The following is a 72089-nucleotide window of genomic DNA, read 5'->3' as shown; positions in this document are numbered from 1 at the left end:
TCCTGTGGACAAATCCATTTTTGCTCTCCAGTCTGAACTTTACCTTTGATTTTGAAATGGACATGACAGTATAACAATGGAAGAAAATAGAGTTATAATTGGGAGCTATGCCTGAAGACTATAATAGAACTCTTATCAAATGTAACTGGCTAGAATGTCAAAAGTCACTTTCATTGTTGACAAAGCCACAGGTTGGTGTTTTCAGAAAACATTTACCACCTCTCTTGTTCCTCTCTCTCTCTCTCTCTCTCTCTCTTAATGAAGCAAAATCACATTCTTTAGAAACTTTGTTTAATTGAAGCACAATTAAGAGAGCTCTAAAAAGAAACACCTTTTGCTGGTTTGTTAAGCACTGTGTGTGAAGTCATTAAGTTTATTCTTTGCTTGATAGCCCTGTACTTATTCAGAATTGTTTTCATGATAACTTGTCTTAATGGTTTTAAAGTTTTTTATAACTTGAATAAGTAATTTCTCCTGTGAATGACTTGCCCCAAGTCCCCTGCTCTTTAATAAAACAATTTTTTCAATTCTAGTAATGTTGTGAGAAAAATAGAGTTTAATTTTTTTGTTGTTGAAGTAACATTACATTACAACATTGCATAAGTTTCAGGTATGCATCATTGCAAATCACCATGAGTATATTCTATATTAAGTTCACCACCGAATTCCAGATTGTGGATCATGGTATTTAAATTTGTTTGACAATCAGTACTAGGGAAAACATTGTTTCAGAAGAGAAACCAATGATCTCAAATTGAAGAAATGTTTTTCAGGAAAATTTTGAAGCCTTAGGTAGTCATATGTTTTCAGCTCCCACACACATGACTCTTAATCCAATACTACAAGAAGGTAGCATAGCAGGATAGGAAAGTGTACAAGCTAAAGTATAAGACCTGAGTTTCAGTCCTAACTCTAGCTCTTAACACCCCTGAAACTTTAGACAAATTCATTAACTCCCTTTGATTCAGTTTTTTCCTCTGTCCTATCAGGGTACCACAAGTATGTATCTTATAGGCTTACTGTGAGGACCAAATGAGATAATGCACATCAAGTGCTTGGAAAATGGCCTGGCTGAGATAGGAGACTGGTTAACTAGCTATGACAATTAGCTGGTCCCTCCTCTGCACTGTGAGTTACCACAGGGCACAGTTCATATATGCACACTCCTATCAATTCATTGAGTTCCTGATGTATATTCTGTACTTAATAGTGATTTCTTGATGAATTAAGCAAATACGAACTAAGCTTCAAAACTAGTACTGTAGAATACCTACATATGCATAATCCTCAACACTATATTGTGTGTGTGTTGGGAAGACAGGGTGGGAGAGCTAAGAGGAGACAGACAGTGGAGCTTTCATCACAAATTCTCTACTCCTGCTTTCTACTTCCTTTGAAACCTGCCGAGTTTCCACCAAATTTTAAGGAACAGTACTTGTTGAATATTTACCAATTTTCGAAGAAAACACTTGCAGTACACCAAGTTGATGATTACAAATGATGCTTGAATGATGCTATTAGGAGACCTCCAGTCATCTCATTTTGTTAATGTGTCTTGTTTTTAGTGGAACTATGGATTATACCATTCTTCTTCTAGCGTTTGCCCTTCTTCCGTAGCCAGTCAACAGCGTCAGGTTGAGCCTGATGTAAAGTTTCGAGACCTCCTTTGAATCTGGAGAGGTGGCAGTCGTTGACTATGTGGGTCATAGTCTGTCTGGAGCCGCAGGGGCAGTTCGGGTCGTCTCTGGCTCCCCAGCGATAAAACATAGCGGTGCACAGGCCATGGCCTGTTCGATAGCGATTGAGGAGGGCCCAATCATAACGTGCTAGGTCAAAGCCGGGTTGACACCTGCAGGGGTCTGTGATGAGGTGTTTGTTCTTGACCTCAGCTGACTGCCAGCTCTATTTCCAAGAGACTGGAACAGAGAAGTTCAGTGTAGGCGTAGGGGACCAGATTGGGTGACGAGACGTCAAGCGTTGGACAGGGTGGGCGAAGATATCCGCGTATATTGGCAGGTCCGGTCGAGCGTAGACGTGGGAAATGAACTTAGATGATGCCGCATCCCGACAAATATCTGGTGGGGCGATGTTGCTAAGAACTGGAAGCCATGGAACCGGGGTGGAACAGATGGTTCCAGAAATTATCCTCATGGAGGAATATAATTTGGAATCGACCAAGTGGACATGGGGGCTACGGAACCATCCTGGGGCACAGTATTCTGCAGTGGAATAGCATAATGCCAGAGATGATGATCGTAGTGTGGAAGCACTCGCGCCCCATGAGGAGCTGGCCAGTCTTGCAATGATGTTATTCCTCGCGCCCACCTTTGCTGCAGTTTTTATGAGATGTTCGTGAAATGACAGAGTGCGATCGAGAGTAATGCCAAGATAGACTGGCTGGGCTTCATGCCGGATTCTCCTATCGCCAAGCTGCACATTAAGCTCACGCGAGGCCGAGGCATGGTGTAGATGTAAAACAGATGATACCGTTTTTGCAGTGCTAGGAATTAGTCGCCATTTTTTACAGTAATCAGATATCAGAGACATGTCTTTCGTGAGTGTTTCCTCGAGGATGTCGAACTTGGATGCCTGAGTTGCACAGCAGATGTCATCGGCGTAGATGAACTTCCTTGAAGAAGTTTCTGGGAGGTCATTGATGTAAATATTAAATAGCGTAGGAGCCAGAACAGAGCCCTGGGGGAGGCCACTTGAGACAAGTCTCCATCTGCTAGACTTGTCACCCAGATGTACCATTGTCACCCAGATTATACCATTATCCAGGGTTTCACATTGAAGGTTTTTGTTAACAGGATGTACAAGTGAGACAGGAGTGATAATTACTGTATAACATTAATCAACAAAGAATAGGATGACATTGTAAAAAAAATACCTTCTAGAAAAGTTATAGATTCATGGAGCCATATCACAGATTTGAATTGTCATCAATGCAGTGCTGGGCTGTTGTGGGGTAGCAGAAAAACTTATTTTGAGCTGTGGGTATAGTGCTGCTTGGAATCAATAGTTTAGAGTTGACTGTGGAATCAGAAGAGTCAGGACTCTAATTAATTATCTCTGTATCTTCTGCCCTAGTATCTTAAATTATTTAAAATTCATACTCCTCAATTCTGTTTTTTAAAATTCTTATATTAGTGGCTTAATATTGATTTACAAGGTTGTAGGATAATAGGAATACAGCTCCACACAGTTTCTACCACCAGAGTTCTGTGTCCCATCCTTTCTATTGGAAACTTCCCTATTGTTTACCTTTCTGGGAGTATGGACCAGAATTCTTCTTGGGGTGCAGAAGGTGGGAGTTCTAGCTTCTATAATTACTTCTCTGCTACACTTGGGCATTGGCAGGTCCATCCATACTCTCAGCTTGTTTATATCTTTACCTAGTGGGGTAGGGTTATGGTATGGTAGGGTTCCAGGAAGCATTGCTGAGGTCATCTGCCCAGAGAAGTAAAATGGAATAATAGTAGCACCTGTAACTTAGTGACTCAAATGCAGTAATATGGAAGGCAGGTTTCCTTAATTTTTATAATGCAAGGTAGTAGCAACTGCTTTGTAAAGCTTTGTGGTGATGTTTCTATCAGGAAATTCATGTAAAGCATTTGATACATAATGTTTAATAATTGATAGATAAGCTGTGTGGTTTTAAAATTTCTTAGACTCTCAGTTTCAGTTTTCATATTTATAAGTAAGCATAAAGATCTGTAATTTGTAAGGCATTTTCTATAATTAAATGAGATAATGTGAAATTTCAATCATTGCTTTATATAAAATACTTAAAGCTCTCTGGATGCACTGATCTTATTACATTATTTCTCTATCTATCTTCCCTCTTTTCTGCTCAGGGATCATGAACATTAGATGACTCACTGGCGGTCCAATACTACTTATTGATATACCAATTCAATCTTAACCTTATTGCCCTGTATTTCTATTTTTATCTTTCCAGTCAGAAACTCATGGTTATTTTAGTGTTCATCTTATCTGAGCATCAGTAAGAAAAGCAATTTGATTAAAACCATTCACAATGGCTTCTTGATGACTGTTCAGTTAACTTTTATTTGCATTTTACAACCCATGCTAGGAAAACATCTTTTACATGGAAAATTGGTAGACTTTCTTTTTTTCTTCTTTTTTTCCTCCAGGGTTATTGCTGGGGCTTAATTCACTATGAATCCACTGCTTCTGGTGGACTTTTTTTGTTGCTGTTGTTCTAATTTTATTGGATAGAACAGAGATAAATTGAGAGGGGAGAGAAGGGGAGATAGAAAGGGAGAGAGAAAGATAGACACCTGCAGACCTGATTCCCCTCTTGTGAAGCAACTGACCCCCTTGTAGGTGGGGAGCCCTGGGCTTGAACTAGGATCCTTGTGCAGGTCCTTGAGCTTTATAATATATGAACTTAACCCGGTGTGCCACTGCCCAATTCCTTAGAATTCCTTAAATTAAAAAAAGTCAGCATTATCTACAGGAAGATAAAGTTAAGGATGAAATATTTGGATCAGTGTGCTTTTCCTCTTTGGGCACTTCCCTCAATATACACACAAGGAGGGAATGAGTTAACATTCCCACTGAAGAAAGATGGCTTCTAGAAAGAAGAGTATTTTTAAAGTGAGAGTGACTGTAAATATTTGAATTTGCATCTCTTATAGTTCTAAATATCACACACTTAAGTGTTTTCTATAGAGATAGACTCACTTTAAGACCTCATTTTGAGAAAGCCCTAAGTACCAAGGATGTAGACTTTTCTTTTTCCTTGACAGCACAATGGAACCTGCTATTTTTGTCTTGGCTGGAAATGAAAGGGAATTCTCCCAAATATTTCAATTCCTCAGATGTCTTTAGTTTGAATGGAATAAAATGAAGGATGAAGGCTGGCAGGGATATGATTGAAGTCTGCAGAGTCATGAAGGGTTTACACGGGTGCATAGACTTAATCACCAAATTTCTGAAAGTGAAAGCTGAGATCAATGACCCAAAACTTAAAAGCCTAACGAATTGCACTTACCTGCATCTTAACAAATACTCATTTTGTGGTATTAAGGAAATAAGGTAGAATTTGAAGAGATTGATTAAATTGGCAAATGCCTGATCCAATAAAAGTAAGACTTGTAAATAAACTTAGGAAGAGTTTAGATGTGTATATTTTCCCTAATACATTTTGTTATTGAGAAACTTGAATTAGAATAGTTTCTAAGGTCTCTGACGTTCTGTGACTTTGTAGGTACTTAATGGAAGGTATGGGATATTTCTGGATATATTCTTTTTTTTTCTTTTTTTGGGAGGTTAATACCATGTAAGAAAAAATTGTTCTTTGTGTCAAAATTGGAGACTTGATGTTGGATCTAAAAGATTTCAATTTTGCAGGCCCTCACTTCTCATAAGATGAATTTACCCTAGGGATAAATAATTTATGAATTTTAAGACAATTTATAAATTCTTAGTTGCTCACATTGCTATTTGAAAAAGTAGAACATAAATAAATGTCCTGGTCTGGAGGCATGGCTATGGAGTAGGAGGCTTTGCCCATTGTTCTCCTCATCAACTATGAAAAATAATGTAAAGTCACCTGGGAACTCAACAAAACACAACCAAGATTTCTACAGAAACTCATGAAGCCACACATAAGTGTAGACTGTGGCCAGTGGGTAGAAAAGTGGTGAAGATTCTTGGAACTCAAGAAGCCATAGATGTTGAGGGCTGGCTCTGAACTAAAGTGAAACAGCCAGACACTTTACGAGGGATGGGAGAAGACCAAAAATAGCATTCAGGTTCCTCATTGTATCTCATCTCTCCCACACCACTGGCTATCGGTTCAGTGCTTGGAAGAATCTAGATTTTTGTGAATGTATAATAGGTGAGAGAAAATTAGTGTCTATCCCCAATTTCTGTGACCAGAATATTTTCCTTACTGAGTATCTATTTTCTTTACTTATCTCTGTTATCTCTCTTATTGCTCTTATCTTCTCTTTCATCTCTTGTCTCTGTCTTATCTTTTAATCATGGGTAAGTTAAAGTTAAAAAATCTACTTATTGTTAAAAATCTCTCTGATTGGCTCAGGCTCCCACAACCCACAGGGAAGGTAAATCACAACCAAACTGCCGGCAGCATTTCAAGGGACTGAAGTAAAACAAAAGCAACTGTTAAAATTTGTCATTGTGAACTCTTAAATAACTCACTGAGAAACAAGTCAATCCAGGCAAGTGCAAGCAGTGGATTAAGAAGTAGTGAGAGAGGGACCCTTCAAGACTGTAGAGCTGTACTTAGCATAAGAAGGCACCATATTACTATTCCAGTCATCCACTTCTTTCTTCAATTTGAACACAAGAGACCCTACTTTTCATCTTCCCAAAGCAACTGTGTCAACATTAGACTAGCAGCTCTATTCATTTCAGAAGCCCACCAAATGTGAACAGCTTCAGGAATCCAGGAACCACGTACCCAGAAACCATGTCACACTATATATAGACAGTAACACCCAGGACACCAATTTCAAAATAAACCAAATGTAGTGCTCAAACTGAAAAGAAACACTGCAGAAATGAACCAGGACAGAAACCTTGAAAAAAAAATCCCAACAAGCTAGAAGCAAATAAGAATGAGGACAATATCTGAATACTAATTGATGCAAAAAAATCACAGGAGTGAGGAAAGCTTTTGAAGGTAATATCATCATAAATGGGGAAACAACAAATAAGACTTTGAAAGAAAACACTATTTTGAGGTAATTAGAGAGCTTAAAGTTGAAATAGCCGAGTTAAGAGCACAGTGAGCTGAACAATCCAGTAGAGTATCTGAGCAGGTTAACAGAATTGTTGAGCTATAGAAAACAGCTGAGAGGACTAAGAACAGAATAACTGAGGAAGAAAACAGCACTAGCGACATCAAGGGTGAGTTTGAGAAAATTAATATAGAAGTAAGGGAACTAAAAAAGAGGTTAAGAGACACTGAAAATGGCAACAAAGACATATGGGATGACCCCAAAAGAAGTAATAGATGCTTTATTGGCTTGCCAGAGGAAGAAAGAGAAGAAGGGAAAGATCAATGTAGATAAATGTTGGTTCTTCAAAAGAGTAAACAAAATTGACAAGCCCTTTGCCAGACTTACTTAAAGAGAGAGAGATTACTCAAATATATAGTCTTGTAAATGATAAGTGAGATATTACAACAGATACCACAGAAATCCAAAATACCATGTGAACAACTATCTGCCACCAAGCTAGAGAACCTGAAAGAAATGGAAGAATTCCTGGAATTCCAGAACTGAACAAGGAGGAAGTGTAAAACATAAACAGATCAATCACAGCCTAAGAAATTGAAACAGTTATCAAGAACCTTCCCAATAACAAAAGTCCAGTACCAGATGGCTTTACAAATGAATTCAGTTTTTTTTTTTTGTCTTTCATCTCTTTATTTACTTCACTAAGCAAAATTAATCCCCAGTTCTACTTACTTTGTCCTGAAGGATACAATATCATCTTATTTTAATTGTATGGTAGTATTATTTTTTTGTTTTTTTTCTTTTTTATAATTTTTATTTATTTATTTATTTTAAATTTTTATTTACAAAAAGGAAACATTGACAAAACCATAGGATAAGAGGGGTACAGCTTCTCACAATTCCCACCACCAGACCTCTGTATACCAACCTCTCCCCTGATAGCTTTCCTATTCTTTAATCCTCAGGGTGTAGACCAAAGATCATTCTGGGATGCAGAAGGTTGAAGGTCTGGCTTCTATAATTGCTTTCCCACTGAACACGAATGTTGACAGGTCAATCCATACTCCCATCCTGTCTCTCTCTTTCCCTAGTGGGGAAGGGCTCTGGGGAAACAGAGCTCCAAGGCACATTGGTGGGGTTGTCTGCTCAGGGAAGTCTGGTCGCATCCTGCTAGCATCTGGAACCTGGTGGCTGAAAAGAGAGTTAATATACAAAGCCAAACAAACTGTTGGACAATTATGGACCTAAAGGCTGGGAACAAATGAATTCTACTAACCTTCAATGAAGAGTTACTACCTCTACTTTTAAAGCTCTTCCAAAATATTGAAGACACAGGAATACTCCTTCCCATCTTGTATGAAGCCAACATCACCTAGGTAGCAAAAGCAGACAAGGACACAACAAAAAAAGAAAACTATAGACCAACATCTCTGATGAACATAGGTGCTAAAATGTTGAACAAAATTATAGCCAACCAAATATAGCAGTATATCAAAAAGATTGTACATATCAACCAAGGGGGATTTATCCCAGGGATGCAAGGGTGGTTCAATATACATAAATCAATCAATGTGGTCCACCAGATGAGTACAAGAAAAACAAAAAAAATCACATGATTATTTCAGTAGATGCAGAGAAAGCTTCTGACAAAATCAAACATCCCTTCATGATAAAAATGCTACAAAAATGGGAATAGATGGAAAATTCCTTAAGATAATAGAGTCCATATACAGAAAACCTATTACAACCAACATCATAATCAATGGTAAGAAACTGAAAGCATTTCCCTGTCAGGTACTAGTCAAGGCTTCTCACTATCACCATTACTACTCAAGATATTATTGAAAGTTCTTGCCATAGTAATCAGGGAAGAGAAGAATTAAAGGGATACAAATTGGAAGAGAAGAAGTCAAACTGCCATTATTTGTGGATGATATGATAGTATACATAGGAAAACCTACTAAAGAGAACAGCAGGAATCTCCTGGAAATTTTAGGCAATATAGTCAGGTTTAAGGCTACAAAATTAATATACAAAGTTGCTGGGGTTCTTTTATGCAAATATTAAGAAGAAGAAGAAATCCAGAAACCAGTCTCTTCTATTATAGAAACAAAACAATAAAATATATAGGAATAAACCTAATAAAATAAGTGCAAGACTTCTATACTGAAAATTATGAGTCACTATTCAAGGAATTAGATAAAAACACAAAGAATCAGAAGATACCTAGAATTGCCAAAACAATCTTGAGAAAAAAATAGAACAGAACTGGAGGCATGACACTCCCAGATTTCAACTTGTATTATAGGGCTGTTGTAATTAAAACTGCCTGGTACTGGACAAAAATAGACACACTGTCTAGTGAAATAGAATTTAGAGCCCAGAAATAAACTTCCACACCTATGGTAATCTAATCTTTGATAAAGGTGCCCAGAATATTAAATGGGAAAAGGAGAATATCTTCAACAAATTGTGTTGGAAATACTGGATTGAAATATGCAGAAGAAATGAAACTAAACCAGTACATTTCACCAGACACAAGTGTAAATTCCACATGGATCAAGGACTTGGATGTTAGACCAGAAACTATCAAATACTTAGAGGAAAATATTGACAGAACTCTTTTCCATCTAAATTTTATAGGCATGTTCAGTGATACAAATCCAATTGCAAGGAAGACTAAAACAAAAATGAAACAATGGAACGATGTCAAGCTATCAAGAGCACAGGAATAGTTCCTGGCATCTTCAATGCAGCCATTAGCACCCTGATATTAAAAGCAGACAGAGATACAACAGAAAAAGAAAGGTACAGACCAATGATTTTTTTTCTTTTTCAACTTGGTTCATTTTTATTAGTTTAGTTTGTGGGATAATTCTGTAGAACTTTTGGTTTTAGGTTCAGTTGTAAGGATAGAAACATTTTTTTTTTTTTTTTTTGGTTTTATGTCCCATGTTGCTCCCCTTTCCCTACTAATTTCCAACTTGATTGGGAAGTAATGGACACCTAAAAAGAACTTTTCAAATAAGACAGTAATATATTGAGTGGACCCTTTGTCTCTTATTTTACATTTTCTCTCACTTAGAGTGTGTTTTCTGTTCCCAAGAGGTAATGTATAAGATAATGGGTGGGGATATAGCATAATGATTATGCAAAGAGACTTTCAGGCCTGAGGCTCTCAAGTCCCAGGTTCAGTCCTCCACACTGCCATAAGCCAGAGCTTAGCCATGCTCTGGTGAAATAAATAAATTAATATATAGATATATTTTATTAGACTTTATGTTAAGCCATATATGGAGGTTATCTGTTCTAGGTGTCCCTTCAGCTTTAATCATGCTGTAAAACAGAAGTCTTATCTTAATGCAGATTTGATGAGAGAAATTTGGCAGTTTTATATGCTTTGCTTAATTCCAACCACTTAACATTAACAATTAAACATTCACATTCATTAAATTATCTTTTTGTGTGTGATAAAATACAAATAATTTATTGAATAGTTTCCTATTTATAAGAATATATAAGTATATGTTCCGATTAAAATGGGCTTCAAGAAAAGACCTCAAGATTCTTAAGGAACATTAAATTCAGTTTGTCACAAAACTGTGTCTTCATATTAGCTGATAACTCTCTGACTCTTATGAGTACCTTTAACATCTTTTTAAATGATCTGGATTGACTGTCTAGACTGTTTCAAGTTCCCTGGATAATTTCACAACTCCCTCTCTGCTCTGACAGTGAGCATGTGACCTTGAATCAAATCAGAAAGCTCTCTTTTCTTCTAAAGCTTCATATGCGTTACATATATCACTTAATATTGAAGGCGTATGCTTTAAAAGTATAAGAAAAAATTCTTATTGAGCAATATTAAATACCACTTATCGAAGATTATCAAGTTAGGTGACTGTACATTTTCTAGCCCTTTGTTTCTGAAAATGAATCCATTATTATTGAAATTTAAAGAAATTAATGCATATTTAATCTAATCAATATACATTTGCTATAATAAACACACAGTCCATTTTTAATTTATCACTATGTTTTTTTTATAAACTTGACTTAAATAAAATATTACTACTGCATGGGGGAAAAGCAAGCAAGTTTGTTTAATTTCAGAACTGGTGTAGATTCAGTTTGGAGGAAAGACAGAGACAACACATGAACACTGGCTATTTTACTATACTTATTTATTTACTATATTTATTTATTTTACTCTGTGGTGTATAAAATGTGTCAAGTATACATTACCAATGTGAAGGTTCTCTCAGATAAACTATACTGATTCTGCCAATGGAATGTCATGTACTTGCCTTTCTCTCTATATTCAGTCTTGTCACCAACTTCATCTCTGTCATTATCCTGGATTATTCTGAATGATTTATTTTTGCTCTTGGAGTTGAAGTGTTCAATACTGTAGACACTAACCACTTTGGCTGTTGAATCTTGAAGCATGGCTAGTTAAAATTGAGATAGGGTTTCACTTCATTCCTGTCCCACATCTTGGAATCTGAATCTATGCCCAAAATTTGGCGTCGTGCAAAGATAATAGCAGTTTTGAAACCAAAGAAAGACCCAACACTGGCCGCCAGCTATAGACCAATTTCTCTCCTCTCCGTGTGTTACAAACTCCTTGAGAGGCTGCTTCTGTCACGTATTTCTCCTCTTACAGAGAAATTCCTATCACCCGCCCAAGCTGGTTTCCCCCCAGGAAGATCTACCTGCGAACAAGCCCTGGCCCTCTCGGCTTACATTGAAAATGGATTCCAGAAGAATTTAAAGACGGGTGCTGTCTTTGTTGATCTCACAGCAGCCTATGACACGGTCTGGCACCGTGGTCTCCTAGTCAAGATCTCAAGATGCCTGCCTCCATGGGTGGCCAACACTATATCGTTTCTTCTCCAAAACAGAAGATTCCGGGTACATCTGGGTGACAAGTCTAGCAGATGGAGACTTGTCTCAAGTGGCCTCCCCCAGGGCTCTGTTCTGGCTCCTACGCTAATTAATATTTACATCAATGACCTCCCAGAAACTTCTTCAAGGAAGTTCATCTACACCGATGACATCTGCTGTGCAACTCAGGCATCCAAGTTCGACATCCTCGAGGAAACACTCACGAAAGACATGTCTCTGATATCTGATTACTGTAAAAAATGGCGACTAATCCCTGGCACTGCAAAAAACGGTATCATCTGTTTTCCATCTACACCATGCCTCGGCCTCGCGTGAGCTTAATGTGCAGCTTGGCGATAGGAGAATCCGGCATGAAGCCCAGCCAGTCTATCTTGGCGTTACTCTCGATCGCACCCTGTCATTTCACAAACATCTCATAAAAACTGCAGCAAAGGTGGGCGCGAGGAACCACATCATTGCAAGACTGGCCAGCTCCTCATGGGGCATGAGCGCTTCCACACTACGATCATCATCTCTGGCATTATGCTATTCCACTGCAGAATACTGTGCCCCAGGATGGTTCCGTAGCCCCCATGTCCACTTGGTCGATTCCAAATGATATTCCTCCATGAGGATAATTTCTGGAACCATCTGTTCCACCCCGGTTCCATGGCTGCCAGTTCTTAGCAACATCGCCCCGCCAGATATTCGTCGGGATGCGGCATCATCTAAGTTCATTTCCCACATCTACGCTCGACCGGACCTGCCAATATACGCAGAGATCTTCGCCCACCCTGTCCAACGCTTGACGTCTCGTCACCCAATCTGGTCCCCTACGCCTACACTGAACTTCTCTGTTCCAGTCTCTTGGAAACAGAGTTGGCAGTCAGCTGAGGTAAAGAACAAACACCTCATCACAGACCCCTGCAAGCGTCAACCCGGCTTTGACCTAGCACGTTATGATTGGGCCCTCCTCAATCGGTATCGAACAGGCCATGGCCGGTGCACTGCTATGTTCCATCGCTGGGGAGCCAGAGATGACCCGAACTGCCCCTGCGGCTCCAGACAGACTATGACCCACATAGTCAACGACTGCCACCTCTCCAGATTCAAAGGAGGTCTCGAAACTTTACATCAGGCTCAACCTGATGCTGTTGACTGGCTACGGAAGAAGGGCAAACGCTAGAAGAACTGGGAATTTCACAGTGGATTTCAAAGACAGGGTATGAAAAAAATAACCTGAAACAGTTCTCTCCTTTATATTCATTAAATGTGGAAATGTTTTGGATAAATTTAGGAATAAGTAGGATGTTACCAAAAGTGAATGGCACTTATTTATTTTAATTTATTAAAATTTGGCTTTCAGAAAAAGTAAAATAGTCTAAGTGGGTCCACATTTGTGGTTCACTTTTTCCTTCTCCTGAACTGACCCTGAGTTCCTGCAGAGGATGAATCTTCCCTGTACAGTCTTAGATTTCAGTAAGACCCATGGACATGCCACAATGTAGGTTGCTACAGCTAGATAGTTATGTAAATGGGAGAATAAATAGAAAGTTACTGAGCAAAATTAATTTGATTAGTAAATGAGATGAATGAAAACATTCTGTGGTATTTAAGTTCTATTTATATAACCTGCATGTGCTTTTTAGCTTTCAAAACCATCTCTAGTCCACACCCTTCCTATCTGTTCTAGGAAACAACTACCTCTTCCTTCCTTGAATACACTGAATACTGCCCTTTTCCTTGTCTTTTTTATTTTACTTGCCTGTTGGGTCATTGCTGGGGCTTAACAGGGAGTAACAGACCTGTGCAGCTCTACTACTACTGGTGGAGTTTCTTCTTTTCTCTCGCTTTTCCCTATAAAGTGTGAGTGACTGAGAGAGAGAGAGAAGAGGGAGAGACATTGTAGCTCTATTCCACCGCTCACGAGTCTTCCCTTTGGTATGGTGCTCCCCTGTGCTGCTCATTCTTCCCCCCTTTCCCCCTTCCCCCATTTGTGCCAAAGGACTAAGCAGTTTGATTCACCTCCCATTGATTACTTTGTTCAGAAAAAGATATTGAACTCGGCCCTGGGGATGTCGTCCCACCCACCCAAAAATATGTCCCTTGGAACATATTTTCCAATGGAAGGAAGAGACAGGAAAAGAGTAAGTGACAGTATAGTTCATAAATGTCATGATGGAGTGAGATTAATGTGCTGGAGGGTACTCAAAAGGAAGCTTGACTAGAATGTTCCTAGCTGTGGCCATGAACTGCGAACACAGACTGACGGGAACTCAGGGTTAGAAATACAGGCTCCTGTGTTAAATATGAATAGATATGGGACCCGGGTCAGATCAAAATGATAAATAGTTAATTGTATATATTTTCTTCAAGTTTGAGAGTTACTCTCTATCCTGATACAGCTTTATAGTCCTATTCTCAATTCTGACACCATTGTCCCAGACTATATTTTTAGTCCACCTACAGGTTAGGTATCAAACTCCAGCCAAAATTACCACAGTCATGGGACTCTAGGAATAGACCTAAAATAGACTTTCTAGCTTCTGTCCACCCTAAAATTCCTATTCCCATCTGCTCTATTCCTACTTTATGGTCCCTATTCATTAAACATTTGTCCTGATTTATAGCTTACTGCATTTCAGCCACTAAGTTGCCTAGTATGATTTCATCCTGACCACCCTGAGATGATCTCACCACTGTGTCCTGGAACTTCACTTCTCCAGAGCCCTGTCCCACTAGGAAAAGGTAGAAACAGGCTGGGGGTATGGTGCAATCTGTCAACACTGATGTCCAGTAGAGAAGCAATGCATAAGCCAGACCTTCTGCCTTCTGAAACTCATAAAGAATTTTGGTCCATACTCCCAGCTGTGGAGAAATTATAGGGGGAAGGTAAGTAGAGGGCTCTGAACTATAATTCCATCGGGATCAGGAGAGAGAATGGGAAATTTAATTAATTAACTAACTAATTAATTAATTAAGACACTCAGAAGTAGTAGGTGTGACTTAGAAGAGAATGCAGGGCAAATATATATATATATATATATATATATATATATATATATATATACACACAGTTAAAGAAATGATGGTGTCAAGTCATATCTGTGATCTTGAGAGAACTACTGTAGTTCCCAGAGGAGTGAATGGGGATATGGAACTTGGTGTTGGGAAAGGTGTGGAATTATACCCGTTACCTTATATTTTGTAAATCAATATTAAATCACTAATATCTTTTTAATTTTGTATTATTTAATTAATTTATAAAATAAAAATGGAAAATATTGACAAAGTATAGGATAAGGGGTAAAATTCCACACATTTCCCACCACCAGAGTTCCATATCCCATCCCCTCCACTGGAAGCTTTCCTATTCTTTATCTCTCTTGGAGTATAGACCAGGATCATTATGGGATGCAGAAGGTGGAAGGTCAGGCTTCTGTAATGGCTTCTCTGCTGAACATGGGCGATGGCAGGTTTGTTGTTAGTTTTTGGGCTGGCTTCATGGGCAGGTAACAGAGACGACCAGAGACACATGGCTGGGCTGGGAAGCTGTATATCTTTATTCACGAGCGGGCAAACGTGCTCTCCTGTCTTTCTCCTCTGGCGGCAGAGAGAGACCCTTAAACTAACCACCACACAAAACTCTCCTGCATCCTTCTCCTCACGCGGAGGCGCCAAGAACTCTGGAACTCTGTAGGGGTTCCCTTGGGGCGGGGACAAGTGGGCCGCGAAACTAGCAGGGGCCAAACCAATTTTTCTGGCGGGGGGAGAGCTAGACCAAACCAATGTAAAGCATACAACACAGGTTGATACATTCTCCCAGCCTGTTTCTATCTTTCCCTAGTGGGGCAGAGCTCTGGAGAGATTGGGCTCCAGGGTACATTGGTGAGGTCATCTGCCCAGGGGAATCAAGTTGACATCATGGTATACCATCTGTAATTTGGTGTCTGAAAAGCACTAAGATATAAAGAAAAACATTTTTTTTAAATAATCAGGAGCCTGAAGAAAAGAATATAGCAGATGAGATTTGGGGTTTCCATTTTAGGTATATTCCAGGGGGCCCATGAGTTTACTTATTTTTTACCTGAGCATGATAGCTAACGTGGAGGTGGACCAACGATATTGTCTCGGGAGATGGTGTCAGGGTTGGAAATAGGACTAGAAAGCTGGATCAAGGAAGAGAGTAGCTCCCAGTATGGGAAAAGTATATAAATAAGTACTGTTAACTGTAAAACCCATTGATTTGACCTGGGGCTTATATTCAGTGCAGGAGCCTGTGTAACCTCTGTATCCCTTTAGGTCTGAGGTTGCATTCTGTGCTCATAGGTTGTAGGTTTGCAGCCATTGCCAGGCCCATCTTCCTTGAGTGATAGACGACTTTGGTCCAACCTCCCTTCTGAGAATGGGGCACCATTGTTGATCCACATTGAGGACAAGGTCCTCTAGGGGCCCATATAGGTGTCTGTTTATGTTGTTTCTGATGGAGATGACCAGTGACGGTAGAGAGAGGAATATGTTAGAGGTCTAGTCCCATCATGTCTGTGTGGGAATCCCAGGATTTCCTGACTATGGCCCCTGGAGATGAGGTGGCCTGGTAGTAAGCCGAAGAGCCATCATTAAAGTATGCTGGTTTCTTACCCTCATCCATCTTTGGTAGTCCTTACTTTGTCTCAGAAGGTTAGCCTTGGAATGATTGAGGGAAGTGAAATAGGAAGTAGAGGAGGAGAGTACCTAGGTCTAAGTGGAAACTATTAATTACTTTATGTTGTCTTTTTAGGTCTTTCTACTTGCTAGCTGCATGTATTGGGTCCCTGCAAACTGTTGTGCACTTTTGCTTTAAGGTGTATAGTTTTCACTAACTTATGGATACATATGTACATGTGCTCTGTCTTCTGGGTCCTGGTTCATATTTAGGTGTTGGGGCTTTGTTAGGAAGTCAACTACTCGAAATGGAATTAAGGAGTCCTGTGATCTAGGAAAGGCCTCATCAGAGTACTGGAGTTAAAGGGTTGACATCACAGGCCTGTTGTCTGTTGACACAGTCCGAAGTGAAACATGTTGCAGTGGTACTGGTTGTACTGATTAAGTTAATATCAGCAGATGCAGTATCAATTGGTATGAGCTGAGAGAAGCCTGTTGAAAAATGAACCATGACCCAGAGGTTCTGGGACTGGGAGAAATATGGGTTTTATAAAGAATGGGGAGGCTCCCTGCTGTCGTAGGGTTTAAGAAGGCAATAGATAGTTAATTATTTTTCATTTATTTACTTATTTATTCCCTTTTTAATTTGCCCTTGTTGTTTTATTGTTGTAGTTATTATTGTTGTTGTTATTGCTGTTGTCATTGCTGGATAGGACAGAGAGAAATGGAGAGAGGAGGGGAAGACAGAGAGGAGGAGAGAAAAACAGAAACCTCCAGACCTGCTTCACCATTTGTGAAGTGACTTCCCCTGCAAGTTGGGAGCTGGGGGCTCAAACTGGGATCCTTACGCTGGTCCTTGCGCTTTGTGCCACCTGCACTTAACCCACTGTGCTACTGCCTGACTCCTTATAGATAGTTATTCTTATACCCAAGTTATCTGGAAATTTGGTTGACTTTGAAAGTCCCATTGTTAGGATTTTCTGTATCATACAAAGCCTCCCCACTATTTATGTCATTTAATGCTATTTACATATAACTCTATCTAATATAGTGACACAGCTATTTGCTTCTGGTTTCTCTGGTCTAAGATTATAGTTGATTTAATATTTTGAAAAAAAGTATTTATTAGAAATACATATTAACGGGGTTTGGGCGGTAGCGCAGCAGGTTGGATGCACATGGCACAAAGTGCAAGGACCAGCAGGAGGATCCCTGTTTGAGCCCCCGGCACCCCACCTGCAGGAGGGTCGCTTCCCAGGCGGTGAAGCGGGTCTGCAGGTGTCTGTCTTTCCCCCCTCTCAGTCTCCCCTCCTCTCTCGGTTTCTCTCTGTCCTATCCAGCAATGATGACAACAGCAATGTTAACAGCAATGATAACAACAATAATGATGACAACAAGGGCAACAAAGCGGGAAAAGATGGCCTCCAGGAGAAGTGGATTCGTAGTGTAGGCACCGAGCCCCAGCAATAACCCTGGAGGTTAAAAAAAAAAAAAGAAATACGTAATAACAATTTAAGCCCACAATTAAAATTCAATTACATTGACAATTTGAAGCCTTAAGTGCTTAAAGGAATATATACTCAGAACCAGGGTCTATGCATCAAAAAGTTTGAGACATCCAATCCATTTTTCTCCTCTCATATTGATTAAATAATTCATTATAATACTATAAATTCATAGGAATGTGTATTTACATCATTCCCAGCACCAAAGGTCTGTGTCTCTACCCCTGTGCCCCTCTAGTGAAGCTGAAAATCTATCCTCCCTCCTCCCCAGAGTTTTATTTTTGCAATACTCCAAACTCAGTCAGATTCTGCTTTGCATTTCCTTTTCTGTTCTTCTTTATCGACTTCTGTTTATGAGTGGGATCATCCTGTACTCCTCTTTGTCTTTCTGACTTATCTCACTTAATAGAATTCCTTGTAGCTTCCATTTAAGATGGGTTGGAGAAGATGGGTTCATTATTCTTAGTAGCTGAGTAGTTTTCCATTGTGTATATATACCACAACTTTCTCAGCCATTAATCTGTTGTTGGGCACCTGGGTTGCTTCCAAGTTTTGGCTATTGCAAATTGTGCTGCTATGAACATAGGTACACATAGGTCTTTTTTGGAGTGGTGTGTTTGGTTTCTTCCCCTTTCCTTCTTATACTTTTTTGTATGCTGCCGGGATAGCCTGAGGGTACTTCTTCCCGAGCTAGTGCTCTCTGGGTTGGAGAGAACTCAACTGGAGCTGATCTAGGCTGCTGTGTGGGAGAGGGATCAGGAACGCGTGCTGCACCAACTTCCGCAGGAGATACACTCTGGAACTCTCGGAGCCGGAAAGCAATTTCCAAGTGTCTTTAATCAGAAGAGCAGCTGTTTTTATACTCTCCAAGTAGGGTGGAAACAGGATGTGATATAGAGAGGGTGGAGAGAAAAGTGACTGGTGAAAATCAGAGTGTGACAAGGAGGGGGCGGAACAGGCGAGAATCCTATAACTGAACCACCAATGCCCTGGAGTGCTTTATGTAAAAGTGATTTATGTAAATAGACCAAACCTTTGGATCAGTAAATCCCTATATAGCCATATGGATAAGAAGAAGCCAGGGGGAGATGGCAACTACCCAACAGTATGCTTGATGATTTTTTCTTTCTTCTTTTCTCTCTTTTTTTCTTTCTTCCTTTTTTTTTTTTAATTTGGATGTGTATTACTATGATTTTTACTGGGTCATATGAAAGGTCCATTTCTAGCATTGTGAGAATTTTCCAGTCTGCTCTCCACAGGGGTTGGACCAATTTACATTCCCACCAACAGTGCAGAAGGGATCCTTTGTCCCTACAACCCCTCCAGTATTTATTGCTGCTGTTGTTTTTGATGTATGACATTCTCACAGGGGTAGTGGTATCTCATTGTTGTCTTTATTTGCATTTCTCTGACAGTCAGTGACCTAAAGCAATTTTTCCATATGTCTCTTGGCTTTTTGAATCTCTTCTGTAGTGAATATTCTGTTCATAACTTTTGCCCCTTTTGGATTGGTTCATTTGCTTTTTTTGCTGGTAAGTTTGATGAGCTCTTTATATATTTTGTTTATTAGCCTCTTGTCTGATGTGTGCTATGTAAAGATCTTCTCTCATTCTGTGAGGGGTCTCTTTGTTTAGGTAGTGGTATTTTTGTTTTGTTTTTGCTGTGCAGAACCTTTTCGATGTAGTCCCATTGATTTGGTTTTGATTTAGTCCTCCTTGCAATTGGGTTTGTGTTATCAAAGATATCCTTGAGGTTTAGACAGGAAAGTGTTCCACCAAAATTTTCATCTAAATATTTGATAGTTTCTGGTCTAACATCCAGGTTCTTGATCCATTTGGAGTTGACTTTTGTTTCTGGTGAGATCAGGCAGTTCAGTTTCATTCTTCTGCATGTTCCACCCAGTTTTCCCAGCACCAACAGTTGAAAAGAGCCACCTTCCTCTATTTAACAATTTGGGCCTCTTTATCAAAAATTGTATGTCCATAGGTGTGGGGGTTTATTTCTGGGCTTTTAATTATCTTATAATTTTGTAAATCAATATTAAGTTACTTATAAGGTTTTTTACTTTTTTTTAAAGGGAGCTTGATCAGAGATGATTTTATTATAAAAGCCATGCAACTGGAACTTGGTCACATAGACTATTTTTTGTCTTTGCCATTTTAGTTCCCTGAATTACTAATGAACCTTTCTCTTCTCCTCTTCCTCCTTCTTCTCTTTCCTCCTCCTCTCCCTCCCCTACTCCCTCCCCTTCCCTTCCCCCTCCTTACCCCCTCCTCCTCCTCCTCCTTTTTGGTTGTTGATGGGGCTTAGTGCTTATGCGACAAGTCCACTGCTCCTGGTGATCTTTCTTTCTTTCTTTCTTTCTTTCTTTCTTTCTTTCACTTTCTTTTTTCTTTCACTTTCTTCTTTTTCTCCTTCTTTCTTTCTCTTTTTATGTGTTAGCACAGAGAGATATTGGGAAGGAAGGGGGAGGATAGAGATGGAGGAAGAAAGAGATATCTGCAGAGGTGCTTTGACACTTGTGAAGCTTTCCATCTATAAGTGGGGACTGAGGGCTTGAACCTGAATCCTTGCACATGAAAGCAAGTGTGCTCTACCCAGCATGTGAATGCCTGGCCCCTTTTCTTTTCTTTGCTGTGTGCCATGGGACATTGCAGTACCTCTCATTCAGTAGTCTGTTTTCTACCCTTGAATCTGGATTTGGGCACTTGGCTTGCCTTGCCCAATAAGATATTAGTAGATCTTATTTAAAAACATACTTATGCATTTGCTGATACTATTGCTTTGTAATGCTGTCTTGAGAGGGTCATGCCCAGGTCAGACTATTTATCCCAGGGAGAAAATAGAAGATAAATGTAGAAAGCTGAGTGACTCTGATTTACCAGCCTGCAGCCAACAAAGCCACAGTTGACCAAATCTAGACATGTGATAAAACTCAACCAAAATCAGCAAATCCACTTAACAACCCCAGTCATATGAGCACTAGATGCTTATTATATTAGAAATTATTTATTATTGAATATTGTTGTGGGTGACTGACACTGACACATCACCCACCAGTGCTGGTGCTCATGTGGAGTGGCTCCAACCGGGGGGTAAGCCTCCTACCCTCCCTCACCAGCTCTAGTGACTGCGTGAATTAGAAAGAGGCATCGGGAGATACTCCTGTACGAACATCCATTTATTTGGAGATGGGTACAGGACTTTATACTGAGTTAAAAAAAGAACATTCACATGTCATAAATTACAGGTTTCTTAAAGGTCAGCTTGCCCCCATGGTAAGGGGTTGGTATGACAAGAATTGATGAGATACATAAAGGTCAAGACAATTAGTTTCCATGATGCAGGCAAGTTAATTATCCAAAGGTATTTGAGAGAAGCATAGGGGTTAAACCAGTAAGGTGAGGTAGAGAAGAATAAAAACAAAGCTTGATGTAGATCACAGATATCAAAGGGCACAAGGAAACAGAATAAGGGGTCTCACTGCCAGGTACTGGCAGGGGTGTATGATAGAGTGTGTTCTCCCATATGATCAGAAGGTGAGGTTATAGTGAATGTGTGAACTTTGAATGACTATATAGTGAACTTTGAGTGAACCCTCAAGCAGGCAGCCATTTGGCCAGCTAGCAGGGGGAACTAAATGTGAGAGGCTTGTAGGCTTTCTGTGGGCTTGAGAGACTAACAAGGGGAAACTGAGTCTGGGAGACTTTTCCTCTTGGCTCATCTCTATAAGGAGAGGGGCTAATAGTAGGGTGTCTTTCCAGACCTCCATCCAAGGATGGGAGAGCTCCCCTAAGCTCTACTAAGCTTTCACATAGTCCCACACACCAGGGCTGCTCTTAAGAGCAGGGCCATGCCATTCGTTACCTTTTTCTTGGTCTCAATAATGAACTACTAATGAATAGATAGAGATTTTTCTTGGATTGACAAAGATTTTAATGCTACAGCTGCTGTCATGAAAAATGGCAACTTTCTCAAACTTTTCCCAAACTTTCCACAAGGAAAAAGAGAACTACCCCACATTTACTCTTTGGAAAGGCCCTATGGACAGCTCCCGAAAGTCAGAAAATGAAGTTGAGTGAAATTTTCTTCCTTCCTTCCTTTCTTTCTTTCTTTCTTTCTTTCTTTCTTTCTTTCTTTCTGTCTGTCTGTCTTTCTTTCTGTCTTTCTTTCTTTCTTTCTTTCTTTTTTTCTCTTTCTTTCTTTTCCTTCCTTCCTTCCTTCCATCCTTCCTTCCTTCCTCTCTTTCTTTCTGTCTTTCTTTCTTTCTTTTTAAAGGATATTTTATTTATTTACTTATTGGAAAAGCTGAGATGTAAAGGATAGGGAGAGAGAAAGAGAGACACTTTCAACCTTGCTTCACCACTTGTGAACCTCCCCCCTGCAGGTGGGGAGCAGGGGCTTGAACCCAGTTCCTTATGCATTGTAACATGTACACTCAACCAGTTGTGCTTCCATCCAGCCCCCTGAGTGAGAGTTCTTCATGGATTTTCTGTACCAAAAAGAAACCCTCTAGGGTTCTGGTGGGATTTAGGATTACTTGCATGGAGTTAGTAAAGAATACACATACTCTTTAGAGAACAGCTGATCTATAGGAAATGCTCAGGACAACTTCTGGTGTCTCAATATGATTTGACAGTTTTTCTGGAATGCCTGTCCTTCCCAGTAAAACTTGAGTCTGACAGATGTTAAGTGAACTGTCAGAAAAAATTGCTGAGCTTCATGGACTTTAGTTAGGTGGGTCAGAGTTGGTGCCACCATGTCATAGTCATTTTCTATCACCAAAGGGATAAGTCTTGCTCAAAAAAATCCAAATTCACTCTATTTTGTGTTGTTATACTTCCAGATGCCACTCAAAATCAAATCACCAGTATTAGTTTGTCTCTTTCACACTTGGAAAACTTTCCATTATGATCCAGTGTTACTATACATCTCAAGTCTTTTCTTAAGTCAATGATCCCAGGAGTTGTGCACATGCTGAGAAACATACACACAAGCAGATGTGCAGAATATCAGTTTGCTCCATAGAATCAGTATAAAGCTGTGGTCTGAATAACGAAATCACATACTCAAACCTGTATGAGACAATCCCTGCCCCTTCTGACAGTAGGTCTTTGATAATCCTGAGATGAAAACAGACTTTGGAAGCAGATTGCCTGAATTTAACTCCACCTCATTTACTTGTATGTTCTTCAACAAGTAAACTTAGTCTGAGCTCAGTTTTCACTCATTACAAGATGGAAATGGGAAGAAAACCAAGTTTAAAGTTGAGGTGAAGGCAAAAGAGATCAAACATGAACCATGTTGGGGTTGGGGATTTAGTGAATTCTTGGTGAGTAGTGGCTACTATTATTAATGAGTTTAGCCGTCAGAATTATAGATTTCTGTTAAAGAAAGTAACTAGCAGAATACCTTAACAACAAAAGATGAAAGACAACAGAGATAGCATAATGGTTATGCAAAATTACTTTCATGCCTGAGGCTTGAAGTCCCAGCTTCAGTCCTATACACAACCATAAGCCAGAACTGTGTTGTTCTGTGGTAGAGAAACAAAACAAAAACAAGATGACTCTGTAGGTAAGTCTCTAGTAAATTGCTAATTCTACTGGCTATGGATGACATAGTTGTACCACTAGTATAGGTGGTTAATAAATTACTCTGATGGTGTTTTAAGCTAACCTACCCATACTTCTTTTTAGAAATTATATTAGTGATTTAATATTGATTTATAAAGTTATATGCCAGTGGGGGTATAAATCCACTCCATTCCCAGCACCAGGGTTCTGAATCTTCAGTTGCCCCACTGCCAACTCACCACACGGGCCAGCCATCATCTCTACAACTATCTGTCCACATTTATACACAGTTGCCCCATTTTTCTTCCTGGTCCAGTCCTTCCCCTCCAAGCCACTCATGACAACATAAATACCTCCATATGTCCCTCTCCTTTTCCTCCTCTCTCTCTGGGCGCTGATGGAGCTGGAGTTGACAGCCCTCTTATCTTCTTCTTCCTATCACTTCTCCTATGATGGGTGTATGGATCAAAGTTGTTTTTGGAGTGCAAAAGGTAGGAGTTCTGGCTTCTATAATTGCTTTTCTGCTGGATGTGAGCTGATACAAATTATGACTGATTCATTACCCCCAGCCTGTTTCTATCCTTCCCCAGTGGGTCAGAGCTCTGGAGATACTGGTAAGGTCATCTACCCAGAGAACTCAGGATGGAATCTGCAACTTGGTGTCTAGAAGTTACCTACCTCTACTTTGAATAAGTCCCAATCCACTAAGAAAGGAATTTGTATAACTTTGGAAGTGGCTTATCACATTCATTATTTAGGGAAAACTATTCACTTCCATTCGCTGGACTTTGGTGTGATGATAATTTAGGATGATGTGGAGTCTAGGAATTTAGACAGGGCAGTGCCTACGGATGACTATTCTCAAACTTTTAATAAGCACAAGATAAGTATCTATGTGGTATCTGTGCATGTGTGTAAGCAGGATATCTTGACTCTTATTTAGTCATTCAGTCTTTGAACAAACACTGAATGTCTACAGTATACTAGGAACTTCACTATAGGTAAAGTAGATATGCCCCAAATCGCTGGACTGTTTGCAAGGAAGTTCATTTCCAGATGTTCCCTTGCAACTGCTATTTTCCTTATCAGGTAGATTATAGACAGTAGAAAAAGGTAGTAGAGCAGGGTGAAGACAAAGACATTTTTAATTTTCTTAGATCCACATCTTGTCCTCTTTCACTTTTAGAAGTGTTTACACGTCTTCCATGTTCTACCTCCTTTCAGGAAGCTTCTGCCATCAGTTCAGCTCCCATTGGGCTGTCTCTCCTTTCTTTGTCCTTTCAGTCCTGGGATATTGTCAGATTCTTGCTCTTACTTACCTCTGGCTTATTTTACTCTTGATTCTTCCAACCCTTCTATATCTAGTTGCCTAAATTACATTCTTTTGTTAATCTACTTGATATGGTCTCTGATTTTATGATTAGACTTTGTATGAGACAATCTTAACACTTCTTTTGGTAGGAGAGATATTATTCAAGTTGTCCCCAGATACATAGTGACATTCTATGATATGCCATGAGGTACAGGGACAATGAGGGCACACAGCTAGGTGGGGCACTTATGCTGGTTTACTTCAAGGTTTTGCTACTGTAAGTGAGGCCTATTCATCTGCTGTATTGCCATTGCCTGGGAGCTTCCACTTCTCATATAACTCTTTCAGAATCTGCATTTTAATAAACTCTCTAACTTAGAGGAGTGACCTAGAGATAGTCTCTACTGTTAATGTGATTACTCCTTCCCTGTCCTCCCAGCCCTAGTCTCTTGAAACTGTACAAAACCAGTGATGCCCCTGAATCCCTGTTCCAGTCAGCAAGCCTTTTGATGCCTTCTTTCTGACCTTGCCTAAGCAAACACCAAAAGCCAGATTTTAGGGCCCATGTAAAACAGAGGGTAGAGAAAAGCCTAATTCAGGTATAAGAGCCAAGAACCTGTTTCTTTGCTATTTGGGGAACGCTGGAGGACTGGGTGTTTGAAATATATTGAAGTCTATTGTGGGAAAATAAACATCTTTCCCAAAGTGATCATAACTTGTATCAGCCAACACAGGCTATTTGATCACCTTAACCTTTCTACATCAGCAGACATTTTCCACATCAGTAAACTTCAGGTGAGACTTACACACATTGTTTTTTAAGCCACAGTGAGAGAATCTATTAGAGAGACAGAAATTCTACATTTAGGGTCAGTAAAATAGTTTAGTTGGATAGTGTGATGCTTTGTCGTGTGCATGACCCAGGTTTGAGTCTAGCCCCCACCATATTGAAGGAAACTTTAGTGCTGTGATTTCTGACACATATTCTCATTCTGTATCTATTTCTATCTCTATTACTATCTCTGTCTCTATCAAAAAGCCAGATAAATGGGGTAGGCATTTTGTTTTTATGGTGATCTCAGTCTTCCTTCCTTTAGACCTAGCCACTGATTTTGGCTGTGCTCTGCGCTGTGGCCATTACCCATTGACAAGAAGAGTAAGTAGACAATAAATAAAATCTGGAAAGGGAAGACCATGTCTATTTCCACCTAAGCCATCCCATGAGTTATGTTAACTTGGGAAAAAGAAATGGTCTGAAAAGAGCTGGAAATAGTAGTGAACTTTGAGGCCCTTACCTAGATTGTAGTAGAAATTAACTTTATAATTTGAGAAGTTTTTTTTAAATAAAATATATTTTTAAAAAAAGTATCATTGTGTAATTAGACATAATTGGATTCAAATCCTGACTTGTTGCTAGATTGGCTTCCTTAATCTGACTGTGACATAGATCTGTGAAGATTATATATATGTATGTCAAACTCTTAGTATGGCGCCCAGTATGCACTAAGCAATGATGAAAGGCAGATGCTATAGTTGTTATCGTTGTAAGATACTGCTATGGCATGGACTTTGGGTTGGAGACGGATTTGGTAGTGATGGAGATGGAAGACTGAGAAGAGAGGTTGGCTAAGGTTGGTGGAATGAGGGATCAGAGGATTATGTAGCAGACAAGATAGCAAGGGCAGGCAGAATGGGAACTCATAGGTCTAGTCACACAGGTCTTTGGCTAACAGCAATAACAGTCAACATCTGTTGAACACATAATGTGACAAGACTACTCAAAGTGTTGTTCAAGTATTAGTTCATTTAATCCTCCTATTTTTGCTCCCTAGATATTTTTGTTATTCCCCTTTTATACTTGGGGAAATCAAGACACAAAGAGCCACATTAAAAAAAAAAAAAAAAAGAGCCACATAATCCAAAGCCACGCAGCCATGAGTGGTGGATCAAGGTGCCAGGTCTGTCTATCTCACTCTGATTTTCTAGAATTAATGTCGGTTTCATGAGAAGATCTCAGGGAGGAGCCAATGCCAGTTTCCAGCGTAGCAGGGAAGATTCAAGGAGACCACTTAAGATGCTCAGAGAACTGTAGCTGAGGAACTGCTTGCTGAGGCAGGGGTGGGGGAGGACTGTCTTAGTAATTGAAACCTTCTCTCGTGCTCAGCACTCCCATTTGCACTATTTCTGGCATTAAAATGTCTAGTCCTCAAAATGAGGATGGTGAGAATTACTTTGCTTTCACAGTTAAGCTACTTGAAAAGAATACTCTCCACTCACTGACTTCACTTCCTCCTCTCTGCCTGCTTTAGCCTACTAGAACTGGATTCCCAACTCCTCTCTTGGCCAAGGTCATCAGTGAACGAGAATGGGCACATTCGATGAATTCCATTCAGTTCTCCTTGCTGCTTGATATTGAAGGACTATAGCTATTCATTTATGGAATTGTTTTCCTCCAGATCTGTATAATCCTGACTGGGAAGAGAAGATTCTTTTATCAAAATTGTCTCAGATGACCTTGTAACTCTTAGGGCTAAGTCTGAATCCTTCCTTCAACATTCCCCAGCATTTCTGGTAGCACATTCTTATTCCTATGACCAGTTGCTGGCATATCCACTATTTCAGTTCTCTCCTTCCCGACCACCATGCCTTTGAATGGTAAGAACCCAAGTAATTCTACAGTCTCTGACTTACATTTATAAACAGAATATGGGAATCTAAAGTAGAGGCGACAAGTGTCATTTGTTGAGTCTATAATGGCCCTTATTTATATACAATGTGACACATTGTATATGATCACAAAATATCTGCTAGGTAAGTGGTACTAATTTTAATGTACAGATAAAGAAACTGAGACATAAAGGGGGAAATTAGCACACAACTGGCAGAGGAGGAGCCTGGATCAAAGATATCCAGTTGTTTCGACACCAGAATCTATGTTTTTCCCACCACATTCTGTCTCTTATTATTCACAAATAGCATACCATGGGATCAATAGCGTTGTCTGCAATAATACAAGTCTAATTTACCTTTATTTGTTTGTTTATTATTTATTTAATCTTACTGCCTTTGGGACACAGCAGAACCAGACTGCCTGATTACAGAGAGTTTAAACACAGGATTCTGAATTGCCTAAGATATTAATGACCAGGCATCTGAATTCTACTGGGATGCTTGGGTGCCTCCTTTTCAGTAATTGGTCAGAGTCTGTCCTCAGTTAGAACATCCCAGGGATTTTTTATGAGGAGGAGGGGAAAAAAAATGACTGGTGAGATTACAGATCAGTAGCTCTTCTGAAAAGACACAGAGAGTAAGCAGTAGTGCAGAGATTAGAAACTGCAATATGGGCATGAAGGCACCTTGGAAAAACACATATTTTATCCCCCACTTCCACCCATTGGGATCACAGAGTGTCACTGAAGCTAGTGAGTTCAAAGTTACTGTGTGAAGCTGAATGGGAGAAACAGCATATCAGCGGAAGAAAATGAGCGGTATTTCTTGACCTGGTAGTTTGGAATAAGAGTAGTGAAGTGTGTAAATTAGAGAAAATTCAAAGGTGAGTCATTCTGGAAATGTATGGTAGGCAGACATCATCCTAACTGCAGCTCAGAATTGTGGATTTCACCCCTGAAGTTCATTAGAGCAGGGCTTCTTGGCATTCCCACTGTTTTAATACTTGCACGATTGTTTGTTTGATTTTGTCATATGTGGCCTATGCTTATTTAAAACTTCAAATGAAATAAAATTATTCTTTCTCTGAAGTTTTAATGATGTTCCCTTGAGGTAATTAGAGGCACTTTGTGGTGGGAGGCATCCCAGGGCTGGGAATTATGGCATTATGGAAATGAAATCCACGTGCTACCTCCTTCCATTTTTTAATTTAGAAGGAACAGCTGGATGTAGTATTTGAGAGCTAAGGCTGGAAAAGAAAGGAAATTCAATGATGCAAAGAACTAGTGAAAAAAGGTGGAAAGAGTGGTGAACTTTGAGGCCCTTGCCTAAATCTTAGTAGAAATTGACTTTGTAATTTGGGGAGAGAAAACAACTTTGATCTCCCATTCTGCCAGATATTTTAATTAAGTCTTGGGATGTGGTATCTAGGAGTTCATTCATTCATCAAGTGTCATGGGTCCATTATATGCCAGACTCTAGTGAAGTAGGCAGTGAGCATGCAGCAGTGAGTCAAGTAGAGTCTCTTTCCTCAGGAAACTGACATTCTGGTGGGACAGACTGACAACATACAAATAATAGTGAGTGATGTCAGGTGGTGCAAAGTGCTAGCAAGGGTAGAGAAGGAGAACAAATAGACACATTGAATGAGGGAGATAGGTTTGGATGAAATGGGTTTTTTATTTACAGAGTGACTGGGAAAGGACTCTTTGAGATGGTACTGTTTGCATACAGGACTCATATGCAACAGAATTTGATGGAACAAGGACAACAAACAAGTCATTATACTTGTGAGTGTAGGTCAAAGGACAGCAAGTTGCAACAATGCCTTAGACTACATTATTAAATGAATATTTAGGAAAGACCCTTGAGTTTCCATAAGGTCTCATGGCCAATAATATACTGGCTTTTAAACTCTGCAAAAATTCTGTAGCCTTGCTAATAATAAGAATTTGTGATGGTAAAGATCACTGAACAACCCCAGTCTGGATACTGATTTAGCTTCTCATTGCATCTGGTCCCCAATGATGACAGGAACAAGCAAGGCAATTATCCAATTTCAGGGAAAAACAAATCAAGATGCTTGGACCACACAATGTACTGTAGTCATTCTTTTTGACAGGTTGTCATGGTGTGTTAAATAAAATTTCTCATGTACACATCTGAGGGTGAGAAGTAACATGGCATAGAAGCTTCAGTAAAAACAGAATTGGCTATTTGGAGGACATTTTGCCTTCAAGACAAAAATCACTTGTTTACTTAAGCAAGTCATTATCCATCTGCCTTCTTATGCCTGGATCTTCTCTAGTATGTTTTCTGTTTTTTGCCTTGGTTAGGAATTATCTGTAAGAAGCAGCACCCATTCAACATTCTGAAAAAAAGCTGGAGAAAATTTCATGAAACCAAAGGAATAGAAATCAGTTGGCACTCAAAAAGTCCTTGAACTCCAATTAGAATGTCATACATAGTGGGAATTTCTTTCTCCAGCTCTATAGAATTTCTTGTCCTTCCTTCTCTTTGCTCATCTGTTTTGGTGTTTGTCTCTCTCAAGAGTGGCTTTCTAGGTTTCTCTGTGCATATGACTGCTTCAGCTTCTGTCTTTACATTACTTCCTTGTTCATTCTTAAAAAGAGGCTCACAAAAGCATCTTACCAAAGAATATGTGTACAAGGCAAGCTATAAATAAATGTACATGCTGTAATCCTAATCTATAAACAGTTTTAATATGAACATGTATGCTTAGAGAAAAAAGAAAAGAAATGCACTAAAACGTGTTTAATATTTATCTCTAAGGGTTAAGATTATGGATGATTTTATTCTATTTGTGTATGTCTTTACCTTTTCACAGTAGTATACAATATAGTATATATTTTTTTAATCATGAAGGATTTGTTAAAGATGTGGTAAAATGCTTTTAGCAAATTCAAATGATCTGGAACTAACACCAGCAATGGAGCAGGCATGTAGGGAGGGACGGAGTGATAATGGAAAGATAAGGTGATCAAATGCTCTGGGAAGGTATCAAAAAGGACACAGTAGGGTTGGCTCTTCGTTTCTACATGTAGTTGATTTTTAAAAATGTCCTTGGATAATTGCTAGGGACACCTTGAGAACAGAATTTGTAAATAATGAAGACATGATCCTCAGCAATCTGGAAAAAAGTTTTCCCTTTCTTCTTCCTTCTTGCTTTACTTGAGATTCAGCCCGTTCTGCAGAATCCGGTATTGTAGATCTGGCTACTTAGTGACACCCACTGAAAAGGTTGAGATCTTGAGTTTCACTTGTTCAGGAACATCCTTCTTGGAAGGAACATCCTTGCATCCTTCTTGGAAGACATCAGAGAATCCTGTAGGTTCATCTTTTATAAGACACCACCTGAACAAGCATGTTCTTAGAATCTTTTCTCCTGTTTCTGCCATTCACAGGATCAAGTCCACATTGCTGAGCATGGCAAGAAGGCCCTGACTGTCCTGGCTTGTCCTATTTATTAACTCACCCCTTGCTATTCTCCCTTTTTTACTTCACAGAAATGTGGATTTTCTTCTTAGCAGAGTATGGTGCTCTCTTGTGAGACTTCTTTTTTGCTCAGATCTCATATTATTTGGGAGAGAATTACCTTGTAATCTTAAAGGTGTGCTCTACCTTAGAACTATCTGGTTCATTTTTTAAAAATTTATTTATAAAATAGAAATTTTGACAAGACCATAGGATAAGAGGGGTACAATTCCATACAATTTCCACTACCAGAGTTCCGAATCCCATTCTTTCCCTTGAAAGCTTTCCTATTCTTTATCCCTCTTGGAACATGGACCCAGGATCATTATGGGGTGCAGAAGGTGGAAGGTCTGGCTTCTATAATTGCTTCTGAACATGGGTGTTGGCACGTCCATCCATACTCTCAGCCTGTCCCTATCTTTCCCTAATGGGGCAGAGCTCTGGGGAGGTGGGGCTCCAGGATACATTGGTGAGGTTGTCTGCCCAGGGAAGTCAGGTTGGCATCATGGTAACATCTGAAACTTGGTGGCTGAAAAGCATTAAGATATAAAGCAGAACAAATTTATTAAATAATCGGGAACCTAAAGGCAAGAAAATTGCAGATGAAATTTGGGATCTCCATTTTGGAAAAAGCTAGCAGGCCTATTTTAGGTATATTCCAAGGGGCTAATGACTTTACTGATTTTTGCCTGAGCCCAACAGTTAGCATGCAGGTGGATAAAAAATATCAGAACACTTATCAGTTCTGGCTTATGGTGGTATGCAGGATTAAACCTGAGACTTCAGAGCCTTAGACATGAGTCTCTATGCATAACCATTATGCTGTCTACCCCACCCCCAGATTTATTTTTTCTTCTTGTTGTTGATGTAGATTTTATGAGTGGAGAGGGGAAGAGAGGGAGACCAAGATATTATCCCAACATCCATGGACTTCTACCTTTCCCTGTCCTTGTTGCTCTCATGTAGTGCTAAGCAAAAACAATTGGGCCTCCCTTATGTGTGGAAATTGTATGTTTTACTTGCTGAGTCACCTCCTTTTCCCCACCCCCTAACCCCCACCCCCAAAAAACTTATTATTGGCAAGTTTTACAACTTACTCAGTTTCCTGGAATTCCATATGCACACTCCTGCATGAATATGGGTGTAATTTAGAATGCTTTCAAGGAAAAAGTGGAGAGTAAATGTAACTGAATTAGACATTAGGGAGAATTCCCACTCTCAAAGTTTGATGAGTCACTGATAGTTTACTTAGGATGAAGCTCTAGATCCTATTCTCTTAAAAAAAAAAATCTTTCAGAATTAAATTTGGTGGGCTGGTGAAATAGCTCACTTGGATAGTGTGTGCTACTTTACCATCCATGCGACTCAGGTTCAAGTTTGGCCCCTATTGTATTCAAGGAAGCATTGTTGCTGTGGTCTTTTTTCACTCTCTCTCTCTCTGCCTCTTTATTTCTATCTAAAAAAAAAAATTCTGTTTGATCTAGAGGTAGGGCAGAACCCAGATGGCTTGTAAAGATGGTCTTCCAGTTTCATGTTTATGGTTTAGAAAACCCAACACTTTAACTGCCCAGATATCCTAGACACTGAATATTTCTCACAGATTTGGTAGCAGAACACCCTACCTCTTTGTTTAGCCACATAAAAAGGAGGATTAAATGGGAGGGAAAATCAGAGACTTTCCACAAATAGATGGAAGGAAGCTTGCTTTGTAATGCAGTGTCTCTAAATGGTGCCTGTATTCCTTGTGGAAACTGAAGACAAAACCAAATTTGCTTTGTGCAAATTCAGCAGCACTGGGTTCCCCTTGGCAGAACGCCACATCACCATCACCCCTTGCTTGTGTGATATTCCTGCAATATCATACTTGGTGAGGCCTCGCTTTCTTGCAAGGAACAAATGGTAGAAATTCCTGATGTACCTTAGTATCACCAGTAATCTGACCTGCAGGCTTGTACCGGAATGCTGAAACCTTGGGCTCCACTGCTCCAATATAATACTTGGGAAAAGAAGAAGAGGAGTAAAGAGACTCTTCTTAACCTTTGCAAATGTCACCCACTATTTATATAACATTTACCATTTTTATTTTCCACTACCCAGGATTTTGTGAGGAGCAAGAAATAGGCATGTGAAGCTAACCTGCATTCCTGCAGGTTTGAATTGCAGCCTCTCCTCTTTCAAGACTAAGTTTATTGTTTGGACATCGTTCTTCAGGGACTGTTTGTCTCATAAGCAACTTGAGTTCTACTACTCTGACAATTCATATAACTCATTTTTTAATTGCTTCAGGAGAGAAATACGCATTTTCCTCTGAATTAAATAAATGATCAGTCCCAGAAGACATACTGTTATTTGCCGGATGAAAGTTATGCATCTCATCTCAACTACAACACATATTTGATCCTTTAATAAGAAGCAAGGCGTTTTTAGACTGAGAGTTCCTAAACTGCTGATTTGCTGAAAGTTTTGGGAATGATGCACTATCCTTTGTCTTGAATAACTTCAACTATGCCGACTGGCAGTACTAGAACTAATCTTTGACCCCCAATGTTGTACTTTGTGGAGTACACAGTCTCTGTATTTGCAAGTCATTCAGTTACAATACCTCTAAGATGAGGACATTTCAAATAAAAACACAGTTATCTTATCACTTTGGAAAAGAATTTGAAGTTTCTAGTGAATAAATTGGTCATATGTAATAGTAACTATCTTATAAACCATTATCCCCCCCAAATAAAAGAGATTGTTTTTAAAAATAAAAGTTGGGTTGATGATTACTCTAGAGGTTTGGGGGAAGCCTAGTACTTAATAGGAATAAGGGGCTGTGTTTTGTATCTACTTATGAAAATTCATTAGGATTTACACTTACAATATTAAGTGTGTGTGTGTGTGTGTGTGTGTGTGTGTGTGTGTGTGTGTGTGTATGTGTGTGTGTGTGTGTATCACGAATGAAAAGTCAATAGAATAAAATAATTGGTCACATTCTCCTTGGTCTTGATTGAGTGAGGCTAGATAAAGGTTGCCCCTTCTCTATAGCACATACTTTACCGTTTGGCACAGACTGACTGAGGCCCATTTTATTCATATATGTCATCTGTTTGACCCATTGTTGGTCTTTGGAGTTTTGGTCCCAAATCAAACCTTGTTGCTTCTCTCTAGCAGAGAATGGCAGCCTGTGGCAGAAAGGACCAGAGATGATGTCTGAAATAATTGTTACTCTCTTCCAGCCCTGTTGGAAACATTGATCCTTTCTTTTCTTCTTGCGCAGACATTAAAACAGATGAAAACGCCCTGATGCGGGGGGACGGACTTGACCCCAGTGATAATTTAAATAAGTGAATTCAAGAATGCCACTTCTATTCCGTTTCTTCTCCTGTAAAGTGAGTGGTTCATGTGATTGAACCTGGCACTTCTCACATGCCAACCCAGTGCTATGCCCTTAGCCCCCTTCCTGGCTGCTCAATTCACTTGCTTCACAGATTTCAAGATGTACTGAAGGACTCAAGTGTAAAGGTACATAAACTGATGTATTTTGGACATGCTCTGTGCCAATTTCTGATATCCTTTTCAAAAAAGGATGAGTTAGAATAACAAGTTTCCCAAGGTCCCCATTGTTCCCAGTCAGGCAAGCTCGCAAGTCCTTGCCTGGCTGAGAGTCATTTGAGGTAATGGCTGGTCCTGCTCTCTCCGCCCCCCAATATTCTAGTTCCTGCTAGAATATTCTGTGGTTTTTCTCTTTCCCCACACTGGTTGCTTCCTCGATCTTGCCTGTTTCTTTAATTTTCTTGCATCTCCATCACCTTAGTCCGAGTCTCTCCAGGGGCTTACCTTTCTAAAGTCTTCTATAGAGTTCTTGGAGAGAGGATTCTTTTGGCTTCTCTCTTTGTTGTTTTTTCCATCCTCACCTTAACAATAAGGACGCAAATTTTACTCTGTAGCTTGGTTTACTGTGAACTGCACACAGCTTCCCCCCCCCTTCTTTGCAGCAGCTGTTCTCATTCTTCTAACCGGTTTTTTAAAGGCTTGGATTTGAAAATACAGTCTCTGTGCGCCTCTTCAGAGATTCATCCATAACTGTCAGAGCCTTTTCATTCCCTGTCTTTTGTATAGGTTTCTTTTATGAGCAGAGTCATTTGCATTTGTCTTTAATTCTTAATTTGTCTTTGCATTTACTGTGGATGTAACACGCAGCTGAATTTGCATTTTCTTTTCACTACCATTCTCCTGGACTGGGGCTGTCTGAGGTGTAAACCACAGGGAATCAGGAGCATGCTTGCTGAGCTGTAAACTTGGATCTATTACTTTTGTCTTATTTCCCCCTCCCCTAAGCCTTATGTTTAGATGTTCTCAACTGTTCTCAACATGCAACCTTTATTTTCTATGTCATCAGTTACTTAATCCCATTAACTGAATATAAGCCTTTCAGAAGGCAGCTGTAGTCCCTTATCAGGAGAAGTGCCCCTATGTGAAAGCATGCCATCAGACTTTGGAGTAGAGAGAGTTTAGGATTGAATTCTCTCCCTACCTTTTGTTTACATGTCATAGAACTTTCTGATCTCAGTTTTTCTGTTAAATAGAACTAGTAACGTTCCTGGCTACTTCACAATTCCTAGTTTTTCTGAGCTAGGAAGTGTGTGAAACTCTATGAGGACTATTGTTTTCTAGACAAATATAAAATATTGCAGGATCTTGATTAATGTTGTTTCATTCAGTGTCCTTTTGTTATGACACTGATTCAAAAAAGTATATTCTGGGAATGATGTTATTTGAGGACCTGCTTTTATTCTATGTTATTTCATATAATGCCACAGTTCCCCTCCCCCCCAAATTCTTATGTCAGGTCTTACTTTGACCAGGTAGTTGCACACTGGCATTATGTTGTAATTAAAAATTAAAATGGACTTGCGGTAGCGCGGCTGGAAATAGGTTTAAACAATCAAAGCTTTATTACCTGGTGGATAGACAGAACCAAACAATAAATATATTTTAGGTACAGCAGAATAAGCAATTATTGACGGAGTATAGGTTACTCGTATGGCTGTTGAGGAGTGTCTTAGAGTCTATCAGCTAGCTCAGTTACGCATGTTCAGTTCTCAGGAGAAGCAGCCATGGCAGGCACCTTGAGCAAGCAGGAAAGCTGGGATCCAGGAGAGAGCAGTGCAGGAAGCTGAGAGAAGGCAGCTCTTCCGCCTAGCACGCGCTTAAGTTCCATCCTGAGGTCAGCCTGACATCAGCTTGTATGCTAATTATGTCAAATTTGCCAGCGGTATGCTAATTACATCATAACAGCCTTACAGGCGTGAGTTCCCAAGTTTGATCCCTGGCATTACACATATGCATATATGCACTCTCTCATAAATAAATCTTTAAAAATTAATTGATGACTTAAGAGTACAATGACCTAGAACAGCAGGTAGCAACTGCTTTACTCCATGAAGCTTCCGTTTGGTTGATGATGGAACTTTGCTTTCATGGAGTTTCACCAACAATGACCACTGTGTTTCAAATCATATAAAAGTTACCCTTTAGCAAAGAGAAAAGGACCAGGTTAAATTCTACCCACAGCTTCACACTAGGGGCTTCTCTTTAATGCTATAAAATAACATTTAAATAGAAGGTTAATGCCTTACACTCAACTCAGAATCCTGATGAGTCTGCAGAAAGTATTATTTCTAATTATTCTTTGCAGAAAGGCAGAGACTAGAAGTGGCCCTGTATATTTCAACATATAATTAAAAGACTGTTCTTGAGAAATAGATATTTTTTACTGTAGAACTGTAGAATGTTGAGAAAATTGTTCATTGCATCTATAGTATAGCGATATGTAATTTTTTTCCTCTCTGAGAGGGAGGAGAATTTCAGATCCAATAAGTGTAGGGCAGGTAGAGGTGATTTGCAGCAATGTCTAGTGATCCCTTCTCAGTGCTCTTTGCTTGAGAACGTAACCACTAGAAGGCCCTTGGAGGTAATGGTGGAGTGTTGAGACTTTCTCTGGAATCTACCAGCTCCCAGAGCAACAAAAGTCTCCTTAGTTCAATGTGTCTCTTCTCTAGTTGTGTCTCCTTCCTGCCTGAACTAGACCTTTCTCTGGGACTTGGTCCTAAGACATAATGGAATTAAGAGATATAACTGAATTGGAGAGAGTTAGTATGATCCTTTAGACAGGAACAGTTTATTTCCTAGTTAAGGAAACATTCTTTCTTAATTTTTGTGTTTCCCTTTTGCCACTACAAGAACTTAAGTTTAGTAAGAAGGCTAATCTTTTAAAAAAATGATTTTTTGGCCATTTTTATGAGTGATTTAATAATGATTGATAAGGTTATGGTATAAGAGGGGTACAGTTCCATACAATTCCATGGCCAGAGTTCCATATCCCCTCCCCTCCATTGGAAGTTTCCTTATTCTTTATCCCTCTGGGAGTATGGACCAGAGATCTTTATGGGGTGCAGAAGGTGGAAGGGCTGGCTTCTGTAATTGCTTCTCCACTGGACATGGGCATTGGCAAGTCAGTTCATATTCCCAGTCTGTTTCTGTCTTTCCCTACTGGGGTAGGGAACTGGGGAGGTGGGGTTCCAGGACATACTGGTGAGGTTGTCTGCCCAGGGAAGTCAGGTTGGCATCATGGTAGCATCTGCAATTTGTTGGCATCTGCTCTGCTCTCCTTCTCAGCACTGTCTTGCCAATTTATAGTTGAGCTACAGTTTTCCACTGTGGCTCCTCTATCCTCTCCGTAGTTTCTCTCCTACTGGCCTGGAAATCCTGCTCTCACTTGGAGTTCCCAGGTCCCAATTAGTCTTTGTTTTTTTTTTTTTTTTTTTAATATTTTATTTATCTATAAAATGGAAACACTGACAAGATCATAGGATAAGAGGGGTACAGTTTCCACCACCAGAGCTCCACATCCCATCCCTTCCCGTTAGCTTTCCTATTCTTTAATCCCGTGGAAGCATGGACCCAGGGTCATTATGGGATGCAGAAGGTGAGAGGTCTGGCTTCTGTAATTACTTCTCCGCTGAGCATGGGTGTTGACAGGTGGATCCATACTTCCAGTCTGTCTTTCTCTTTCTCTAGTGGTGCAGGGCTCTGGGGATGTGGAGCTCCCAGGACACATTGGTGGGGTCATCTGCCCAGGGAAGTCTGGTTGGCATCATGCTAGCATCTGAAACCTGGTGGCTGAAAAAGATTTAACATATAAAGCCATACAAATTGTTGATTAATCATGAACCTAAAGGTAGATCAAGATTCGGGGTCTCCATTCTGGAAATAGCTACTAGGTCTATTTTAGGTATATTCCAAAGGGCCCATGACTTTATTAGTTTTTGCCTGAGCCTGACCTCTGATATGCAGGTGGATCCAAGTTATTGTCTGGGGAGATGATGTCATGGCTATAAAAAGGGCTAAAAAGCTGGATCAGGGAAGAGAGTAGCTCCCAAATATGGGAAAAATGTACTAATATTGTTGACTGTAAACCCCATCAATTTGATCTGTGGCCCATATTCAGCATAGGAGCCTATGTAACCTCTACATCCCTGTAGCTCTGAACTTGCATTCTGTGGTCATGAATAGGAACACTCCATGTTGCACCAATTTCAGGACCCATCTTCTTCACAGAGTATATTATCCAACCCCCCTTTGGAGGATGGAATATTCTCCACCATTGTTGTTCTACCCAACATTGTTGACCCAAAGGGGTCTGTTATGTTGTTCCTGATAGAGATGACCAGTGATAATGGAGAGAGGGATCTATTTGAGGCTTAGGCTCATCATGCCTGTGTGTGAATCCCAGGGCTCCCCAAATAGGGTCCCAGCTGATGGAGCAGTGCCAAATCAGTCTTTTGTGGAAAGTCTGCCAGGTGCTGCCTTCAAGCTACCATCTTGTCTCTGCCCCCATTTTTTAAATTAACATTTTTTAATTACTTTTTTTTTTAATAGGACATAAATTGGGAGGTAAGAGGGGTGGAAAGGGAGAAAGAAAGAGAGAGACACCTGCAATGCTGCTTCACCAACTCATGAAGCTTCCTTTCTGTAGGTGGGATTCAAGGGCTTGACCTTAGATTTTTTTTATTTTTTATTTTTTGGCTTCTAGGGTTATTTCTGGGGCTCAGTGCCTGCACTGTGAATCCACTGTTCCTGGAGGCTATTTTTCCCATTTTGTTGCCCTTGTAGTTGTTATTGTTGTCATAGCTATTGTTGTTAGATAGGACAGAGAGAAATGGAGAGGTGACAAGAAGACAGAGAGGAGGAGAGAAAGGTAGGCACCTGCAGACCTGTTTCACTGCTTGCAAAGCAACCCCCCTGCAGGTGAGGAGCTGGGGGCTTGAACCAGAATCCTTACACTGGCCCTTGCACTTTGTGCCATGTGCGCCCAACCTGCTGCGCTACTGCCCAGCCCCCTTGAACTTGTATCTTTATGCATGATAGTGTGTGCACTCAACCAGATGTGCCATTGCCTGGCCCCAGAAGAAGGATAATCTTAAATTACTTTGCAGATAAGTCTGCTTTAGTTGGTTCAAGTATGCATAATAGGGAATCTGATGAGAGCCAAAGTCCATTGCTTGCCAGATACACCCTAAAACCCAGAGAGCAGAAACTAGAGAAAAAGAAATCATATTCAAGACATCAGAAAAAGGTATAGAATATATCACATATAGGGAACACATACATACACACACATACACACACATACACACACAGGCAACACAACACAACACAATACACAGCCATGCTGAATAAATTGAAAAAAATATTTTGTTGGAATTTTAGGATAAAACTAAAATGAGTTATGTTTTATTTTATAACTTATGATCATAGTTCACTTTAGCAGGAAGATTTTTCTTTACTATCTTTGTAGTTACAAAAAAAAAACACAGCTTTCTTGAAGCTACCAGAGCTTTTGGACACTAGAAGCTATTAACAATTAACCATATCTCAGGGAGTAAATTGATTGTCCTATTTACCCTTTACTGGGTGGATGAAATGCTGTTTGTTTCAAATGACTTCTTTGGAATCAGCTTTCCAACTTCTATGGTTAGGAGGATGGGTCATACTCCCCCCCCCCCCCCCCAAATGTGATGTGAGTTTCAACAGGGCAAATGTAAATTCTCTTCTGACTTAATCCCAACTAAGGGAGGGTGATTTTCTTTCTGGATTGCTAACTGACTTCCTTCCTGTAGTGCTGAAAGCCGTGTTCAAAGATCTCAAAGACTGGCTGCATCTCTTTGCTAATGAAGCACCCTTAGCTTGAAGCTGGGGGAGAAGGTCCATCTGGCTTCTGCCATATGTGTGTATGCTGTCAAACCAGTAAACACGGCAGAGTTTGCTGACAGTGAGGCGTTTCAGTTAGTCAGTCATAAATTAGAGATGAGATACGCCGTATTCCTGCTGCTGAGAGCTTTCACGCTCCAGGAAAGAGTCTCTGCTTACCTATCCCACTGAAGATGGAAATGGGATGAAGAACCATCTGATGAGATGCCACACCAAGTCAGATGCTAGTAGAGAGTGAGAAAATGCACAAGATCAAGAAATCAAAAGCATTTCCTGAGCACCTGACTTAAGTCTCTGTTTATGCAGTTGGTACGTGGGCTCTTTTGTTTCAAATCATACACACCAATGCATCTAGTCACTTATGGTTTTTCCATTTGGGGTGAGTATGAAGACATTTCCTTGAAAATGTTCCTAGGAGTCGGGCAGTAGCATAACGGGTTAAGCGAAGGTGGTACAAAATGCAAGGACTGATGTAAGGATCCTGGTTCAAGCCCCTGGCTCCCTACCTGTAGGGGAATCACTTTACAGGTGGTGAAGCAGGTCTGCAGGTGTTTATCTTTCTCTCCCCCTCTCTGTCTTGTTGTTGCGGCGGTCTGGTGTCGGGCTGCACCGCGGAGAAGAGAGCGGACGTCCAGAGCAAAGGGGTACACAAATCTTTACTATAGGATGGGGGGGTTTGGTTCAGACCACGTGGAGCCAGCCGGCAATGGCCGTCCACGGGGGGAGAGCAGGGAGCGAGACCTCAGAGAGGGAGAGCTGAGAGCCCAGAGAGAGAGAGGGGAGGGGTGAGGGGGCTTTTTATTGGGCGACAACCAGGGGTGACGTGTAGGGCCAGGATTGGTTGAAAGGGGGCACTCTAGGATTTAGCGGGGCATAGAAAAACCTGGGGGCGGAGACTGCATCAGAATAAGTCCTCAGCAACATCTCCTCCTAGCCCTTTATATCTAAATGGACACAGTAAAGAAAAGTGGAGCAGGCTTAAATGTTTTAGAGGAATGCCATGCTCAGGTGGGAAGGTGTAGGACTTTCTGTGGAGGAGGGAAGGCTTAAATGGCTGCCAACCTTGTGAGATTTATGCATCCTCCTGTGCTCAACCCCTCTTTAGAGAGAGAGACTTACCTGGAGAGACTCATCTCATAGGTTTAAGCGCAGCCTGCTCAACCATCTCTTCACAATATCTCTACATCTTTTCTATCTTTCTATCTAGTAATTGCATAAGATGTACAAAGCTATAAAAGACTATCATGGGGCAGAAACCTTTTGGGCATAAGCCTAAATGATATAACAAAATAGGAAGGGACAAGTAGGGGAGAAGTAAAAGCCAGTGTGGCGTGAAGGGAAGGATTGGTGTGTAAAGGAACATTCCCTGTTTGGGTGGGGAAAGGGGCAAGGGTACATAATGAGGGGGAGGCGGGAGGCATGACCCACCAAACAGAGGGGCTATTTGGCATTGTATAGTCCTCAAGGCAACAGTCTGTAAAGTCTATGAATTACTCAGGATCAGTCTATGAAAAACCAGCAGCGTGAAGGGAAATAAGCTGCTTCAAAATTGTGTAAAATGTATATAGGGTATGTCAGAAAGTCCGATACAAGTCTCAGTCCGAAGTAGATGGCTAGGGGAAGAATTGGCAGGGCATGCAACGCTGCATGAGGGAGGTCAGGCGCTGGAATGTTGCTCTTTTGTAGATAGCTAGCTGGAACTGCCAACACGTAACAAGCAGGTCAGAAGCAGGAACGGTAGCCAGGCATGAAGAAAGTTCTGTCCTTGGAGTTTGTGTATTAGGTTCTTCAGATCGCGTTGAGTGACATCTAGGGTTTCGGGGGGTGTGCCACAGTAGTCGTGCCATCTAGTGAGTGACGTCAGGGTGTGCAGGGGTTCAGATGGTTTTTCCGGGATTCCTGTGAAAGAAACACAAACAATCTGCTTCTCGTGGTTAATTTGAACTTGTAACAAGTTATAGGTTTGTTATAGTTGATACCTCGATGATTATAATTGGTTTAGAATCTCTTTATGATTTTATTTAAAGGTCATCTAATGTGACCTCCTGTAGCAGCCTCTACCGCAGGATCTTGAGACCAATTTTAGCTAAAATATGTATTTTAAACAGACTCAAATTGCTTAGAGAGTTAATGCATATTCGTGACAATGATTTTAACGTTTACAGTGCCAGATTGATGCCAGATCTGTTGTGGATTAATTTCCACAAGATAGTTTACAGGGCACCTTTGGGGGCCCTTCAAAGGTGTCCTGTATATAAAATTTATATAGTTTAGTTTTGGGAATGAATAGTCACGTTGTGAAAATTTTAACAACACTGTCTTCTCCTTCTCTCTCCATTTCTCTCTGTCCTATCTAACAATGACAACATCAGTAACAACAACAATAATAACTACAACAACAATGAGAAACAACAAGGGCAATAAAAGGGAAAATAAGTAAATATAAAAAAATTTAAAAAAAGAAAATATTCCTGTGTCGGGTGAACATATGTATGCCCCCCCTTAAATGTTCTTTATTCTTGCCTGATAATCAGATAGGGAGATAATAATTAATTTTTAATGAATTCCCCACCTTTTTTAAAAAGAGAAAAGTACTTCCTGACTCTTAAAGGCAAAATTTCATTATTATGATTTTAATGCTTGTAGACTAAAGGGGAGTTTACATTTAGCCTGCAAAGAAGCATAACAATACTATTCCTCTAAGTCATCTTTGTTTCATTTATGGGCTGTGTTGAGGTGCATTTTAATGTATTGCATTTAAAATAGACTGTGATGCATTAGACTATGTAAGCATCCCAAACTAGAATGGCTTCAGGTAACTTGCTATCTGTAGCCTGTCTTTCACTTTCCCTAGTGGGGAAGGGCTCTGGGGAAGCGGAGCTCCAGGACACATTGGTAGGGTTGTCTGTCCAGGGAAGTCTGGTTGGCATCATGCTAGCATCTGGAACCTGGTGGTTGAGGAGAGAGTTAACATGCAAAGCCAACAAATCGTTGGCCAGTCATGGACCTAAAGGCTAGAATAGTGCAGATGAAGAGTTGGAGGGCCCTCCATTCTGTAGATAGCTAGTAGGCATATTTTAGTTATATTCCAGAGGTCCTGTGGCTATACTAGTGTTTTTTTAATTAATTAATTAATTAACTTATTTTTGCCGGAGCCTGAAATCTGATATGCAGGTGGATCCTAATTATTGTCTGGGGAGGTGATGTCATAGCTGGCAGAAGGACCAGAAAACTGTATCAGGGAAGAGAGTAGCTCTCAAATATAGGAAAGGTGTATAAATATTGTTGACTAAAAATCCCATCATTTTGATGTGATGAGCTTAGGAGCCTATGTGACCTCTACATCCCTACGGATCTGAGCTCACATTCTGTGGTCATAAGTAGGAACGTTCCAAGCTGCCCCAATTTCAGGACCCATCTTCCTCAGGTGTACCATAGAGTATGTTGTCCAGCCTCCCTTCGGAGGTTGGAACATTCTCTACCATTGCTGATCCAAGTTAAGGGCAAGGTCCTATGGGGCCCACAAAGGGGTCTATTGTGTTGTTCCTGATAGGAATGGGTGGGTCATAATTTCTAAGACAGATTACTATATGCTGTTTTATACTGACAGTCTTTTCATCCAAGAGCCTCCTTCCCCCCCATGTCTTCAGATCTTCTCATTTCAGAAAGAGTAAGATGTTGAGATGTCTTCACTAGCAGAAAAAGTAGAGACCCATGACAATCTGTTTCCTTTGATAAGTTCAGAAATGGCCAGGTCATAATAGCTATGCTTAGTTTTTTAGAGGCTGGAATTCTAGAGGCAGAGGAGGAAAGATGATGATGAATAGGGTAAGGAGGATAAGTTAATTTCTAATCCATACCAAAACCAAACCAAACAGACAGACAAGACAAAAAAAAAGTGAGGGAGAAGTTTATGGCTACCACAAAATGAAGCTGTAGGGCTTATTCCTTATTTTTACTTACTTGTCTCCAGGGTTACTGCTGGGACTCAGTGCCTGCAACATGAATCCACTGCTCCTGGAGGCTTTTTAATTTTCCACCCTTTTTATTGTCCTTGTTGTTTTATTGTCGTTGTGATTATTATTGTTGTTGTTATTGATGTCATTGTTGTTGGATAGGACAGAGAGAAATGGAGAGAAGAGGGGAAGACAGAGAGGGGGAGAGAAAGATAGACACCTGCAGACCTGCTTCACCGCCTATAAAACGACTCCCCTGCAGATAGGGAGCCGGGGCTAGGTCCCGGCGGTTTGTGCCATGTGAGCTTAACCCACTGCGCTTCTACCCGACCCCCCTTATTCTTTATTTTTATTACTTTTTAAAATATTGACAGAGAGGCAGGGTCAGAGAGTGAGAGAGACCACATCACCAAAGCTTCCTTCAATAAGGTGGAGATCAGACTCAAACCTGAGTCACGTACTGGCAAAGCAACACACTATCCAAATTCTTCTTCTTCTAGCGTTTGCCCTTCTTCCGTAGCCAGTCAACAGCGTCAGGTTGAGCCTGATGTAAAGTTTTGAGACCTCCTTTGAATCTGGAGAGGTGGCAGTCGTTGACTGTGTGGGTCATAGTCTGTCTGGAGCCGCAGGGGCAGTTCGGGTCGTCTCTGGCTCCCCAGCGATGGAACATAGTGGTGCACCGGCCATGGCCTGTTCCATAGCGATTGAGGAGGGCCCAATCATAACGTGCTAGGTCAAAGCCGGGTTGACGCCTGCAGGGGTCTGTGATGAGGTGTTTGTTCTTGACCTCAGCTGACTGCCAGCTCTGTTTCCAAGAGACTGGAACAGAGAAGTTCAGTGTAGGCGTAGGGGACCAGATTGGGTGACGAGACGTCAAGCGTTGGACAGGGTGGGCGAAGATATCCGCGTATATTGGCAGGTCCGGTCGAGCGTAGACGTGGGAAATGAACTTAGATGATGCCGCATCCCGACGAATATCTGGCGGGGCGATGTTGCTGAGAACTGGCAGCCATGGAACCGGGGTGGAACGGATGGTTCCAGAAATGATCCTCATGGAGGAATATAATTTGGAATCGACCAAGTGGACATGGGGACTACGGAACCATCCTGTGGCACAGTATTCTGCAGTGGAATAGCATAATGCCAGAGATGATGATCGTAGTGTGGAAGCGCTCGCGCCCCATGAGGAGCTGGCCAGTCTTGCAATGATGTGATTCCTCACGCCCACCTTTGCTGCAGTTTTTATGAGATGTTCATGAAATGACAGGGTGCAATCGAGAGTAACGCCAAGATAGACTGGCTGGGCTTCATGCCGGATTCTCGTATCGCCAAGCTGCACATTAAGCTCACGCAAGGCCGAGGCATGGTGTAGATGGGAAACAGATGATACCGTTTTTTGCAGTGCTAGGGATTAGTCACCATTTTTTACAGTAATCAGATATCAGAGACATGTCTTTCGTGAGTGTTTCCTCGAGGATGTCGAACTTGGATGCCTGAGTTGCACAGCAGATATCATCGGTGTAGATGAACTTCCTTGAAGAAGTTTCTGGGAGGTCATTGATGTAAATATTAAATAGCGTAGGAGCCAGAACAGAGCCCTGGGGGAGGCCACTTGAGACAAGTCTCCATCTGCTAGACTTGTCACCCAGATGCACCCGGAATCTTCTGTTTTGGAGAAGAAACGATATAGTGTTGGCCACCCATGGAGGCAGGCATCTTGAGATCTTGACTAGGAGACCATGGTGCCAGACCGTGTCATAGGCTGCTGTGAGATCAACAAAGACAGCACCCGTCTTTAAATTCTTCTGGAATCCATTTTCAATGAACTATTGTAGCACGCCAGAAGCTATAGATTTTACCCTAGTCCTACCCTGGTAGAAAATGGTATAGAGTACTTGAAATTTCCTGCTGCATGCATACTGTGAAAAGGAGAAAGAGTAACATGTTTTTAGAAAAACTTTAGACCTGGCATATATAGTTGATTTTAGACATTATTCAGTAACATCAGAATTTGATATGGAGCTGCAGTGGCTTTAAGCTGTCCTTCCAAAAAAAAAAAAATTTTTTTTTCTACCTGGAGCCTCAGTGTAGCCTTACTTAGAAATTTTAAAAAGAAAATTAGATAAGGATCAAGATGATATCGTACAGGATTAAGATAAATCCTAAATTCAATTATTGGAGTCATTATTTAGAGAAAAAGGTGCTCTGTCACAGAGAAGAATGCAATGTGAAGACAGAGGCAAAGACTGGAATTGTCGTTCTACAAGTCAAAGATCAAGGATGTGGGCTACCACCAGAAGGTAGAAAGGACGGTGAATCAGATTCTTCCTCATAGCCTCTAGAAGATCCAGGCTTTCTGATACTTCTCCTCTCTAGAACAGTGAGACAATGCATTGCTCATATTTTAATTACTGAGTTTGATTACTGAGTCTGCAGTGGTTTGTCATTGTATCCCTTGGAAACTAATACTGTTGCTTAACCATTTTTCAATTTATTTTTTAAATTTTAAATTTTTTAATTATTTTTATTTTATTTACTGGATAGAGACAGCCAGAAATTGAGAGGGGAGGGGGTGCTAGAGAAGGAGAGACAGAATGACGACTGCAACACTGCTTCACCATTTGTAATTCCCCCTGCAGGTGGGGATTGGGGGCTCGAACCTGGGTCCTTATGCACCGTAACATGTGCACTCAACCAGGTGCGCCACCACCCAACCCCTTCAATTTAATTTTTAAAGTTTTTTTTCTAGTTAGAATTAATTCTTCTAATTATCCTAGGAATTTTTTTAAAGTTTTTTTTGCATTACCTTTTTTTTATTTATTGGCTAGAGTCAGCCAGAAATTGAGAGGGAAGGGAGTGATAGAGAGGGAGACAGAGACACACCTGCAGCACTGCTTCACCACTTGCTAAGCTTTCCCTCTATAGGTAGGGACCAGGGGCTCGAACCTGGGTCCTTGAGCACTGTAACATGTGTGCCACCACCCGGCCCCTTAACAGTTTGTCTTAAACCAAAGGATAGCTGTAGGTGCTTTACCAATCTAAGCACAATTATTTATTTATTTATTTATTTATTTATTTATTTATTTATTTATTTATTTTTACTGCTCAACTCTAGTTTATGGTGGTACAGAGGATTGAACCTGGGATTTTGGAGCCTCAGGCATGATAGTCTCTTTGCATAACCATTAGTCTATCTGCCCCACCCAGCTCAGATATTTCTTGAGCATCATTTGTTAAAGCCACTGTGGGAACTAGATTTATGGGAGTCTGCTTGCAAAAGGAGTTTTGCAAATGTGAGCCTGGTACTCCTAGAATTTCTGTTGCTGGGTCAAGCACAGTTCAGGGACTAACAGTGTTCAACTTAGTGCTCAGGATCTCTGGGCCTCTGTTTCTGTACCAATTCCTGTACCATCCCTAGTTAGACTCAGTGACTGAGGTCTTGCTCTCTGTACTTGGAGGACATCTGCTCCTTATTTGGGGGAGAGGATGTAGAACATCTCAGTAGAAAATATTACAGAGTGAGAGGCTCTGCTGGTGATCTGACTAGACCTCCTGGCTATATCCGATGTATGAAGTAACTGCCTGGCTACACCTATCAAAGGAGCGCCTTCTAGGTAAAAGCATTCTATTTCCACTAATGCCAAGTTATGATTCAAGACTCCTTCAGTTTGCTCCTACGCTGAACCACAGCATTATGATAAAAAAAAAAAAACCAAAGTACAAATTTTGTGCTCCCAAAGCCAATGTCCTAGAGAATTTTCCTTACAGTTCATGTGCAGTATCTACTTATTTGATTCCTCAGTTTTTTAAACAGTTATTTATGTCTATTTATTTATTTTAGATAGAGATGAAAATTGAGAGGGGAGGGCTAGACAGAGAAGGAGAGAGAAAGAGAGATACCTGCAACACTGCTTAACCACTCATGAAGTTTTCTCCCACAGGTGGGGATTACACTTGCTTATACTTCAACTAGCTTAGTTCCTTTCTATCTATTCCTATCGTATCCTGCACTTCTCCTACCATACCACATATCACATTGAACTATAATTGTTTCTTTACTCCTTTGTCTTACTCGTTAGAATTTAAGCTCCATGAGGTCAGGAATTGCATCCAGTTTTGATTTATATCCTATTTCCAGTACCTGACTTTTAGTCTTTTATTTAGTGGTCAGTAAATATTAAATTAAAAAGCACAAATAAATGTAAATATCTTTAGTAGTATACATGAATAGCAGCTCATAGCAATGGTGGAGGTATGTCCCCAGTATTTTCTGGAATTCTCAGACCTTTCCCAGGATGACTACCTTTCAGTGGTTTCAGTTCATTCCTATCATAGTCTGACCCTGGTTTCAGTCTTTGGATCCCATCTTTCTCAGCTGTGTATCCTTTAGTCACTAGGTCTTCAAGATTCTTCTTTCCCAGTGCTAATCTGGACCTACATCTACTGCTATCTTCAGATAGGAACTTGAAACAGAATGCCTTTGTAAGCATTTTCAAAACATACTTGTTCATACCTTGACCCTTTTCCCTCTTTCTAACTTGGTAAATATGGGGTTCCTCCTAGGCATTTAACTTTACAAAAGTTTTGTAGAAGATTGCCACTTCATCTTTCAGACTTGCTACAACTGTGACTTGACCCTTTAGGAGATAAATGAAGACTCTCCTGGGTATGTGTGGTAGTGGGAGAAAGACTGAAAGAGGGAGATGTTTGGAACCTCCATTAACTATGGACTGTGACCTCAGTTGTACCTGTGGCATATTCAGGCATCTCTGCATGTTTACCCAGAAATTATGAATCCTTTTTTATTGTTAAGTCCAGAGGGATAACCCTATGGAAGCTTTGTCAGAGGGGAATTTGAGCCAAAGATTTGTCACACAGAAACTCAGCAAAGAATTGAAGAGAAAGCATGATTTTCAGGAATTTTAAACTTTACTGAGGAAAATTGAGAACACCCACACGTTGGGGTACATGTGGGTTGAGAGCAAGAGAGAGAAAGAGAGAAAGAAAGAGAGAGAGATACCCTTAATTACATGATGGCAGGCCCACCTAGGCAGAATGAGAAAGCCATGCCCATAGGTCTAGTCTAGAAACATCGAAGCCTTGCCTTCACCTCCTGTCTAAGCCACACCTACACCTGTTACCACTCCCATTTCCTGTGCCTGAGAAATGTGTTTTCTGGTATGGTGCAGCAGTGTCTGTGTTCCCCCAGGTACTTCTTGTCGTTTCCGACCATGACTGGTTGGTGAACCTATAGCAGGTGAGGGAAAGTGACTTGGGACTTGGTGGACTATTTCAGGGCTGTACAAATTATAATCAGGGCTGACCTCTTGTGGGTTTCATATCACGGGGAAGTTTTCCTTTTTGCTACTTAATTGAGACAGGCTTCTGCCAATTTGCCAGAAAGGGGAGCTGGCACTTTACTGGGATGTCACTAAGTGTTCCACTTTATGTAACACAGCTTTCAGAACATTTCTCTTAAATATATGTTCGACTTGGGCTATTTAAAGCTCAAGACGTATGCTGCTCAGACATGAAGCACAACACTCTAACATAGCTTTAAGTTATGCAAATCGTTTCTTCTCAGTTGCTGCAAGAAGCTTTGTTTGTGATATTGGCCTAGGGCCAAACAGGTAGCGTGATATGAGTAGGCACCCCTCCTACTACCTCTCAAGCTAAAAACTTTAGCCAGTGTTATTCTCAGACATCCAAACAGGGCCAGGAACAAGTCTGAAGAAATCTGTGTCAGGAGGTAGCATGGTCTGAATACATGTAGACAGCACCGGACTAGCAGGAAGGAGACCTGAATCCAGATTTGGCTGTGGCTCTGGGAGGAAGCCCATTCACTTCTTTGCCCCTCATCCCCCACAGGATCCAAAAAAAGGAGCTTAACTGGGTCATCTTTTCTAAACACAAGATTTTTTGCTTCTTAAAAACTTGGTTTTATTACTTGTAGAGTGCATAAATAACAAGTCCTAGTAGAGATCAAATAGCTACACCCCCTGTCAGCTGAGTCTTAGATTTTAGTCGTCTCCAAGATATGAAATGTCCAGAGTTCTCCAGTATTTCTGTCATTTCCCAGGCTCCTCACCTCATTTGTTTCACTGTTCTCATCACTGGGTGCAAACTCAGACCAGTTACATGAGAAATTCATTTCCTTTTGTTAGCGTTAAGTGTAATTATTCACAACTGGGGAGGAGTCACTGTTTTTTTCAGCTTGATGTCATCTGTCTTCCTGGTCCCATTTCCTTCTTCCCATCTCTGCTCCCACCTCTTCTCTCTCCCTCTCTTTTGTTTTCTATTTCCAACCCTAAATCATATCAATTATGAAGAGTAGTTTGGTCACTGGAGGCAGTGGAGGGAGGTAGAGCTCAACCTCTATTCCCTAAACTTGTAATCACAACCACAAATTACTTTCAGCTTTTGTGAGTCACCCTTCTTGGAGAGCAATTGTGGTTATAGGTAACCCACCCCCTCCACCCATTATCCGGTATGTACTTGTGTGATGTCTTAGCGTGAGCTCAGCCTTGTCATGTATATGTATACAATGAAAGCAGTAGACATTTTAGAATGTACAGGTGAACTCTCCTGTGTGATGTTATTAGTCGTAAGCTATATAAAACCACTGAGACTTTAAAGTACTACTTTGGTACAATAGAGAAAGCATGAGAGAAAAAGTGGAGTCTTTCGGTATAGATGTGCAACTTCCAGAGTGAAAGGTGGAAAAATATATAAACCACCCTATGAATATTAATAAGAATACTTTGCAAAGCACTTCGAGTTCTCAGAAGAAAGATGCTACCTAAGCACAAATGCTACCTCATTAATCCTAGCAACATTCCTGGGAGAGAAAAGCCAAGGCAGATTATTTCATTTTAAAGACAAGAGAAAACATGAGCTACAACTTGTTCCCCAAGTCATCATTATCACTGTTGCAGAGGCCCTGCGGATTCCTTCATTCTGGAGTCTCTATAAACAGGCCAGTCTGAGGGCTATAAGTTTCTTCTCTACTAATGGAAACCACCACCGTGTCACCAGTTCTGTTTCATCCATGCTATGGAAATCTGAGCTCCCTGAGGGGAGACTCTGCGCCCTGCAATCTCTTTTGCATATTTTTCATCTCACTGAATCCACTAGAAAATTAGGGATTTAAAAAGTACTGAATAAATGCTTGTTGATTGATGGCATAAAGGAACAAAATTCTACCATCCCAAAATATTTGGCAAAAAGTTGATTGTATGGAAGAGGCTCTGAGGTCTTGGTGGAGGAGGATAGCTTAAAGGCTAAGCAAACAGACAAACAAACAAACAAACAAAAAACAAAAAAACTATCTTGCCTGAGGCTGAGAGGCCTTTGGGCATCACCAGAAATCAGAGATGAGCAATGTTCTTGTTAAAAGTAAACAAACAGTTAAACAATCCCTGCCTTCCCATCCGCACCACCCCCTCCTCCCCACTCCCCCACACATTTGCATCAATAAAGAAAGTCCTTTGTTTGTGGGACAACTTCTTCCCCACTGTACTGGAGAAAACATAATCCTTTTACTGCTTATTGTTAACTAATGAACTTATATAGGCCTTGACTATTCCTCCCTTCCCCTCCCCTCCTCTCTCCTCTCCATTCCTGTCTTCTTTCTCATGCCTTCCTTCCTTCCTTCCTTCCTTCCTTCCTTCCTTCCTTCCTTCCTTCCTTCCTTCCTTCCTTCCTTCCTCCCTCCCTATTTTTCTTTCTTTCTAAATTTCCTTACACTCCTTTACTTCATTTCAAAGTCTTCTGTGTTCAATAGCTAGTTAAATCATGTCTAAGGCTGTGCTGAGTTACACAGACTTTCAAGGTTTCTTCCATGTGTACAAGGAGGTAAACATGATATTAATCAATTTCCTTTTTATTTTTCTCTTAGCGATCTTCCTCTTGCTTATGTGATAATCATCATCATCATCGTCATCATCATTATTATTATTTTGGCCTCTGAAGAACCCCAAAGGTACATAATGAATTTTTTTTCCCCCTCACAGTGGATAGTCAATATGTATGGATGGGCAGTAGTTCAACTAATTGTATTGCTCCCTACTTTAGTAATTTTCTTTTTCTGTTTCATACTAATTTTAAAATAACTATACATGCTATCAAAATCTTGCTTTTCTTTAAAAAAAAAGTATTATAGAAATTTTCTTTCTCTCCCATCCTCTTGCCATGTCAGATCACTGATTTATGATAGGATTAAGAAGGATTTTTAGAAATATTATTGGAAAGGAAATGTGTGCACAGGATACAATAATGCACATGGTACAGAATTCAAAAGGAATTAAAAACAGCTATATTTCTCTTTTAAAAATTTGTATTTATTAGAGAAAGAGAGCAGGGCAAGGTGACACATGTAATACCGGGTTTAGCCTTGGAACCTCATGCTTGTTAGATGAATATGTTATACATTGTGCCACCTCCCAGGCCATACAACTATCTTTGTTTTTTTTTAATTTAATTTTTTTTCCTTATTAGGGAGACTAATGGCTTACAGTTGACAGCAAAATACAGTAGTTTCTATATGAGTTACATTTCTCAGTTGTCCATATAACACTCTAATCCCCGACCTAGGTCCTCCTCCACAGTCATGTTGCTGGATTTGAACACATCCCCCAACCCCAGAGTCCTTTACTTTGGTGCAATATCACATTAATAAAAGTAATAAAAATGTGCAAATGTATGGCAAATGCCAAAATGTTTGCCAGAGGCACTTCTGCATACTACTCCAGGGTTTTAGTTAAGCTGGAATTATGGGTTTGGTTTTATCTCTCTGAATGCACAGATTCTAGAATAAAATTGGGACTTTGTAAATAGTTCAGAATTTACTATGCTCTTTCCAAACATGGTAGCTTTCCTGGCTTTAAATCTAATTGTATGAGAGAACATGAGCAGACGTGGTCTTGCAGTAGTAGAGTTGTCCACATTGGGGGCTGGTGGGCTATGGAGTGTTGCTTCAGTTTCTGAAATAATTTTTTTTAATATTTATTTTCCCTTTTGTTGCCCTTGTTGTTTTATTATTTTATTTTATTTTTTTTATAAAAAGGAAACACTGACAAAACCACAGTATAAGAGGGGTACAGCTCCACACAATTCTCACCACCAGAACTCCTTACTCCATCCCCTCCCCTGATAGCTTTAATATTCTTTAACCCTCTGGGAGTATGGATCCACGGTCATTGTTGGATACAGAAGGTGGAAGGTCTGGCTTCTGTAATTGTTTCCCCGCTGACCATGGGCATTGGCAGATCAATCCATACTCCCAGCCTGTCTCTCTCTTTCCCTAGTGGGGTGGGATTCTGGGGAAGTGGAACTCCAGGATACATTGGTGGGGTTGTCTGTCCAGGGAATCTGGTTGGCATCATGCTGGCACCTGGAACCTGGTGGCTGAAAAGAGAGTTAATATATAAAGCCAAACAAGTTGTTGACTAATCAAGAACCTAAAGGCTGGAGTAGTGCAGATGATGAGCTGGGGGGAGGGGGTTGTCTCTGTTTTGTAGATAGCTAGTAGGCATATTTTAGTTATATTCCAAAGGGCCTGTGGCTATACTAGGTTTTTCTTTTTTTCCCCTGAACTTGAAATCTGATATGCAGAAAACTATCTTTATACTAGAAGGAGAAACTTGGGGTTATCTTGAGTCCCTTCCTAGAGACAATGTTTATCAACATTTTTTCTATGTCTTCTTAGGGAGGTTCAACACTTAAATGTAAATGGTAGCACATATAGCTAGAACTCTGTATACTGGTCTTTTTGCTTAGTCACACATCTTCAGATTGTTTCATGTCAGTATTTGTAGTTGCTTCATTAATTGCATTTCTTTTTTAAATTCTCTATTTTTAATGAGAGAGACGGATACAAAGGCCAGCTCAACTCTGGCTCATGGCAGTGCTAGAGATTGAACCTGGTACCTTGGAGCCTCAGTTATGAAAATCTTTTGTATACCACTATTCTGTCTCCTCAGTCCAATAGAATTTCTTCATGTGAGCATTTAGTAGATTGATTTGGTTGTCTCTTAATGAATATTAGGTGTTTTTTTTTTTTCCATCTTTTGATATTGCAAGCCATGCTACAATGGTTACTTTTCTTTTAAAAAAATATTTATTTATTATTGGATAGAGACAGAGAGAAATTGAGAGGGGGAGGAGGTGATAGAGAGGGAGAGAGATAGAGAGATACCTGCAGCCAGTCTTCACCACTCGTGAAGCTTTCTTCCTGAGGTGGGGACCAGGAGCTTGAACCTGGGTCTTTGCACACTATAATGTGTGTGCTTAACCGGTTGCACCACTGCCTGGCCCCAATTTTTACTTTCATATACATGTAATAATGCATATGTATTAGCATATCTGAAGGATAAATCTCTAGAAGTAGAATTATTGGTTCAAGGAAATTATGCATTTAAAATCTAGATGGATATTGATAAATTAGAAAAGCTTGGAGCAACATATATTCCCAACCACAGTGAAAGAAGGTACGAAACATTTAGAAGAAACATATGCAACACACAAATGTGAGGAAGGTAGAAACACTGGACTTCAATAATGTAGTTGCTGGCACTTAAAATGCAAATGTAGAGCTTACTGTGTGTCAGACCTTGTAGTGGCCTCTTAGGTCTATTAGCTGACAACAGTTCTGCTGTTGTTGGGTAATTTTGTCTGAAGTACCATTAAATCGTTTATCTGACTCAAGTAACTGTTAGAAAAGAATAAGTGTATATATTTAACCTCTCCTATGTACCATTCAATACTTATTGAATATCATTCTTTTAGTGATTTACAAGATTACAAGACCACTGTGCACTCCCCTCCCCCCAACAGCAATACTCACCATAGTTCTCCCAGAGTCATAGATATGGGTTGACTATATAAACATACATGCTTTCTTCTTTACTTTTTATTAGTGATTTAACATTGATTTACAAAACTAAAAGACAACAGGGGGATAATTCCACACCTTTCCCACCACCAGAATTCCCCTCACTGAAAATTATAGTAGTTTCCCCAACAGATATGGGTTGACTATTCTATAACTCTCTCTCTCTCCATATATATATTTGCCAACTACATCAATGGTCCTTCCTATTCTTCCTTTCTAAGTCACACCTATACCTATTACTAGTTCCCAGTGTCCTTTTTTCCTTCTTCTCTCTCGGGATCCTGATGGAATTGATATTCAGATCCCTCTAGTCATCTTCCCCTAGCATTTCTCTCCCTCTGGGAGTATGGACAAAAATTCTTTTGGGGTGCAGAAGGTGGGAATTCTATCTTCTGTAGTTGTTTTTTCACTGGACATGGGCATTGGCAGATTGACTCACACCCCCAGCCTGTTTTTATCTTTCTCTAGTGGGGTAGGGCTCTGGAGAGGTGATGCTCCAGGACACATTGGTGAGGTTGTCTGCCCAGGAAGGTCAGGATGGAATCATAGTAGCATCTGCAACTTGATGGCCATAACTTAGTGAGCTTTTGAAGAAATCCTACTTGTATTTTGTTGAGTTTCCAGTGATTTTTTTTTTCATTGCTTTTTTTCTAGTTTATCAGGAGAGAGATCTGAAAGAGCTTCTACTCCATAGCCACACCTCCCACATGTATATATATTTTCAAGTTCAAGAGTGGAAAGAAGCTAGGATGTCTATTTTAGATATGTTGTTAGGAGCCCAAAACTTTAATATAATAATCTTTGCTAGAGCTTAGTGGCTAACATGAAAATGAACTAGAGATATGATCTGTGGGGAAGGTATCAGAGTAGAGAATGGAACTTGAGAGCTGGTTTAGAGCAGACAGTGGCTCCCATACTTAGTAAATAATTTATATCCAATTATCTCTTTACCACATCAGTATGACCCAGGGTCTGTCTATATTCATATTATATGAATATAGACACAAGAGCCTGTATACCTTCTGGGCCCCTGTCAATCTGAGCTCATAGTCCATAGTGACAGTTGGGGATATTCTAGGCTACACTCATTACAGGACCAGACTTCCTTAAGTGACAGAATAGGATGACTTAGCCTTCCTTCAAAAAATGGGGCAGTTCTTATCAGTGCTAGTTTGTAGTGAAGGCCTTCTGGAGAGGCCCACAAAGGCTGATGAGGACACTGAGTATCACCTTAATAGATACTAAGTACTTGTGATAAAGTATAGTTTAACCCCCGAGTTAGGTATTACTATTCTAATTTTTATAAGGAAACTGAAATTCAGGTTCATTTTTTTCCCCTGAGATATGCTGTGGAGTTAAAGATGACCTCTTGAACATTTTCTACTCTGCCACACCGACTTGTGTGATTTGGCAGGTGAGAGCGCAGACACTGGGCTGAGTCACCCACCCAACTTGTGTGACTTGAAAGATTAAGAAATCTCAGTCAACTGAAATGACATATTTCTGAGGAAGTAGATTATTAGTCCAATGGAACTGTAGCAGGGAGGATGTCCAAATATATGTCCTTTGAACTTGTCAACACAAATAGAAAACTGCATCGTAACAAAATAATATTTTCTGACACAAAAATCTCCAGGTCTCTATTCTCTTTTATATTGTGAGGGTCCTAGAGACCTATATATCATCACATATAATGACCTTGCTCAAGAAGGAACATATTTTAATCTCAGAATCACTTTAGAAATTGAAAATTTAAGGAAAGGGAACATAAGGGAGTGGAACACAAGTTTCATTTTCACATTAGGCTACACAGCTGAGCTGAAACACTATCAGTGACCAAAATTGAGTCCTGTCTGTGATTGCTATTATGATGAAACCCTGTGGGAAGGAAAGTTTCACTTCCAGGCTGACTGACCACCAACAGAATCAAGAAGACTATGTGAACATCTGTTAACTTTCTCCTACCAAAGAAGACTGATCTTGGGAAATTTTCTGTAAGTGAGGGATGACAATGTTTGTGTTTTGTGAGTCTTTGTTCAAACGATGGTGGTGCTGGGGTTTGGCATTTTTAATAAGGGCAGGAAAGTATAGTCCCAGCCCAGCACACAACCTCTCGGAATACCTCTAATAGCTGTTTCAGTTTGGTTAGCAGCTTAAATATCTTAGTTCAACAATTGCTGTGTTCCTGTAAATATGAGAAAAAAATCTCTCTAATAAGCCAGCTAGAAGATAGTTGAAATCTAAATTCTTGCATTTATGTATTGTATGCAGAGGAAGACTTAGTCTAATTGTATAGCCTGTCTCCTAAGCACACACACACACACACACACACACACAGAGAGAGAGAGAGAGAGAGAGAGAGAGAGAGAGAGAGCTGCAAGGCATTGCTTCAACAAATGTCCCAAATCTATAATACAAAAGACACTGAACCAGGTTCTCAGAATACTAGGTTAGGAGGAAAATAGATATGGGTTCCTATTCACTTACTTACGGTATGGATGAAAAGATAGATGGCTGACCTAGTATATCAAGTGGGAATTGCTGAAACAGCTATTAGAGGTATTCCGAGAGGTTGTGTGCTGGGCTGGGACTATACTTTCCCACCCTCTTTGATATTAGACCTTGCTTTATAACATGTCTTAACCAAAGTAAGAGAATGGATAGCTGTCACATCTTACTGGAATCTTTAATAAGAGCCCGTTGCAGTTAACCACACCTTGTCCCTTGGGTGTCATGATCCTCATGGACATATATGTTACTGAGGGGAAGCTTCTGTCAGTCATGGTACCTAATGGATCACTATAAACAGAACCTTACAAAATTTCCAAAATATATGTCACTATAACTTTAACCTATTGAGTTGTTTTTTTTTTTTTATCCCAAAGGGCACAATCACAAAACCATCTCTTTTAATTGCAGAGTTGTTTTTGTGGAATATATATATATATATATATATATATATATATATATATATATATATATATCCCATAACTTCTTTATTCATTCATCTGCTAATAGGCATTTAGATTGCTTCTATTCTGGTTATAGTGAATAATGAGCATATATCTTTTTGAATTATTGTTTTCATGTTCTCCGGATACTTAAGAGTGTTATTGCTAGATCATAAGGCATTTCCATTAATTTTTTTACTTTACTTTATTTGATAGAACAGAGAGAAATTGAGAGGGAGGGGAAATAAAGAGGCAGAGAGAGACACCTGCAGCCCTGCTTCACCACTTGTGAAGAAGTTTCCCTGCAGATGGGGACCAGGGGCTTGAACCTGGTTCCTTGTGCATGGTGATACATGCACTTAACCAGGTGCACCAACACCTGGCCCCTAAGGTATTGCCATTTTTATTTAATGACTGTCCATACTGTTTTCCATAGGGGTTGCACCAGTTTGCATTTCTACCTACAATGTAAGAGTTTCTTTTTTCCATATCATCTCCAACATTCGTAATTTTCTGCTGTGATAATATAGGCCTTCCTCCCTCCCTCTCCTCCATCTTTCCTCCCTCCCCTTTCTATGTTTTCACCAAAGCTGTTACTGGGTTTCCTTATGGATTCTTCTTTTTCCTATATAGAGGGTGAAACACAGGGAGAGAAACAAAGAAATAGAGGGAGAAGGAGAGAGGCTACAATATTGCTGTGCTTCTCATGAAGGCCCCTCCCCACCTACCTCAGCCCCTGACTCTAACCTCACATATGTTACAGGGGAACTATTCCTAGTTCCTAGTTCTTCTTACTTCTTCTTTTTTTTCCTAGAATTTTTTGATGGTTTCCTCTAACTTCTCTTCCAGTCTATCAGTTCTGTCATTCCTCTGGTAGACATCTTTATTATATTCTTTTTTAAAGTATTTATTTATCTTCCCTTTTGTTGTCCTTGTTGTTTTTTATTGTTGTTGTAGTTATTATTGATGTCATCGTTGTTGGATAGGACAGAGAGAAATGGAGAGAAGAGGGGAAGACAGAGGGAGAGAGAAAGATAGACACCTGCAGACCTGCTTCACTGCCTGTGGAGTGACTCCCCTGCAGGTGGGGGGCCAGGGCCTCATACCAGTGTCCTTATGCCGGTCCTTGCACTTCACACCACGTGTGCCTAACCCGCTGTGCTACTGCCAGATTCCCTTTATTGTATTCTTAATATCAGCTATTCTTGTTGTTATATTCTTGTTATAGTTATTGGAACTTCACTTACCTGGGTTGACTTTTTCAGAGAGACAGAGAAGCAGAGTGAGAGAAGGAAAGAGAACCAAACACTGATGTTTCCTTCAGTGTGGTGGGGACTGGACTTGAACCTGGGTCATACACATGATAAAGCAGATGCACTATTGAAGTGAATTATCTTGGTGGCCTTCAGCTACTGTATGCTTTCTCTCTCTCATTTCTGTTACATTTTTCTCATTCTTTATTTGACTTTGTTAAATTTTCTCTCATTGAACTCATTTCGGTCAACATTCTGACTACCATAGTTTCGACCTCCTCCTTGGAAAGATGATATATATACATTTCTGAATTTTTCTTCCGGTTCCTCTCTTGATCTAACAGTGAAGGTAATTTTCTCTATCTTTTCATTATATTTGATGATCCATGAGGACCTGGTTTGGAAGAAAATGTATCTGAGCCTGGTATCAATGTGAAATTCAAGAAATGTGAGTGCCTAACAGTCACTAGGTTGCTGTTATAAAGGTTGAAGTCTGAGATATGTCTGGGGTCTCGGTTCAGGTAATGACAATATCGCAAATTCTATGACTATGCCAGGGCATAGTTATGTCAGGTGAATTATATCATTCACGACTGAGCACAAATTCTCTTGCTAGAATCTACTGCTGGGATCTGTTACTATGAAATCTGAATTCTAACATGGCTCCACAGAGTTGAAGCAGTCTACTACCAGAATAGTTAGAATAGTGCTATCATTATGATTTCTGTTTTGCCCCTTTACAGCTTTTAATTTGCTTCTTAATTTGTGTGGCAAAACTGTTGAAATAGAATTTTGGAGCTACTTGATGCCTCTAGATTATAGTCTCTTACACTATTTATCTCTTACAGTTGCAGTTGTCAAGTTTGTTGTTATGTGGAGTGACTTTTTTTCTTCTTGGAAGATAGTATTTCTCCATGTCCAGCTGCTTGGAGAGTGACCTTAATTCCTGTGAAACTTTTTTTTTTTTTTGCCTCCAGGGTTATCTCTGGGGCTCAGTGCCTGCACTATGAATCCACTGCCCCTGGAAGCTATTGTCCCCATTCTGTTGCCCTTGTTGTTGTTGGTATTGTTGTTATTGTTGCCATTGTTGTTGTTGTTATTGGATAGGACAGAGAGAAATGGAGAAAGGAGGGGAAGATAGAGAGGGGGAGAGAAAGATAGACACCTGCAGACCTGCTTCACTGCTTGTGAAACTACCCCCCTGCAGGTGGGGAGTTGGGGGCTCGAACTGGGATCCATATGCCAGTCCTTGCGCCATGTGCGCTTAAGCTGCTGCGCTACCACCTGGCCCTGTTTATTTTTAACTTTTTTACTGAAGGGGTTAATGCTTAACAGTGTAGTCATTTAATTTCATTATGCACCCAACCCCCAAAGTTCTCTTCCACGCCTCCCTACCCCCTTTCCCCAGAGTTCCTTGCTTTTATGCAATACACCACGCCCTGTTCATGTTTCACTTTGTTTTCTTCCTCCCTGTTCCTAAATATTAGGTCCCACTTATAAGTGAGATCATTTGGTATTCATTTTTCTCTTTTTGGCTTATCTCACTTAAAACGATGCCTTCCAATTTCATCTAAGATGATATAATGGAGACAAATTCATCATTTTAAACAGCTGAATAATAGTATTCTATTATGTATATGTATTCCACTTTTTTTATGAACCAAGAGAATTTTTATTAGTGATTTAATAAACTATAAGAGAGCAGGGTACAATACCACATCATCCCCACCACCAGAGTTCTGTGTTCCCACCCCCTCCATTGGAAAAGGCAGTGGTTTTCCTAAGGTCATAGATTTGGGTTGACTATTATTTCTATAGCTATCTAGCTATATTTATATGTACTTTCCCATTTTTCTATGGTCTTTCCTTCTATTCCTTACTTTCAAAAACTTTATTTATAAACTGGAAATATTGACAAAACCAAAGGACAAGAGTGGTACAATTCCACACAGTTCCCACCACCAGAGTCCTGTATCCCATTCCCTTCCTTGAAAGCTTTCCTATTCTTTATTCCTCTGGGAGTATGGACCCAGGATCATTATAGTTTGCAGAAGGTGGAAGGTCAGGCTTCTGTAATTGCTTCCTCACTGAACATGGTTGTTGGCAGGTTGATCCATACTCCCAGCCTGTCTCTCTCTGTCCCTAGTGGGGTAGGGCTCTAGGGAAGCGGGTCTCCAGAACACATTGATAGGGCTGTTTGCCCAGGGAAGTCCAGTTGGCATCACAGTAGCATCTGGAAACTGGTGGCTGAAAAAGAATTAAGACATAAAGCAGAAAAAATTATTTAATAAACAGGAACCTAAAGGCAAGAATATAGCAGATGAGATTTGGGGTCTCCATTTTGGAAAAAGTTCGTAGGCCTATTTTAGGTATATTCCAAGGGGCCTATGACTTTACTAATTTTTGCCTGAGTCTGACAGCTAACATGCAGGTGTACCCAAGGTATTGTCTGGGGGTGATGATGTCATAGTTGGAAAAAGGACTAGAAAGCTGGATTATGAAAGAGAGTAGTTCCAAAATATGGGAAAAATATATAAGTATTGTTAACTGTAAACCCCATCAATTTGATCTGGAGCCCATATTTGTCACAGGAGCCTGTGTAACTTCTGCATCACTGTAGGTCTGAGCTCACATTCTGTGGTCATGGCTAGGAACATTCTAGGCTGCACTAATTTCAGGACTCATCTTCCTTGAATGGTAGAGTATGTTGTCCAACCTCCCTTTGGACAATGGGGCAATCCCTACCACTGCTGATCCATAGTGAGGGCAAGGCCCTGTAGGGGCCCACAAAGGGGTCCATTATGTTGTTCCTGGTGGAGATGACAAATGGTAATTGGATCGACCTTCTCGTGGTGCATCCCGTGAGTACCCATTTATTGGGGAAACTGACGATCCTTCCTAGCCGACTGAATCTACATGGATCCCAGTCACTTTCAAAGCCAGCAACAAGCAGACATCAGGCTCAACCTGACGCTGTTGACTGGCTACGGAAGAAGGGCAAACACTAGAAGAAGAAGAAGAAGAAGAAGAAGAAGAAGTGGAGACAGGGATCTGTTAGAGGTCTAGGTTCATCTGTCTGTGTGGGAATCCCAGGACTCCCTCACTAGGGCCTTGGCTGGTGGTTTAAAGTATGCTGGTCTCTTGTCCTTATCTAGCTTTTGTAGTCCTTACTTTGACAAGGTTAGCCTTTTAGTGACTAAAGGAAGTGAATAGATAGTAGGTAAGGAGGATATCTAGGTCTAAGAAGAAACTATTTGATTAGGTACTTTATGGTGTCTTTTTTAGGTCTCTCTACTTGCTTGCTGCATTTATTGAGTCACTGTAAACTATTGTGCACTTCTGCTTTAAGGTATATATTTTTACCTAACTTATGGATACATATGCCCTATCTCATGGGCCCCAGTCTATATCTAGATTTTGAGGCTTTGTTAGGAATTAAGGAGTCCTATGAGATAGGAAAAGTCTCTCCAGAGTAATGAAGCTGGAGAGTTCACATTCCATGCCTGACATATCTGGACACAGTCTGAAATGAAACATGTAGAGGTATTACTAGTTGCATTGATTAAACTGAGATCAGCAGATGCAGTATCAATTGGTATGAGTTGAGAGAAGCATGCAGGAAAGCGAGCTCCAACCCAGAGGTTCCAAGACAGGGAGAAGTAGGGGCTTTATACAGAAAGGGGAGGGTTCCTGATGTCTTAGGGCTTAACAAAGTAATAGTTATTGTTATAACCAAATTATTTGGAAAATGGGTTAACTTTGATAATCCCATTGCTAGCATTCGCTGTATCATACAAGACCTCACCATAATTTGTGTCCTCTAATGCTATTTACATAGAGCTGTATCTTATAAAGTGATGCCACCAGTTGCTTCTGGTAGTTGCTCCCTGATCTAAGATTATAGGTGATTTAATATTTCAAAGAAAAATCATTATTAGAAATGTATTAACAGTTTGAGCCCACTGATAAAATTCAATCTGATTACAAATTTGATGTCTTAAGTGCTTAGATTGAAGGAACATATACTCATAAGTATACTCTGTGCATCAAAAAGTTTGAGACATTCAATTCATTTCCCCCTTTCATATTAATTAAATAGTGATTTGTGAGACTGTAAGTTACTAGGAGTGTATAGTAACACCATTCTCACCATCAAAGGTATGTGGGCCTCCCCCTCCCTCCCACAATGAAACTGAACATCTACCCTCCCCCTCTCCCCAGAGATATTTACTTTGGTGCCATACTCCAAACTCAGATTCTGCTTTGAGTTTCCATCTATGTTTTTCTTTCTCAACTTTTGATTATGAGTTGGATCATCTCATACTCATCTTTGTCTTTCTGACTTATCTCACTTTATATATATCTCACATTTTTTTTAGCCACTCATCTGTTGTTAGATATCAGAGTTGGTCCCAAATTTTGATAATTACAAATTGTGCTACTATGAACATGGGTATACATAGATTTCTTCTGATAGGTGTTTCCTTTCAAACTGAAAAGTTTCTGCAGAGCAAAGGGTATCTCCAAAGCAGCAGAAAGACACTCTCCACTGTGGGAGAAGATCTTTATACAACACACTTCTGATAAGGATCTAATAACCAAAATTCAAAAAGAGCTCAGTAAACTAAACTCCAAGAAAACAAAAAAAACCCTATATGAAAATGGGATAAGAACATGAGCAAAAACCTGTCAGAAGAAGAGATCCGGAGGGTTAACAGACACATGAAAGAGCTCAAAGTCACCGACTGTCAGAGAAATGGAAATAAATACCTCAGTGAGACACCACTTTAAACCTGTGAGAATGTCATATATTATAAAAGACAGAGACTACCTGTGAGTGAAATCATAGGGAGTTTGTCTTTCTCCATTTGGGTCATTTCTCCAGGTACATATCCTCCAGGTCCGTTACTGTTGTTCCCACAGGGTGGAGTTCATCTTATGGCTGAATGGTATTCCATTGTCTGTATATACCACATCTTTACATATTCACAATTTGATGGACACAGGTTATTTATAGATCTAAAGTAGGCAAAGCTGCAGTAAGCATAAGGGTGTAACCTACTTTACTTAGTGTTTTTTAGAAATAGAGTAGATACTTACTATCTTTTTCAGGAACCTCTGTTCTGTTTCCCATTATGATTCCATCAACTCACATTCCAACCAACAATAAATTAAATTAAGGCACCCCTTCTCTCCATAAACTTTCCAGCACTTGTACTTATTTCTTGTCGTTGGACAGTGATTGTCCTCACAGTTGTGACATATTATCTCATTGTTTTTAAAAAAATTTTCTATATTTATTTATTCCTTTTGTTGTTCTTTTATTGTTGTAGATATTATTATTGTTGTCATTGTTGATGGATAGGATAGAGAGAAATGGAGAGAGATGGGGGAAGACAGAGAGGGGGAGAGAAAGATAGACACTTGCAGACCTGCTTCACCGCTTGTGAAGTGACACCCCTGCAGGTGGGGAACCAGGGCTCCACCAGAATCCTTTTGCCCGTCCTTGCGCTTTATGCCACCTGCGCTTTGCGCCACCTGCGCTTAACCCACTGCGATACCGCCCGACTCTCATAGCCCATTGTTTATCTTTGTGTTTCCCTAAGAAATAATGAACACCTTACATGTGACTGTTGAATGTAAAGAGAACAAACAAGCAGATGGTATAAATAAAACAAACTTTTGGACTGTAAGACCAGTTAAAGATCATCAAAAGATAAATGGGAAGGAAGTACACCTGTCAACAACAGGAAGTTGGGCAGGGCACACAGCTGACATCAAGCATGGTGACAGATACTACGGTCTGCAAAATTGCACAAGGGATTCCAGATGCTAGCACGATGCCAACCAGACTTCCTTGGACAGACAACCCCACCAATGTGTCCGGGAGCTCCGATTCCCCAGAACCCCATCCCACTAGGGAAAGAGAGAGACAGGCTGGGAGTATGGATTGACCTGTCAATGCCCATGTTCAGTGGGGAAGCAATTACAGAAGCCACACCTTCCACCTACTGCATCCCACAATAACCTTGGATCCATACTCCCAGAGAGTTAAAAAATAGGAAAGCTATCAAGGAAGGGGATGGGATAAGGAGTTCTGGTGGTGGGAATTGTGTGGAGTTGTACCCTCTTATCCTATGGTTTTGTCCGTGTTTCCTTTTTATAAATTAAAAAAAATGATATTAAAAAATAAATAAAAGACAGAGACAACAAATGTAGGAGAGGATGTGAAGAAAAAGGGACACTCCTACACTGCTGGTGAGAGTGTAAATTTGTCCAGCCCTTGTGGAAGACAATCTGCAGATTTCTTAGAACACTAGAAATAGACCTGCCATATGACCCCGAAATTTCTCTCCTATGGATTTATCCAAAGGAAACACCTCTCAGAAGAGACCTCTGTGTACCCATGTTCATAGCAGCACAATTTGTATTTGGGAGGTTTGTTTTTATATGGAGTTCTCTAGTGCGGCTTTTCTTATAAAATCGGGGAGGGGGATCACAGGCCCTCTTTATTCAACCATATTGGTTCCACCCTGAATTTATACATTTTTGAGTTCAGAGAAAAATATAATAGAACAATGAGAGATATAGAACTTGAGCTCTAAAGGTGATTTGAGCCAGTGAGACTAGATGAATTTAGAAAGAGAAATCATATAAAGAGAAAGGCAGAGAACAGGCTAAGATAGGGAAGAACAGAGGAAGAAAAAAACATCAAGAATATATTCTTGGAAGTCAAATGACAGAGCTGTTTAAGTCAGTACTGGGAATTACTAATGTTTCATCTGCTTAGTTAGAAAAATGCTTATGAAGTTCCGATGGTGGGAATTGTACCCCTCTTATCCTATGGTCTTATCAGTGTTCCCATTTTATAAATAAAAACTTAAAATAAAAAAGAAAAGAAAAGTGCTTTCACATTGTTGAATGCCATTTATAGTTAGTTCTTTGTCATTCTTGGATATAGGTAGAGGATAGGTCTTCTCACTTTCAGAAAATAGACTTGTTCAAGGTTACTTTCAATTTTCTTAGAGCAGTGTTTCTCAAAGTAAGCTTCTCAGGGCATCAGCATCACCTGGAAACTAGTTGAAAATGCAAATTATCACACCTCATCCCAAACTGCTGGATGTCTAGTCAAATGCTCTGGAGGTGAGACCAATGAATCTATATTGTAACAAAGACTCCAGATGTTTCTGGTGGTGCTCACTGAATTTGGGAAGTGCTCTCATATGTAGCCAGCTTATGGCAGAAAGAAGATAGGTTCTGGGAATAAGGCACAACAAGGAAGTAAGAGAGGAAGGTAATAGGAACCGTAACTTTCCTTATTTGGGGTCTGACTTCATTTCTTGGGGTTGTGTCTAGAAAACACTCATTCAAGACACCTGGATCCTGCTGTTTCAGTTCTAGCTTCACTTCCATCTACCCATAAGTCAGTTTGTGGATGTTATTTGTCCAGTGTTACTGTTTTTGTCAAGGTTTGGATTCTCCAATTAGAAAGCAAATTTTATTAGTAGAAGGAAGGACCTTATTATGCTTTTAAACATACTGATAACATTGTAAGACTTCTTAATAAAGACCTACAACTGTGTTTGTGTATCTTTATGTATCTGTGTATAGTTGCTACTACAATGTCCTTGTGCATACTCCTATTGTATCTCTTTAGATACAATGAACACAGTGACTGACATGACATCCTGAGCAATAAGAGTCTGAACAGGAATAGGGCCTGGACTTGTAGATATTTAATGGTCCTAAGAATCTTTGGAGAAAAGTGAAAAGTAGGACTGATTAGAGTGAACTGGTAAGAAATGACTGTTAATTTGACACAGATTAATAAATTAACAGAACACTAGTTAAAGGATAATTAAAATGTGAACTTTGCCCTCTAGCCTGGTCTTTTCTAGAGTAGAGAACTGAAATGTTTAATATGATTGACTTCTCTTGATATCTCTGGCCTTGTCTATTGGCAAGAATTTCCACTAAAGTCCCAATGTAAGAAAATGTCTACATTTTACTTGGACCACTCATCATTGATCCAGACCTCAGCCTTGACCTTCTTTCTTTAGGGTCAGTTTGACTTCTCTGCTAGCCATATTGGTTAATACTCTAGCTTTGAAACTTCCTAGTTGTTCTAGGTTCTAAATGGTCTGATTTCAATTCTCCCCTTATGGACATGAATCCTCATCTAGCATGAATTTCTTTTTTTGTGTTTACATGGCTAAGGGAAGCATGTACAGATTTTGAAAGTGCCACTTCTATGTATCAGTTGTTTTCTTTCTCTATTTTTTAATTTTGTTCAGATTTGTTTTCTAAGGTCTAAAGAGGTCTGTGAGGGTAGAGGCTACCACATTCACTCATCCTTAAATAACTTCTGCCTGAGAGAATTTTTGATTAACTTTATGGAAAAAAAAAAGAAAAGAAAAATGCTCTTGGCAATCTTCAGTAGGACAGATGGAACTGTGCCTGGCAGGGTTTGATGTTCTAGGATGAAACTTCTTCCATCATCTTTTGTCTAGTCACAGAGGGTACTTCGGAGTAAGGAAAGTAAAGCTGAGTTTGTTGTAGGCTTATTTGGCTAGATATTTGCTACTCGGACATGCAGTGTTTTTGGCATGAACATCTAACATCATCTGTAGTAAATGGAAATTTCAGTTGAATACTTGATGAAGAAAACATTTAGACCTCAACAGTTGCAGCAATGAAAGAAAACATTAAAATAGGAAATTAAAAAAAATCGTGAAATAGGAAACAAAAACACACATGTGTCTGTAAGTAGCTGTAAGTGAAGACAAAGACAGGTTTATGGGCCAGACCAGTGCCACAACACAGGGAAAGATCTAGATTAAATCGCCAATGCAATAAATGCAATTGGCAGAAATACTGAGCTTAGGGGCTAAGAAAAGCTACTCTGCATTTTGTATTTCTGATGTGTGTTGTTAATTAATGAAACACATGCAGCCTTCCCATGAAGTGAATCAGTGTTCCTCTTCACGTGTGAGGAAGCAAGGGCAGAGAGGATAAATGACTTTCCATTTTGCCAACCAGTGGCATCACCCCAGCCATATTGCTAGAATTTCCAGTGGGGCTTCAAAGAATGATTTTAATTTCAAATTTAGTTTGAGTTCATGCCAGGGCAATTAGGGGGAAATTTCTGGGTCTCTGAAGTCAAGTCAGTTAATTCTGCCTAGGAGGTAGATAATGGTCAGTAAGGGTCTACTTAGAAGGTGTGGGGGATATAAGTGCTTGTCATGGTGACTTAAACTAGCACTTATCTTACTTTCTTAGTATAAACTTGTCATCCCCAAGCGCCACTTACATGCTATCCAGAACAAAGAGCAAACCTGCTGGAAAATTAATTAATTCAACAAATGGAGGTAAAGGAACTTGAAACCTTGCCAGACCAGCAACCTAATGTTATTTATAGCAACAGAACAGAAAAATACCTGAGGAGTGAGCTTCATATTTATTCTCCTGGTCCTGTACTAATACACAATAAGGGAAAGGGGCCAATGAGCGCAAACAGCGTGGGTGTGATTTTCCTCTTGCATGATGGGGACACTCCACCTGGAACCACACCCCCCAGCCCCACATAAGGAAGAACACTCAGGGTGTGCTGGTGGATAGAGATGTGAATCCGTTGTTAGGAGAGAGCTGTGTTTTGGAAGGTTGAACCCATCCACACAAATTAGTTTGCATGGTGTGTCTCCCTAAGTAAACAATACAGATAGGGCATAGACACCATAGGGACTGCTGATGAAAATATGACTGAGAGAGAAATGCAGACTTATTTGAAAATATATGTATGTATGTATGTATGTATTTTTTTATTTATAAAAAGGAAACATTGACAAAACCATAGGATAAGAAGGGTACAACTTCACACAGTTCCCACCACCAGAACTCTGTATCCCATCCCCTCCCCTGATAGCTTTCCTAGTCTTTAACCCTCTGGGAGTATGGACCCAAGGTCCTTGTGGGATGCAGAAGGTGGAAGGTCTGGTTTCTGTTATTGTTTCCCCGCTGAACATGGATGTTGACAGGTTGATCCATACTCCCAGCCTGTCTCTCTCTTTCCCTAGTGGGGGTGGGGCTGTAGGGAATCGGAGCTCCAGGACATATTGGTGGGGTTGTCTGTCCAGGGAAGTCTGGTTGGCATTATGGTAGCATCTGGAACCTGGTGGCTGAAAAGAGAGTTAACATACAAAGCCAAACAAATTGTTGAACAGTCATGAACCTAAAGGCTGGAGTAGTGCAGATGAAGAGTTGGGGGGTCCTCCATTTTGTAGATAGCTAGTAGGCATATTTTATTATATTCCAAAGGGCCTGCGGCTATACTAGGTTTTTTTTTTTTTTTTTCCCTGAGCCTGAAATCTGATATGCAGGTGGATCCAAGTTATTGTCTAGGGAGATGATGTCATGGCTGGAAAAAGGACCAGAAAGCTGGATCAGGGAAGAAAGTAGCTCCCTAGTATGGGAAAGGGGTATAAATATCGTTGACTGTAAACCCCATCGATTTAGAAAGAGAGAGTATTAGAGATTGGAGCTCCATTCCGGCATAAATGGTATTAGGGATTGAACCCAGGACTTCACACCTACAAGGTCTGTGCACTCCCAATAAGCCACCTTCCCAGGCACAAAATGTAGGATTTGGAAGGATGTGAGTCCCCACTGCTGATTGGTGTGGTAGAGAAGGGTGATGACAGGCTGGAGAGAGGTGAGCCCAGAAGAAGGGAGTGCGCTGACTAGTGGGCAGTGCAGGATTGCAGCTGTGCACTTCACTCCACAACCTGCAGATATAGAAGTTATCTTTGGATTCTGCTAGTGGGGAACGGAACTCATTAATTAGAGGGAAAGAGGACTTTACAGTATTGTGACATCTTGAATTTTAGTAGAGAAGTTGTCAGTGTGTTTCAGAATGAGTCAGAAGAAGCTACATGTTTAGGGGTGCATGGTTTGTCAGTATATGATTCATAGGGGGAATTTTATGCATTAAAAACATTGTTGAGTAAGTGAACTTGTGGACTTTTTTGTTCTTTACTTTTTTGGACTTTTTTGAGTTCATATTTGCACTATTAGCAACAAAGTTCTGACATAAAGTGATTATACTCAAAGAACTATGTCTAAGATCACTAAACTTCAAACAATCCTATGGATGAATTTAGTTTAATTTATTTTTTTTGTTACCAGGGTGATTGCTAGGATTCAGTGCCTATATGATAACTCCAGTGCTCCCAGCAGTCTTGATTTTCCTCTTTCTTTCTTTACTGATAGAGAGAGATAAAGATAGAATAAGAAAGAAAAAGGGGCCAGGTGGTGGCACATCTAGTTAAGCCCACACATTACAGTGCACAAGGCCCCACGTTCAAGCCCCTGGCCCCTGCCTGTAGGGGGAAAGCTTCACAGGTGGTGATGTAAGGATGCAGGTGTCTCTCTGTCTTCCTCTCCCGCTCTATCTCCCCCACTGCTCTCAATTTCTATTTCTATCCAATAATAAATAGGTAAAAAATAAGAAAAGAATAAGAAAGAAAGATACATACAGTACTGCTCCACTGCTTGAGAAGCTTTCCTACTACAGGTGCGACTGAACCTAGTTCTTTATTCATGTAACATACGTGCTCTACCACCTGTGCCAACTTCCTGTAGATGAAATGTAATATGATAACTTCTTATACTGAATTTTTATATACATTTTTGTATTCTCTTTATTGGATAGAGACAGCTAGAAATAGAGAGGGTAGGGGAGACAGAGAGGGAGAGACAGAGAGACACCTGCAGACCTGCTTCACCACTTGCAAAGCTTTCCCCCTGCAAGTGGGGCCTGACGGCTTGAACCCAGGTCCTTGTGTACTGTAACATGTGCTAATCAGGTGCGCCACCACCCATCCCCATACTGAATTTTCTTCAATGAACTTTGATGAAACTAGCAGGTGTTGATGGCTGGGTGGAGAACATCGTGCCAGGTTCTGAAAAGGACATATTCAAATCCCACTGTTCTAATGTACATCAAAATATTGAAAGACTGCTGTATGCATTCTTCTGCCAAACTCTTTATGTGGAGTCTGTCTTGTAGAAATGATTAAGAATATGGAGGAAAGTCTGAGTACGAAGATATTAAGACTGCATTTACAGTTGTAAAGTAGAAATAATTCTGAAAAAACGAGAAGGAAGCAGAGTAATATCTAAATGACTACACAACCATTAGATCATCACATGTGTGCTCTACGTTAATTATGTTTAATTAACATCTATAAAGTGATGGGTATGGAGACTACAATGAATAGGAAAATGCATGAAAATTCAAATAGAAAGTTTGGATGATAATTGACATTTATTTGCCATCTATTAAGTAATATCTGTTTCAAGTGCGTTTTAATGTTTTTTTTAAAAATTTTATTTATTTTTGTGGATAGAGACAGAGAAATTGAGAGGGGAGGGGAGATAGAGAGGGAGAGAGAAAGAGAGACACCTGCAGCCCCGCTTCACTACTTGTGAAGCTTTCCCCTTGCAGGTGAGGGCCAGGGGCTTGAACCCAGGAGCTTGCACACTGTGATATGTGCACTTAACCAGGTGTGCCACCTCCTGGCCCCTTTAATTGTTTTAGCTCATTTATTTGTCACAACAATCCCAGATGGTTCATATTGTTATCACTCCCATTTTGCAAATTAAACAACTGAGAAACAGTGTGAGTAAATACTTTTCCAAGGTTACATAGCCAAAAAGTAGCACCATTTGACCTCAGAGATAGGACATGTCTACTTTATGATCGAAACTACTTATAGAGCACACGAGGGGAGAGAATACATTGAACGCAAGTCTGTTATCTTCTGTGGTCGCTTAGCTCTGGTGTATGGCGGTGCAGGGGATTGAACCTGGGACTTCAGAGCCTCAGGCATAAGAGTCTCTTTGCATAACCCTGCCCTCTTTCATTTCCTTTTTTAAGAAAAGTTTACTAGGGGGGAGTTG

The sequence above is a fragment of the Erinaceus europaeus genome, chromosome 18 (assembly GCF_950295315.1).
Source record: "Erinaceus europaeus chromosome 18, mEriEur2.1, whole genome shotgun sequence".
NCBI classification, from domain to species: domain Eukaryota; kingdom Metazoa; phylum Chordata; class Mammalia; order Eulipotyphla; family Erinaceidae; genus Erinaceus; species Erinaceus europaeus.
Note: the sequence above shows the minus strand (reverse complement) of the source record.